General features: G+C 46.3%; 3 protein-coding genes across 3 annotated transcripts; all 3 read left to right on the top strand.

Annotated features, from left to right (window-relative positions):
* The first annotated feature begins 54,245 nt into the window (after positions 1–54,245).
* On the top strand, positions 54,246–55,169 carry LOC109750229 (germin-like protein 8-14). Its single transcript, XM_020309189.4, has one exon. The coding sequence runs from the start codon at positions 54,292–54,294 to the stop codon at positions 54,928–54,930; it is 639 nt and encodes a 212-aa protein (XP_020164778.1). The 5' UTR covers positions 54,246–54,291; the 3' UTR covers positions 54,931–55,169.
* A 5,732-nt stretch (positions 55,170–60,901) lies between these two features.
* On the top strand, positions 60,902–62,238 carry LOC109750235 (protein EXORDIUM-like 2). Its single transcript, XM_020309194.3, has one exon. The coding sequence runs from the start codon at positions 60,980–60,982 to the stop codon at positions 61,934–61,936; it is 957 nt and encodes a 318-aa protein (XP_020164783.1). The 5' UTR covers positions 60,902–60,979; the 3' UTR covers positions 61,937–62,238.
* A 2,921-nt stretch (positions 62,239–65,159) lies between these two features.
* On the top strand, positions 65,160–70,139 carry LOC109750233 (uncharacterized). The gene is made up of 2 exons (XM_020309193.4): positions 65,160–66,488; positions 69,791–70,139. The coding sequence occupies exons 1-2, from the start codon at positions 65,167–65,169 to the stop codon at positions 69,798–69,800; spliced, it is 1,332 nt and encodes a 443-aa protein (XP_020164782.2). The 5' UTR covers positions 65,160–65,166; the 3' UTR covers positions 69,801–70,139.
* Positions 70,140–72,089: the final 1,950 nt, after the last annotated feature.

Here is a 72,089-nt window from a genome sequence, read left to right as displayed (position 1 = left end):
TGCCTGGGAGGGGCAGGTACATTGTTTTGTTCGATATGCATTCAGGCAGGTACATTGTTTTTCCTGCGGACATTCATGCATACTGGGAGGGGACACGATCCCCATCTCCTGAGCCAGAGCCATCACCTGATCCATACCAGGAGTCTATTTATCAGTGGGATCCACAGGAGCTCTCTAACTAGTGGAACCCCCAGGACTTCCTCTATACACCAGAGAGAACTACTTTGATCCATGGGCATAGACCAACTTAGGCCAAAAGCCTAAGCTTGGGGGAGTACGTATTTCTCACCGACATTACATTCATGTTCGCACACTCATTTCAATTGTCGATGCTCATACTTTTTTATTGTATTATCCATGCTAGCTTATTTCTTTTTCCTCTTTCTTCTTGTGTGTTCGAAAAACCTTAAGAAAAACCAAAAAAATTAGTTGTAGTTAATTTACTTTCTATGCATGCTTAGTAGTAATATTAAAAGAAAACACAAAAAGATTTCTCGTGCTTGTTGGGAGCTTTCCCGTGTAAATAGTTTTTTCTCGTTCTTGTTCTTCTTTATTCAGAAAAACAAAAACACCAAAAATATTTCAGTGTGTTTCTTTGAAATTATTTTATTTTCTTCGGGGGTCGAGAGGAGAAGACCATGATGAAAATGTTGAGTGGCTCTCATGCATTATTGTTGATCTAACAAAGAGCCCATATTACCTTGTCTTCTCCTCTGAATAAATGTTTGCAGATTCTAGCTTAGTCCAATGCACGTGCACTATTATTATTATCCACACCGTTCAGTCATGCAAGTGAAAGGCAATTATGACGATATATGATGAAATGATTGAGACGAGGAAAAGCTGGTATGAACTCGACCTATCTTGTTTTTGTAAATATGATTAGTTCATCGTTCCTGATTCAGCCTATTATGAATGAAACATGTTTGCAATGACAATTAGAGATCATAGTTACTCATGCCATGCTTAATCAGCTAGGAGTTTATAATGGTTTACCTTGCGTGCCAACCTGGAAATTAAAATGGTTGTGATGTAGTATGATGGGATGGTATCCTCCTTTGAATGATTCGAGTGGCTTGACTTGGCACATGTTCATGCATGTAGTTGAAACAAAATCAACATAGACTCCACGATATTTATGTTCATGGTGATTTATATCCTACTCATGCTTGCATTCAATGTTGGTTAATCTCAATGCATGTTTATGACTGTTGTCGCTCTCTAGTTGGTCGCTTCCCAATCTCTTTCTAGCCTTCACATGTACTAAGCGGGAATACTGCTTGTGCATCCACTTCCATAAACCCCAAAGTTGTTCCATATGAGTCCACCATACCTTCCTATATGCGGTATTTACCTGCCGTTCCAAGTAAATTTGCAAGTGCCAACCTCTAAACCTTCAAATGATAATCTATTTTGTATGCTCGAATAGCTCATGTACCAACTAGGGCTGTCAATATCTTCCATGCTAGGTGGGTTACTCTCACGATGGGGGGACTCCGCTCATCATTCACGAGAAAATGGCTGGTAACCGGGATGCCCAGTCCCATGCTCAAAGCAAATCAAATCAAAATAATTGCAAACAAAACTCCCCCAGGACTATTGTTAGTTGGACGGTACCCGTTGTTTCGGACCAGCCGTGGAGTGTGCTTGTTGGTGGTGGGGGAGTATAAACTTTACCATTCTGCTTGGGAACCGCCTATAATGTATGTACCATGGAAGATACCGAGATCTGTTAGTTGTTACGTTTACAATGAAAGTATACCGCTCAAAATATTATTCAATCTCTATTTCGAAACTCGAGCTCTGGCACCTCTGCAAATCTCTGCTTCCCTCCGCGAAGGGCCTATCTATTTACTTTTATTGTTGAGTCATCATCCTCTTATAAAAAGCACCAGTTAGAGAGCACCGCTGTCATTTGTATGCATTGTTATTAATTTATATTGAGTATGACTATGACTGGATCTCTTTTACCATGAATTACAATGTCTAGTCAGTCCTTAATCTTCAGAGGTGCTCTGCATTTATGTTTTGCAGTCTCAGAAAGGGCTAACGAGATACCATCTTGTTATATCATATCATGATTGTTTTGAGAAAAGTGTTGTCATCCGAGATTTATTATTATTGCTCGCTAGTTGATTATGCCATCGATATGAGTAAATGTGAGACCTAAATGTTATTGTGAATATGGTTAGTTCATAATCTTTGCTGAAAACCTGAATGCTGGCTTTACATATTTGCAACAACAAGATCAAACAGAGTTTGTAAAAGTTTTTCTTTATCACTTTCGGTTTATCAACTGAATTGCTTGAGGACAAGCAAAGGTTTAAGTTTGGGGGAGTTGATACGTCTCCAACGTATCTACTTTTCCAAACTCTTTGGCCCTTGTTTTGGACTCTAACTTGCATGATTTGAATGGAACTAACCCAGACCGACGTTGTTTTCAGCAGAATTGCCATGGTGTTATTTTTGTGCAGAATAAAAAGTTCTCGGAATGACCTGAAAATCAATGGAGATTATTTTTGGAATTAATAAAAAATATTGGCGAAAGAATTAGCACCAGGGGGCCCACACCCTAGCCACAAGGGTGGGGGCGCGCCCCTGACCTTGTGGGCCCCCTGGACCTCCACCGACCTCAACTCCAACTCCATATATTCACTTTCGGGAGAGAGAAAAATCAGAGAGAAGGATTCATCGCGTTTTACGATACGGAGCCGCCGCCAAGCCCTGTCCTTCCTCAGGAGGGCAGACCTGGAGTCCGTTCGGGGCTTTGGAGAGGGGAATCTGTCGCCATCATCAACCATCCTCCATCACCAATTTCATGATGCTCACCGCCGTGCGTGAGTAATTCAATCGTAGGCTTGCTGGACCGTGATGGGTTGGATGAGACTTACCATGTAATCGAGTTAGTTTTGTTAGGGTTTGATCCCTAGTATCCACTATGTTCTAAGATTGATGTTGCTATGACTTTGCTATGCTTAATGCTTGTCACTAGGGCCCGATCGAGTGCCATGAACTCATATCTGAACCCTTTATGTTTTCATGAATATATTTGTGTTCTTGATCCGATATTGCAAGTTATAGTCACCTACTACGTGTTATGATCCGGCAACCCCCGAGTGACAATAGTCGGGACCTCTCCCAGTGATGACCGTAGTTTGAGGAGTTCATGTATTCACTTAGTGCTAATGCTTTGGTCCGGTACTCTATTAAAAGGAGGCCTTAATATCCCTTAGTTTCCATTAGGACCCCGCCGCCACGGGAGGGTAGGACAAAAGATGTCATGCAAGTTCTTTTCCATAAGCACGTATGACTATATTTGGAATACATGCCTATATTACATTGATGAATTGGAGCTAGTTCTTTGTCACCCTATGTTATAATCGTTGCATGATGAATGCCATCCGACATAATTATCCATTATTGATCCATTGCCTACGAGCTTTTCACATATTGATCTTTGCTAAGTTACTTTTCCGTTGCCACTGTTACAATTGTTACGAAACTACTACTGCTACCATTGCCACTATTACTGTTACTTCCATACTACTTTGCTACTAAATACTTTGCTACAGATATTAAGTCTTTCAGGTGTGGTTGAATTGACAACGCAGCTGCTAATACCCAAGAATATTCTTTGGCTCCCCTTGCGTCGAATCAATAAATTTGGGTTGAATAGTCTACCCTCGAAAACTGTTGTGATCCCCTATATGTGTGGGTTATCACCGGTTGGCGATAACTTTACAAAACATGATCATCTTATACAATAACGTTTATCACATCATGTCTTGACCATATCACATAACAACATACCCTGCAAAAACAAGTTAGACGTCCTCTACTTTGTTGTTGCAAGTTTTATGTGGCTGGTACGGGCTTCTAGCAAGAATCGTTCTTACCTACGGCAAAAACCACAATGCTGATTCGTCAGGTTTGCTATTTTAACCTTCTTCAAGGACCGGCCGCAGTCAAATTCGATTCGACTAAAGTAGGAGAAACAGACACCCGCCAGCCACCTTTATGCAAAACTTGTTGCATGTCTGTCAGTGGAACCGGTCTCATGTACGTGGACATGTAAGGTTGGTCCGGGCCGCTTCATCCCACAATACCGCTGAATCAAAATAAGACGTTGGAGGTAAGTAGTATGACTATCACCGCCCACAACTCTTTGTGTTCTACTCGTGCATATCATCTACGCATAGACTTGGCTCATGGTGCCACTGTTGGGAATCATTGCATGGAAAACAAAAAAAATCTACGCACACACAATGGTCTATCCATGGAGATGCATAGCAACGAGGCGGAGAGTGTGTCTACGTACCCTTGTAGACCGTAAGCGGAAGCGTTTCACAACGCGGTTGATGTAGTTGAACTTCTTCGCGCTTCAACCGATCAAGTACCGAACACATGGCACCTCCGCATTCTGCACATGTTCAGCTCGGTGACGTCCCTCGCCTTCTTGATCCAGCAATACGTCGAGGTAGTAGATGAGTTCCATCAGCACGATGGCGTGGTGACGGTGATGGTGAAGTGATCTCCGCAGGGCTTCGCCTAAGCACTACGAAAATATGACCGGGGGTGTAAACGGTGGAGGGGGGCGCCGCACACGGCTAGGCAATTGTCTGGGATGTGCTAGGGCTGCCAGGAGGCGCCCCAAGTAGGCCGAATCCTACTTGGGGTCCTCCCCAAGTGGCGCCCCTGCCTTATTTAACCGAGGGAGAAGGAAAGAGGGGGGGGAGGGAAGGAAGTGGGAATCCTAATCCACACTTTCCTTTCCCTTCTCCCCTTTCCTTCCCCTCCTTAGGCCAGCCCATATGAGGGGCGCACCAGCCCCTTGTGGCTGGTGCGTTTCCCCTCTTGGCCCATAAGGCCCATATCTTTTGCCGGGGGTGCCCGGAACCCCTTCCGGTGACCCGATATGTACCCGGTACCCTCCGGAACACTTCGGGTGTCGAATACCATCGTCCTATATATCAATCTTTACCTCTCGACCATTTCGAGACTCCTCGTCCTGTCCGTGATCTCATCAGGGACTCCGAACAACATTCGGTCACCAAATCACATAACTCATATAATACTATATCGTCATCGAACGTTAAGCGTGCGGACCCTACGGGTTCGAGAACTATGTAGACATAACCGAGACACCTCTCCGGTCAATAACCAATAGTGGAACTTGGATGCCCATATTGGCTCCAACATATTCTAAGAAGATCTTTATCGGTCGAACCGTGATGACAACATACGTAATTCCCTTTGTCCATCGGTATGTTACTTGCCCAAGATTCAATCGTCCGTATCTTCTTACCTAGTTCAATCTCGTTACTGGCAAGTCTCTTTACTCATTCTGTAATACATCACCTCGTGACTAACTCCTTAGTCGTTTGTTTGCAAGTTTATGATGTGTATTACCGACAGGGCCCAGAGACACCTCTCCGATACTCGGAGTGACAAATCCTAATGTCGATCTATGCCAACTCAACAAACACCTTCGGAGGTACCTGTAGAGCATCTTTATAATCACCTAGTTACGTTGTGACATTTGATAGCACACAAGGCATTCCTCCGGTATCCGGGAGTTGCATAATCTCATAGTCGGAGGAATATGTATTTGACATGAAGAAAGCAATAGCAATAAAACTGAACAATCATTATGCTAAGCTAACGGATGGGTCTTGTCCATCACATCATTCTCCTAATGATGTGATCCTGTTATCAAATGACAACTCATGTCCATGGTTAGGAAACCTTAACCATCTTTGATCAATGAGCTAGTCTAGTAGAGGCTCACTAGGGACACGTTGTTTGTTTGTGTATTCACATATGTATTAAGGTTTCTGATCAATACAATTCTAGCATGAATAATAAACCTTTATCATGAATAAGGAAATATAAAATAACAACTTTATTATTGCCTCTAGGGCATATTTCCTTCAATGAGAAGCAAATCTATGCCTCTCGCAGAAGGAAAACACAAGAAAACATGTTTTTTCGTTTCCGAGGGGCACACCATGCCTCTCGTGGTCAAATCGGTGCCTCTCGTGGGAGGAAAAAAAAGAAGAAACGTGTTTTTTTCCGTCTCTAGGAGATACGCCGTGCCTCTAGCGAAAGGAAAACTGTCGGAGTAAATGACCACGGGTAGCCTAACCGACTCCCTCTGGCTCTTCAAGAAATTATCAGGCCGATCGAGCTTTCAAGCACCCAAAGCACAGGGCCGCCTTCCCCTGGCCGGCTATCTCACGGACCGACTACTCGAAGATGGCCCGACCCTAAAAACCCTCCCGAAGAGAGCCACAAGATGGCCGACTCCAAGAAGCCGGCCACAAGAGGACCGACTCCCAGAAGCCGGCCATAAGAAGACTGGCTCCCGGCAAGCGGCCAAGATTGCACCCTCAAGGGCTGCACCCACATAACGGTGACGAGACGGGGCGTGGCTACAGTATAGCCTGCCACCCCCGAATCCCGGAGCACGCGTGGCCACAGTGGGTCGTACGGGTCGGCCATCCCCCGTCCGGCGCGACACTGTTGCCATGTTGACCATGACACCACCCACGACAGGCAGTCAGTACGGCCCGCGGGCGGCGGGCCCCTTCAGCCAGAGAGAAGCTCGAAGATGGCCAAGCCTCCCCCAGTCGGCCTGGGGCGTAGCCGGCTCCCAATAGCCGGCTACCTCCCTCCCTCGAAGTATGTGCATCATTAAGGAGACAAGACGAGGTAAGGCTACAGTGAGAGCCCGCCAGGCGGCGGGACTGTAGCCATGCTTACCTCGGCAAAGCCCTCGTCATCAGGGGCGAGGCTACAGTAACCAGCCGCCGGCAAAACCCCCAGGCGGTGGGGCCAGCAGCCGGCGGGACCCACCAGTCGGCGGGCCCCAGCGGCCGGCGGAGAAGCCAGCGGATACAGACACTGACGGCTAGGACCCGCGCCCAACCAGATTACCATTATACCCCTGGGGGGTAGGCCTATATAAACCCCCCGGGGCACCCATGCAAAGGGTTGATCTCTTAGAGTTTTAGACACCACATAGAGAGAAGAGGAGAGCTAGCCTTGCCCTTCTTCTTCCTCTAGCCAAACAGCTCAAGGAGCCACTTGTAGCCACTTGTGTTGATCTAGTGATCATGCGGAGACCCCGCAGAGCAGGACTAGGGGTGTTATCTCCATGGAGAGCCCCGAACCTGGGTAAGATTCGCCAGCGTGCATGTCTTCGCCTTATCCTGTTTCCAGGCACCGGCGATGTCTTACTGGCTCCCACAATGATAAGCCACCCGTTGGCATATGTCGCACCTACCACCCGATATTTGGCGCCCACCGTGGGGCCAGGTGCACCGTCGTCCGGAGACCTGTTCTGGACGGGAACCCTTTTCCTTCCCAGCGAGCGTAGCCAGCCCGGCGCGCCCGATGGCGCTTGCCCCGACGCGCTGCAAGGCGTCGATGACGCCTGCGCGGCGAGCTGCCTTGCCGATCTTCTTGGCGAGGCTCGCATCTCCGACGAGTCTGCGTCCGACGCGGGCACAGACTGCCCCGAGAGCCGCCTCGTCAGCCTCCTCGACCAGCTTCATGTCTCAAGCGAGCTTGCTGTGGACTTGGAGTCGGTCGGCTCCACCGACCCGATGCTTGTCGACTCCGACACGACATCGCTTGACGCCTTCCCCACCAACGTGGTAATCATCGACGACCCTCTTCCTCGAGCCGACAGTGGCAGCAGGACTGTCACCGAGGTGCTGGTCATCAGCCATGGCACCGCCTCAGGCGAGAACGCCCACGACGCCCTACAAGCGGCGCTACACGACTTGTCCGCCCCCATCCCGGCCGACGCCGAGACACTGGAGGCACGCCGCCTCGCCCTCATCGCGGAGGGCCAGAAGATAGCATCCATGAGACGCCTCACTGAGGCTCACCAGCGCGAAGTCGACCGCGCCATCTTTGGCACGCCGCCTCCTGGCGGGCCGAGCCGATCCAGCATCGTCAGGAAGCGCGGCGTGGCCATCGCCAGCATGCTGGGAGCAGACCGCCCAGTCTATGCCACGCCACTCGAGAACCTGCGTGCCGCTCAGGCGGCCGTAGACGAGCTGAACGGGCTGGGGGCCGACGAGCTCCCCTACATGACTAGACGCATCCAACAGCTGATCGACGCGGCCGCAGAGCGGCATGAGGCCAGCGCCCACGCTGAAAGTCCTCCCCCGCTCCGAGAGCACGGCGCGACATCCCGGACGCCGACTGCAGACGGCGCCCGCGCGAGAAAAGACAAGGAGCCGGCTGCTAGCCGCAGTCGGACTCGGCTCACCATCGAGCGCGACGCAGAAGGCCGCCCCCGAGCTGTGGAATGACGAGGCGATCCGCCTCCTCCCCCGCCTCATGGGGAGAGATACCCCACCCCGCCGCCTGTTACGCATCCGACTCTCGGTGGCCGACTAGGCCACCGCGAAGGAGTCAGCGAGAATGACGCCCGCCACCGGATCGACCGCCTAGCGCGATCCTTGGCGCTAGAAGAAGATGATGATGTCGGCCCGCCTTGCTTTGGCCCCCGCATCCGCGACGAACCCTTCCCCAAAGGGTTCTCACTCCCAAGAGACACGCCAAAATACAACGGCTCCGTGAAGCCGGAAGACTGGTTGATCGATTACTCCACCGCGGTCCGCATAGCGAACGGCAACAGGCGCATTACTGTGAAGTACGTCCCGCTCATGCTTCAAGGCACGGCACACACTTGGTTGAACAACCTCAAGCCCTACAGCATCAACAGCTGGCTAGACTTCACGGAAGTCTTCATCCGCAATTTCACCAGCACGTACAAGCGGCCTCCCAAGCCCCGCCAGCTCTCCTTGTGTGTCCAAGGGCCCAACGAATCAACTCGCGACTACCTCAGGCGTTGGGCCGAGCTCCGCAACTCCTGCGAAGGGGTGCACGAGGTTCAAGCCATAGAGTACTTCACCGCCGGGTGCCGAGAGGGCACCCTCCTCAAGCACCGGCTCCTCTGCGACGAGCCGACTACCCTCGACGAGCTGCTAATCATAGCAGACAAGTACGCCACGGCCGACTCTTCAATGAAGACCGAGCTTCGAGTGGATGCCTCTGGAAAGGTGCTCGCTCCGGCTCCCAAGACGCCGGCTGGTGACTCCAATCGACGCCCTTACCGGAACGACAACAAGCGCAAGGCCCCTATGCCGCCTTCCACCAGTCGACAAGTAGCCACAGTCAAAGACGAACAACCTGAAGAGCGGCCCATGCCCAAGAAGCAGAAGGGCGGCAGGCCGGCTTGGCAGCCGGCTTTCTCCTACGAGCAAACCCTTGATGCCCCCTGCAAGTTCCACAGCGGCGCGAAGCCGTCTAACCACACGACCCGGAAGTGTCATTGGCTCATGCGGATCTCCAAAGGCGAAGGGCTGGTGCCGCCTCCACCTGCTGGCCAGCCACCTCCAGCCCCTTAGCAGCCGGCTGCCCGACCAGCAGTCGGAGCCATTCAAGACGAGTTCCCAGACGAGCACGCCGCCTACGTCGTCTTTACAAGCCAAACTGAAGACAAGCACAGTCGGCGCCGACAACACCAAGAAGTCAACGCGGTCGCCTCTAACAACCCAGTGTTTATGCATTGGTCTGAAAAGCCTATCAGCTGGAGCCGGGCCGATCACCCAGAGGTGATGCCGTCTCCCGGCTCTTATGCATTGGTATTGGACGCCACCCTCACGACAGAAAGGCGAGCTGCCCGTTTCTCCCGTGTACTGATTGACGGTGGGAGCAGCATCAACATACTGTACCGTGACACCATGGAGAAGCTGAACATCAAGACGAAGCAACTCATGCCAAGCCGTACTGTGTTCCATGGCATTGTACCCGGCCTATCCTGCTCACCAATCGGCAAGATCAAGATGGATGTTCTCTTCGGAGACAAGGATCACTTCCGCCGAGAGGCAGTCTGGTTTAAAGTGGTGGATCTAGAGAGCCCTTACCACGTGTTGCTTGGCCGACCTACCCTGGCCAAGTTCATGGCTGTGCCCCACTACGCCTACCTCAAGATGAAGATGCCAAGTTCAAAGGGGGTCATCACCATAGCCGGAGACTACAAGAAATCCTCTGAGTGTGCTGCAGCCAACAGCCAGCTGGCCGAGTCCCTCATGATTGCCGAAGAAAAAAAGATGCTGGACCGAGTCGTGGCCATGGCCGGCAAGCAGCCGGCCCTATCCCCTGACCCCAAGGAATATGATGCTCAAGGCTCCTTCCAGCCGGTCAAGGAAATAAAGAAGATACCTCTGGACCCAGAGAACCCGGAGAGGTTTGCCGTCATTGGAGCAAACCTGGACAGCAAATAGGAAGGCGAGCTCGTCGATTTCCTCCGTGAGAATCGGGACATCTTTGCATGGTCCCCAAAGGACATGCCGGGTGTTCCGAAGGATTTCGCCGAGCACAAGCTACACGTCCGAGCAGACGCAAAACCAGTCAAACAACCTCTCCGCCGACTGTCGGAGGAAAAGATAAGGATTGTAGGGGAAGAGATAGCCCGGCTTCTGGCACCCAACTTCATCATGGAGGTGTTTTTTCCAGAATGGCTTGCCAACCCGGTCCTGGTGTTGAAGAAAAACAATAAATGGCGCATGTGTATAGATTATACCAGCCTCAACAAAGCCTGCCCCAAAGATCCATTCGCCTTACCTCGAATCGGTCAAGTGATAGACTCCACAGCCTGATGCGAGCTGTTGAGTTTCTTGGATGCTTACTCAGGCTACCATCAGATCAAGTTGGATCCAGCCGACCGCCTGAACACCGCCTTCATCACACCATTCGGAGCTTTCTGCTACCTGACTATGACATTCGGCTTAAGAAATGCCGGTGCCACTTTTCAGCGTTGCATGCAGAAATGCCTCCTCAAGCAACTCGGCAGAAATGCCCACGTCTATGTAGACGATATTGTGGTGAAGACGGAGAAGCGCGGCACCCTGCTGGAAGACCTCAGAGAAACATTTGAGAACTTGCGCCGGTTTCAGATCAAGCTCAACCCTGAGAAATGCGTCTTCGAAGTACCAGCCGGCCAGCTTCTAGGCTTCTTGGTCTCCGAATGCGGCATCGAGTGCAACCCAGTGAAGATCAAGGCCATAGAGAGAATGGAGATTCCTACCAAGCCGCGAGACGTCCAAAAGTTTACCGGGTGCCTGGCCTCCCTGAACCGCTTCATCAGCCGGCTAGGAGAGAAGGCTCTCCCCCTGTACCGACTCATGAAAAAGTCCACCCACTTCGAGTGGAACGACCAAGCAGACCAAGCTTTTCACGAGTTGAAGAAGATGCTGACCACGCCACCTGTCTTGGCGGCGCCGACTGAGAAAGAGCCCATGCTCCTTTACATTGCCGCGACTAGCCGAGTGGTCAGCACAGTTATTGTGGTCCAACGCCCAGAAGAAGGCCGGGCCGGCTCAGTTAGTCCAGAGGCCGGTGTATTATTTGAGCGAAGTACTGTCCACCTCGAAGCAAAACTACCCGCACTACCAGAAGATGTGCTATGGAGTATACTTTGCCGCCAAGAAGCTGAAGCCCTAATTTCAAGAGCATCCCATCACGGTCGTATGTACTGCCCCGCTCGCCGAGATCATAGGCAGCTAGGATGCATCCGGCCGGGTGGCCAAGTGGGCCATTGCGCTGGCTCCTTACACGATCTTCTACCAGCCTCGCACCACCGTCAAGTCCCAAGCATTGGCCGACTTCCTTGTCGACTGGGCCGAGACCCAGTACCTACCGCCGGCTCCCAACTCCACTCATTAGCGGATGCACTTCGATGGATCCAAGATGTGCACCGGCTTGGGAGCCGGCATCGTCCTCACCTCTCCCAAGGGTGACAAACTCAGATACACATTGCAAATTCATTTTGCCGCCTCCAACAATGTGGCCGAGTACGAGGCGCTCATACACGGGCTCCGGCTAGCCAAAGAGCTCGGCATCCACCGGATCCTGTGTTATGGCGACTCGGATTTGGTAGTCCAACAATCATCCGGCGACTGGGACGCCAAGGACGCAAACATGGCGAGCTACCGATTCCTCGTTCAGCAAATCAGCGGATAATTTGAAGGATGCGAGTTCCTCCACGTGCCATGGGCCGACAACGAGCAAGCAGATGCCCTGGCACGAATCGGCTCCACCCGACAAGCTATACCAACCGGCATCTCTCTCCAACGCCTCCTCAAACCGTCTGTCAAGCCGTCTCCAGAAGCAGACTCCATCTTCGTACCGCCTGACCCTGATGCAGTCGGATCCGACTTGGGGAACCCAGCAGGTGGCTTGGGGACTTCAACAGGCGGCCCGGGGACTGCCGTAGTCGCTCCGGCTCGGGGACTTCAGAACCCGGCCCGGGGACTGCAGCAGTCGGCCCGGGGACTGCAACGACACAACAGGCGGTGGCCGACTCCAACTCTTCACCACCTAACCCACCCACCCTGGTCGCAGTAGCCGTATTGGCAATAGAAGAAGTCACAGCTCCATCATGGGCCCAACCCATCCTCAACTTCCTGGTAAACAGAGAGCTGCCGACTGACGAGATCTCAGCAAGACAAGTTCAACGCCGAGCCGGAGCATACACAATAATAAACAGAGAACTCGTTAGGCCCAGCGTCACTGGAGTCTTCCAGCGCTGCGTCGAGCCAGAGAAGGGCATAGAAATCCTCAAGGACATCCACCAAGGCGAATGCGGCCACCACGCGGCCTCAAGATCACTTGTCGCCAAAGCTTTCCGCCATGGGTTCTTCTGGCCGACTGCTTTGGAAGACGCCAAGGAATTAGTCAAATGCTGCAAAGGGTGCCAAGTCTTCAGCTCCAAGCAACACCTGCCAGCTTCTGCAATCAAGACCATCCCCCTCACCTGGCCCTTTGCCATCTGGGGATTGGACATGGTGGGCCCATTCAAGGCGGCGCCAGCGGCATGACACATCTGCTTGTCGCCGTGGACAAATTCACCAAGTGGATTGAAGCGGAGCCAATCAAGAAGCTGAACGGGCCGACTGCCGTGACATTCATCGCACATATCACCACCCGGTATGGCGTACCACACAGCATCATCACCGACAATGGCACGAATTTTGCCAAAGGAGCACTGGCACATTTCTGCGCGACACAGGGCATCCGACTGGACTTAGCGTCCGTTGCCCACCCGCAGTCAAACGGCCAAGTCGAGCGAGCAAACGGCCTCATCCTCTCCGGCATCAAGCCCCGACTGGTCGTACCACTGGAGCGTTCGGCCGGCTGCTGGCTCGACGAGCTGCCGGCCGTCCTCTGGAGTCTGCGTACTACCCCGAACAAGTCAACCGGCTTCACCCATTTCTTCCTTGTATATGGTGCCGAGGCTGTCATCCCAACTGACATTGAGTTCGAATCACCTCGGGTCACCATGTACACGGAGGCGGAGGCCAAGGAAGCGCGCGAAGACGGCGTTGACCTGCTGGAAGAGGGCCGGCTGTTAGCACTCAGCCGGTCCGCCATCTACCAGCAGGGTTTGCGCCGTTACCACAACCGGAAGGTCAAGCCAAGATCCTTCCAAGAAGGCGATCTTGTGCTCCGGCTGATCCAGCGAACAGCCAGCCAGTACAAGCTCTCAGCCCCTTGGGAAGGCCCCTTCGTCATCAGCAAGGCCCTAGGCAACGACTCCTACTACCTGATCGACGCACAGAAGCCGAAGGCACGCAAGAGAGATGATTCCGGCAAGGAGTCGGAACGACCATGGAACGCCAATCTCCTCCGAAGATTTTACAGTTAAAAGCAGTATGTACCATGCTACCTTTTGTATTAAGTACAAGACAACGGGCCCCCCGAGGAGCACTCGGGGACTACCATCTTTTATCTATGTATGACGAGTGTCATACCTATGAATGTATTACTACATTTGTTTTTCTGTCCGGCACCGGGTTCGATCAGTCGGCCCGGGGACTTGCCGCCTTGAGTTATATTAAAGTTCTACCTGCAGTCAGACAAGTAGTGTGACGACACCCAAGCCCTCTCTTGTTGAAAGTCGCAGCTCGAAGAATCGACTGTCCGACTGGCAAGAGTCAAAGGCAGGAAAGGATGCCCACACGAAAAACGGCTAAGGACTAACGAACTTATATAACACAAGACGGCCTCCCACCCCGCCAACCGGCTGTCAGAACAGTCGGCTAGCCGGCTTCCCATTTACCTTGCTGCAATCTAAGAAAGTTAGAGTACTTGCCCTCCCAAATGGCCACGCCCTTCCCCAGCCACAAACTGCAGAGCAGCTGTCCGGCTGGGAAGGCGGCGACCAAGGGAGGGCGGCAAAGGAAACAGCCAAAAGGATGAAAAGCAAATACAATCGGAAGCCAAGCACATGCATGATTATATTTACACAAAAGGCCTTCGAAAGGCCGGCATTCAACATAGTTTGAATACACCCCCAGTGGGTGGAACTGTGCAAACCTAACAAATACTGTTCAAAGAGTAATAAACAGGAAAGCAAAGGTGGCGGATCAGGCTAAGGGTGCAACAGGCGAGCCAGGCAGGTCAGTGGAGACGGCAGTGCTAGCTGGAGGAGTGGCCGGCTGGCGAGTCTCGGCTTGATCATCACCGGCTGCAGGCGGCGCGCTCGCACGCGCCTCATTGCTGGAGGCACGATCAAGCTGAGGCTGGCCGGTTGCTCCACCGTCTGGCACGGCGTCTTCACCATCCTCTCCCTCCTCCTCTTCGCCCTCGTCGCTGGAGTCGATCTCCTCGGCCGAGTCCTCACCATCCGCTGGGTTCAGCCCAAACCACTCCTCCGGCTGAGCAACGCCGTCATCATCCACCTCAGGGGCAAAGGCACTGGTGTCGGTGTAGTCTGCGATCGCCGAGGTGCGCTGGATGATAGCCGGCCGCACCGCCTCCAGCTCCTCGTCGGCCTCCTGCCGCCAGGTGGCTAGCTGGTCCAATTCAGCTCAGCATACCAAGCTTTGACGAACTCCAGCGCCCGTCGGGCGCCTGACCGAGCTGCAGAAGCTTTCCAGGTCTCGAAGCGGCCAACCGCTACCGCCAGCCAGTCGGCAGTCCGACTGGGGGTACGGGGAACCACCTCGCCGGGCCAGAGGGCGGCCAGCACTTGCGCCCCAACGCGCTGAAGACGGCGGAGCATGCGGTGAGCCGGCTGGAGGCGGGCTTAGATTGCCAGAAGCTGCTCCTCAAGCGACCGGCGAGCATCCGGCGCGATCTCAGCTCCAACCTGCCTTTGCGCCTCGCGGTGGGCCTCGATGACTTGGCTGGCGGCAACGGAGTAACCAGGGAAGTACTCTGCACAAGTAAGAAAGGAAGAGAACAAAACACAAAGTCAGAAAATGGACCAAATGGCAGGCGGCAAGCAAAGGAACGAAGAAGAAGGCGGCCTACCGTCAACCAAATCTTTGATCTGGCCGTAGCCGTCGCTCAGCGATTGCCTTGCCTCAGCCCAGCTCGCCGCCTCAGTCTTGTATTCGGCTTGGAGGGCGGCCTCGCTGTCCTGCGCCACCTTCAGGGCCGCCTTATGGCTCTCCTCCTGGTCGGCCAGCTTCTTGACCAAGCGGTCATGCTCCTGAGCCAAGGCGTTGCCTTCCTTGGCGCGAAGGGCGGTCTGGGCCCCATCCAACTGCTCCCTCAGGTCGGCATTGGCCTCTGCAAATATGGCAAAGAAGAAAAAAGCAATAAGAAAGAAGTCTCGAGGAAAGATCTGGCCCGACTGCTCAGCAGTCGGCCCGAATCTCGGGGACTACACCCAGTGGGTGCGCTGACGTGCCCCCACGTGAGATAAAAGATGAAGCACTTACTCCAGCTCTCAGTCAGATCAGTGGTCTTCTGGTTCAGCTCCCGGACCTGGGAGTTGAAGGTAGCCGCGCGGAGGTTGTGATAGTCCTGCAAATAGGACAGAGGAGCGAATAAGAACAAGATAGCAATCGAAGTCTGCTAAGAAGTTCCAAGCCGCCTGCTCAGCAGCCGACTCGGAACTCGGGGACTACACCCAGTGGGTGCGCTGATGCGCCCCCACGGAAGAAATCAAGAACAAGAAACAAAAAAGCGGGAAGACTCACCCGAATGGCCGCCCGTGTCGCGAGGTACTCTTGATTATACTGCTTCAGCACGGTGGCCTGGGATTGAAGCCAGTTTCGGACTTCTTGCGCCGCCACGTTCAGCACGGCCGTCCCACCACCCGGCATCCACCCCGAGCTGGCGCTGGCCGTCTCCAGATCTAGGGCCGACGAGCTAGAGCCCGCGGACCTCTGCGGGTCCGGCGCCGAAGTCGCCTTCCCCGCGCGCTGGCGCGTTGGCGACCGGACCACAAGGTCTGCCCTCGCAGCCGGCTCGCCCCCAGCCGGTTGCACGGGCGGCGCGCTAGGCCGGCTGCCTTGGTCCGCCCTAGTCGGTGATGGCGGTGCCGCCTCCCTCTCCCGGACGACGACTTCGTCCTCCTCCCTCTCCATCCCTAGCTGGTCGCCACCGGCTTCCTCCGGCGAGGGCTCCGGGATCTCGGGCGCCACAGCGTGCAGGGGACGACAAGCAGGGCCTCCGCCGCCCTCTCTGCGGCTGCAGCCTCCGCCTGGGCCTTGGCCGCTGTGCCGGCTTGTGCCTCCGCCGACTCCTCCGCCATCTCCTGCGCCGCCTTGGCAGTGGCCACCCTCAGCTCCTCCGCCTCCCGCTCCTCCCGCGCCTCCCACGCATTCCGCTCCGTCGCCGCTTGAAGCTCGGCACGGGGGTCCACGCGGTGGGCGCTTGCAGATCCTCCCGCCGCTCCAACCACGGAGGCAACAGCGGTCCGCTCAAGAGAAAGCGGAGCCCTGTTTGATAACTCAAGACAAGGACTCAGAAGAATATCAACAAAAAAGAAGAAGGAATACGCGAGAAAATTGACACTTACGCCGAAACCATTTGTGGCTGCTTCACCACCTTGCGGAAGCGGGCAGCCTTCGCGGCTTCCTCGTCCCGCTTGGTCGCCGCCGCCGCGCTCTTGGGCTTCTTCGGCCGACTGCCGAATAGGGCCGGCGCGGCCCGGCGCTTCTGCGCGCCGCCTCGGGCAGCCGGCGCGGCAGATGAACCCGCGCCATGATCGGACGCCGGCTGGCGGCGCGGGACGACTTCCGCCTCGTCCTCATCCGGCCAGTCGTCGAAGCTGGCTCCAAGCCCGGAGCCGCCTGCCTCGCCGCCTCCCCCCATGGTGTTGTCGTCCAGAGCGGCCGCCCCCAAGTCGGGGTCGTCCAAGTCGTGCGTCGCCCGGTCGGGAAGATATTGGCGCTCCACCCCCGCTGCCCCGGCCGCCGATCGAAGGAGGGGGCTCTGTCAAGACAAACCGACTGGCCAGAGTCGGTCAAGAGAAACTTGGTGACAAAAGTAAAGAAGAGAAGAAAAATAAAGCTTACCATAGGCGGGGGATTGGCACGGGAATACGGCTCCTTGCCAAACTGCCACTCGTCGGTGAGCTTGCAGTCCGCGAGGTAGTTCACCATGAGAGCTACCTCGGCATGAGGCATCTCCCTGGTACACAGCCGACTCGGATCGAGTTGGCCGCTCATTTGACAAATCATATGAGGGCGTCCTTGGAGCGGGAGCACCCGGCGTGCCACGAAGGCGGCCAGCAGGTCGGGTCCGGTCAGGCCCTCCGACTGGGCCATTACCCGGAGTTGCGCGACGGCGGCGGCTCCAGCAGGCGACAGCGTTCTGGCCCGATAGGACCACTGGGGCCGCCTCCCAGTAGGCGGGCCGGCTACATAAGCCGGCAAGTTGACGAAGTCGCCTTGCGGGGCGACGTTCTTCACGTAGAAGTAGGATTTCTGCCAGAGCTTCACCGACTGGATCAGCGTGATGGCAGGAAAGGGGTTGTCGGCTACAGGCCTCTGCACTGCGATGAAGGCGCCGCTCTGAGCCGGCACGCCCCTCATGGCGGTAGCGAGCTTGGACTGGAAGAATTCCTCCAGAGCTCGAGGGTGGGAAGGGCGCCGAGGAAGCCCTCGCACAAAGTGACGAAGGCAGACATCAGCACCACCATGTTTGGAGTAAGGTGGTGTGGCTGGAGCTGGAAGAATTCGAGGAAGGAATGGAAGAAGCCGCTCGCAGGCAGGCCAAGGCCGTGCAGGCAGTGCGAGCGGAAGATTACCCGCTCGCCCTCCTCCGGCGCCGGCGAGATCTCCCTCTCCAGTGCAAGACGGACCCGCACATGGTCCCTGCCGGGTAACTGCCGCGTCTTGCGGAGGAAGTCGATGTGGTCCGCGTGGACGTTGGAGCCGTCCCAGTCTCCGCCGTGCAACATGAGGGCAAGAAGCCGATGAGAAGGGCGCGGCGACGGTGAAACCACGGCCCCGCGGCGGCGAAGCTGCGGGGTAGTGCGATGACTAGAGGGACGGCGCGGCGGCGAGGGGCTGCAGCGACGGAGAGGAAGAAGAAGAAGATGGCGGAGCGAGGGTGAGCGTGCGAGCGTCTGCCGCTCCCCCTCCTCCCCCTATTTATAACCTCGTGCGGCGAAGCCGAGGAGGCAAGGCGTGGGGGGACGTGGGATTAACTGCGCCCACTCCCCCACGTCCCGCGATTATTGCGCCCTAACGGCGTGCGGAAACTGCTGTTGGAAGGCGAACGGCCCATTTTGGGCCACAGAAGATCCACACCTAGGCCTAGGCGTGGAAGTGGCGGGCCCGGGCCTGCGGCGGCGTCTAGTCACGCGCGTGGGCTGGCAGGCTTTTCCAGCCGGAGGGTGCCACGTGGCGCGCGGGCGGCAAGCGGCCGGCCCGCAACCCGGCGTGCGCGCCAGCTGGCTCCCACCTTCAGATTTCAAAACCTCACGAAGATGGCGCACTTGATCAAAGCCGGCTCCTAGCTGCTGGCTCTTCAAGATAGGAAGCTGATTGAGCTTCTCGTCTTCCTTTCAGCCTCGAAGCCCAACCAGCTTCGGGGACTACTGTCGGAGTAAATGACCACGGGTAGCCTAACCGACTCCCCCTGGCTCTTCAAGAAATTATCAGGCCGATCGAGCCTTCAAGCACCCAAAGCACAGGGCCGCCTTCCCCTGGCCGGCTATCTCACGGACCGACTACTCGAAGATGGCCCGACCCTAAAAACCCTCCCGAAGAGAGCCACAAGATGGCCGACTCCAAGAAGCCGGCCACAAGAGGACCGACTCCCAGAAGCCGGCCATAAGAAGACTGGCTCCCGGCAAGCGGCCAAGATTGCACCCTCAAGGGCTGCACCCACATAACGGTGACGAGACGGGGCGTGGCTACAGTATAGCCTGCCACCCCCGAATCCCGGAGCACGCGTGGCCACAGTGGGTCGTACGGGTCGGCCATCCCCCGTCCGGCGCGACACTGTTGCCATGTTGACCATGACGCCACCCACGACAGGCAGTCAATACGGCCCGCGGGCGGCGGGCCCCTTCAGCCAGAGAGAAGCTCGAAGATGGCCAAGCCTCCCCCAGTCGGCCTGGGGCGTAGCCGGCTCCCAATAGCCGGCTACCTCCCTCCCTCGAAGTATGTGCATCATTAAGGAGACAAGACGAGGTAAGGCTACAGTGAGAGCCCGCCAGGCGGCGGGACTGTAGCCATGCTTACCTCGGCAAAGCCCTCGTCATCAGGGGCGAGGCTACAGTAACCAGCCGCCGGCAAAACCCCCAGGCGGTGGGGCCAGCAGCCGGCGGGACCCACCAGTCGGCGGGCCCCAGCGGCCGGCGGAGAAGCCAGCGGATACAGACACTGACGGCTAGGACCCGCGCCCAACCAGATTACCATTATACCCCTGGGGGGTAGGCCTATATAAACCCCCCGGGGCACCCATGCAAAGGGTTGATCTCTTAGAGTTTTAGACACCACATAGAGAGAAGAGGAGAGCTAGCCTTGCCCTTCTTCTTCCTCTAGCCAAACAGCTCAAGGAGCCACTTGTAGCCACTTGTGTTGATCTAGTGATCATGCGGAGACCCCGCAGAGCAGGACTAGGGGTGTTATCTCCATGGAGAGCCCCGAACCTGGGTAAGATTCGCCAGCGTGCATGTCTTCGCCTTATCCCGTTTCCAGGCACCGGCGATGTCTTACTGGCTCCCACAATGATAAGCCACCCGTTGGCATATGTCGCACCTACCACCCGACAAAAACCGTGCCTCTCGCAGAAGCAAATCCGTGCTTTTGTCGGGAGAAAGAAAAAAGAAAACACGATTTTTCCGTTTTTTAGAGGCACGGTCGTGTCTCTCACGAAACAAAACCATGTCTCTCGCGAAAGCAAATCCGCGCCTCTCATGGAATAAAAAAACGTGTTTTTCGCGCAATTTTTTTCGAAGTTTTTTGTCCAAAAATTAAGAAAGACCGGTGGAAAATCAAAAAGCCGGAAAAACCCGGACAAAAAACCATTAAAAAGCGAAAAATGCGTCTGAAAAACAAAAAAAATCGAAGGGAACATCTAGAGCACGACACATGGCGGTGGCTAGCCCACCCCACATGACCCTTGCCGGGTTTCGGAACGAGCACTCGTTAGTTAGTAGCTCTATGGGAAATAGGAAATTCCTTTTTGTCACTGCAGTAAATAGGAAATAGCGAGAGGTCCTTGGGACCTTTCTGTCAAGGCTTCGTGCAGAGAGTTGTGTCTTCCCGACTTTCATTGTTATTTTTTGTTCTTTTTTTGGTTTTTTCATGTCTATTTCTTTTCAAAAAATGTTTGCATTTTTCTTAAATTATTCAAAACTTCAAAAAAAATGTACATGGATTTTAATTTTTATTTGCGTTTTCAGAAAATCTTTGTGGAATTTGAAAAATGTTTACACTTTTCAAAAAAAAATCAGATGTTCCGAAAAGTCCATGTTTTAATTTTTGTTCACAAAATCACAAAAAATACCATGTTTTCAAAAGAAATTCACTTTTTACAAAAATATTCACAAATTATTTAAAAAAATTGTGTTTTCAATTTTTTCGGGAAGTTAAAAAACAATTTGCTTTCTTTCAAATTTCTTCAAAAAATCGTTAAATGTATCTGGTTTTTAAAATTTGTTCATATTGTTCAGAAAAAAGTTGTGTTTGTCAGAAAATGTTTGAAATCTGAAAAATATCCTAAATTTCATGAAATATTAGAAAATATATATATAAAAAGGGATCTGATGCTACAGTTAGTTCTTATTAGTGAGAAACACTCACCAACTCCACTGGCTAGCTACGTGTGTCGAGAAGTCGAGGGTTGCGAGTTCGGTTTCTATCTATTTCGCCCTTTTTTGGGATTTTTACACCGCTTGTGTGAGGCTGGTACCGTGTGGGTCGGCCTAGGTGGGGAACTGCCCTATGCGGAAGTCTAATAATTCGCAGCAATAAGCGACACATAGGAGGTCCCATCATCGCATAGTGTGAGGGGAGACTAGTAAACACGAATCCAGCATGCACTTTGAGCCTGCCAAGCTCAGGAGCAGGGTGCCTATTTTTTCATTTTGTTTTAGTTTCTTTTTTGTTTTTAGCTCTTTTTTTCATTTTAGCAAAATTCAAACACCTGTTAGCGAATACAAAAAAGTACAAAATTCCCGGAGTAGAGCACGGGCACCAAAACGGGCTTCTCATATGAAATAAGCATGATAAGCATGGACCATATATTTTTTGCAAATAACAAAGGAAAACTAAATAAACTTATTACTAGTGTATTCAAGCTAAATCATCATAATTTACAGAACACAAATTCAATGTAAAGCATCAATATTTACAGAAAACCAATTCAATGTCATGCTTATTTTCCAAAGGCCGCACTTACGAGTAAAGACTAACTTAAAATAATGATGAAGGACAAAATGTCATCCTCGGCACTCCTATGATTCATGCGTGCAATGCAGGGTAGCGTCCAGGTGTGATGCGGTGATCGAGATGAAAAGGAAAAAATCAGGGGGCAACCATCCCGGGGAAGTCGGGATGAAGGCAAGTAGGAAGTAGTCTTTATTGACCGCGTGTACAATGCTTAAGAGGAAAACATGGAGATTGGTCTCAAAGGTGCGAAACGGACAAAGACGATGGGGAGGTTGATCCAGTGGCCATGGATACTGCGGTGGCACTTGTCCATCACACCTACAATTACCATGGGTGCGGGCTAGGCGGAGCCGTCGTCGCTCATGGCATAATCGCGCAATATGTGTCATTGTCCTTGACGATGGTGTCACGTCTAGGGCTTTGGGAGACGATAGAAACAAAGCCGAGTGGGGAAGGAGAGAGAAAGGTTGTTTGGGAAGGGGGATCAGGAAGGAGCATCAGGTTCATGGCAAGAGAGAGAGAGAGAAACCATGGTGAGACAAATGGAAAACACCATCGTGATGGGAAGAACAAAAAAACCAGTGTAAGATAGGGTCAAACTAAGGCAGACGAAATGGCTGATGGGACATGGATCGCTCCATTCTTCTCAAGTAAGTAGAGAGTCAACCGGCTTTTCCGCAGGAGACAAACTAAGGCAAATCCTACCGCGCATTGCGGTAAACTGACGTCAAAATGCAAGGGGGGAGCGAGCAACTTAAACAGGGCAAGCCCGTTTAGCTTTTCTACTTTTCCTGGGTTTGGGAACCTTTGAGAAGGTTCTAGCCGGTTTCTTGTTTTTCTTATTCCTGTTGTTTCTACTTAATGGGTTTCTTTTCTTATTTGCCCCATAAAATATTCATGTTTTTCAAAAAGTTCCCTTTCAAAAAATGTAAAAATGTAGCAAGAATGTTCGCGATTTCAAAAGTTGTTCGCTTTTTCAAAAAATATTCACGTTCTTCAAAAAATATTCCAAAATTAAAAACACCAAACATGTTTAGGAATAACAAATTTCTAAAGTAGCTCATGTATTCGAGAAAATGTGCTGAAATTTCCAAAATGTTCATAATTTGAAAAAAATGTTCTTACTTTCAAAAATATAAAAAATCTTTCTTCTTTTTTTAAAAATAAAATATTCTGAAATTTCAAAAAACTTTGGAATCTTTAGAAATTCTTAATGTCAGAATATATTCGTCTTTCCTAAAATATTCAGAAATTTCAAACAATCTTCTTGTTTTAAAAAAAAGTTCTAAATTTCAGGAAAGGTGCGGGAATTTAAAAAAATAGTCACCTTTAAAAAATATTTTAAAAAAAATATTTGGGAATTTAAAAGAATGTTCTTGTTTTGAAAACTTATTCACAGTTTCAAGAAATGTTCTCAAATTTGAAAAAATATTCCCTACAGTCCACCAGTTATAGTGTAATCTTCGCTATAGGGTTTTAAATACATATTTTTATGTTTTTTTGAATGCAAACCAAAAGGTAACCGAAAATAAATAACAACATTTGGAAAAAATCCGCTGCAAGTCCCGATATACAGAATTTTTCCACCGCTGTTTCTAGCAAATGGGCTGGCCCAACAGGATGGGCGCTTGTGTGATTCAGCGACAAGCTGACACATGGAGCGTCCTATAGGAGTTCCCGAGAGCAACTAATAGAAGAGTACTCCTTCGGCAGCCCCCGCAAGGGTCACTTGGGGTGGGCTGGGAGCTCGCATTTTGGCGCACTCTGCCGCCACGTGTCGCGCTCTGGGCGCTTCATTTGGATTTAATTTTTTAATTTTTTTGTACACGTTTCCTGCTTTTAGATGTTTTTTTTTTGTTTTTTTCCAGGTATTCTTTCTTTCCGCGAGAGGCACAGTCATGCCTATTGAAAAAGGAAAAAGACACGTTTTTTCTTTCTTTCCGCGATAGGCATGGATTTACTTCTCGTAGAGACAAGGATTTGCTTCCGCGAGAGGCTCTTTCCGCGGGAGGCACGGATTTACTTCTCCTAGAGGCACGGATTTGCTTTCGCAAGAGGCACGGTCGTGCTTCTTGGAAAGGGAAAGAAAACACGTTTTTTTCATTCCACGAGAGGCACGTATTTATTTTGCGTGGAGGCATAGATTTGCTTCTGCATGAGGCACGGTTGTGCCTCCCGAAAAGAAAAAATAAATGTTCTTTCCTTTGCACGAGAGGCACAATCGTGCCTCTCAGAAAGGGAAAAACACATTTTTCTTTTTTCAGTTCCGCGAGAGGCACGGATTTGCTTCCTCGAGAGGCACTGTCATGCCTCTTGGAAAGGAGAAAAGAATGCGTTTTCTTTTTTTTTGTTCCGTGAGAGGTATGGATTTGCTTCTCGTGGAGGCACGGATTTGCTTCCTCGAGCCATCCATCTTAGAATGTGAAAACTATGTGCCTCATGGGAAAGAAAAAACATGCTCCCGGTTCGGGTTTTTTTGTCTGTTTTTTCGTCAAAAAAAAGTTCGGCGAAACCTATCAACATGGGATCTAGTGTTGAACTTCTCGACGTGAGGGATCCAATAGTGAAAACTGTTCGAGATTGGACACACGATTTAAGAGGTGAAATGTTTTGAATAAAGAATCTAGGAAAAAGGAAAAATGTAACGCCCCGGATCCGATGCGCCAGGTGTCTGCCAGTTTTTCACCGTCCTTGCCTTGTCATCTGCTTGCGTGTTGCATTTTTCCATGTCATCATCTGCATTTCATATCATGTCATCATGTGCATCGCATTTGCATACGTGTTCGTCTCATGCATCCGAGCATTTTCCCTGTTGTCCGTTTTGCAATCCGACACTCCCACCTCCTCCGGCGCACCCCTCTTGTTTCTTTCGTGAGCGGGTGTCAAACGTTCTCGGAATGGGCCGAGGCTTCTCAAGTGGCCTTGGTATACCACCGGTAGACCACCGGTCAAGTTTCGTTCCATTTGGAGGTCGTTTGGTACTCCAACGGTTAACCGGGTAACCGCAAAGTCCATTTGTGTGTTGCAGCAAAACCCGCCTTCAAACAGCCCCAAAACCCCTCTAAGTCTCCGCCATGCTCTCGATCATTCGATCACGATCGCGTGGGCGAAAACCGCACCCCGTTTGGACTCTCCTAGCTCCCTCTACCTATTTAAACACCTCCCCCCGTCCAAAAATCGCAGTCCGAACCCTAAATTTCATCCTCCGCCGCCGGACATGTCCGCCGCCGCCGCCCTCCGACCAATCCGCCGCCGCCACGTCACCAGCGCCTCCTCTCTCTCTCCTTCCCGCCGCCGCGGCCCGCGGAGCCCATCCGGGGCCCGCGCGGGCCCGAGTCGCCGCCGCCGCCCGAGGCGCCCGCCTCTGCCCGAGCGCGCCCGAGCGCCCCGCCGCCTTCGCCTCCTCCGCCGCGGCCGCCCGCCGCCCGGCGCGCCTCCCCGCCGGCGTGCACCGCCGCCGCCCCGCCGGTGCGCCTCCCGAGCTCTGCTCCTCCGTCGTTCACGTCGTCCCGGCCATCCCGCTCGCCGGAGCGCCGTCCCTCGCCCCGCTCCGGCCATGCCCCGCCGTGGATCCCGCGCCGCCCCTGCCTTCCCTCGATCCCCTCTGGATCGAGGACGACGACGACGAGCGGCGCCGCCGGCCTCGTGGGCCGACCCGTCTGCCTCGCCCGGCCTGCCTCTCCCCGCCTGGGCCAAGCCCACGATGTGAGAAGCCCACTAAACCCCGCCCAGTGCACGTTATAACTATCCAGCGCTCACATGTTCTTTCAGAAAATTGACCAAGTCCTGGAAATTTTGCATCATATGCCCATGTTCATCGCATCATAACTCCATGCATACTGCTCCGTTTTGTGCGTGTAATATATCGAATGTTCATCTCGTGATGCTCTACATTTTGTTCCATTGCACCATGTTCAGTTGAGTCCATCTTGATACCCAAATCATCGTTGCAAGAGTGCTAGTTGCTGTTATCTGCTGTTACTTATCAGAACTTGGTGATTTGTTATTTTTGTATCATTTAATCTGTGCATCTTATGGGTATGAGCTCTACATGTGTTTTGTTGTATGCCATGCCATCTTTCCAGTGGTGTATGCCATGTATTTTTGTGATCTATGTGGTGACTAGCACCAGCATGCAAACTAGGCTCCGTAATGTTTCTGATTTCAGAGACTTAGTAATTTCTTAAGTCTGAGACTGCTGTTATTTTGTTGCTATGTATCCATGTGGCTACAGTGAGATCCATGCTTATTTTGGAGATGTTCAGTAAGGATGTTTTATAGATATGGTTGTAATTGATCCATCCATGCCCTTGTTTGCAATTATGGAGTGTCATAGCATGACTCAATCTTGCTCTACTTTTGCTATAAAATGTTCCTGGCAGATTGTTTACGTGTTATTCAAATTTGCCAAGCTTGTTGTAGTTCATCCTTTCATGCTATGTATTTGTTCTTGCCATGGATAGCTTCATAAACATGCCTTCTTGCTGTAGGTATGCTTGTTTTGTCATGCATTGCTTTGTGGTGAGTGCATCAAGCTCACAAATATGCCTTCTTATTATTGTTTCTGCCATGCTCTGTTTTTCTGCTAAGTCTGAAACCTGTTAATGAAACTTGCTATGTTTACATGGTTGCCATCATATCTTCTGGTCCTTTTTGGCTTATGGTCAGTAAGGGCTTTTGTCATATGCATTTAGTAGATTCCTGCCATGCCTTGTTTTTCTATGTTAAGTTCCTGTAGCATGTTGATTTCGTGTTCTGAACATTGCTACCTGATGTTATTTCTGTCATGTCCAGTAATTTCTGGTAAGTCTGTGAATCTGTTATTATTTGCAATCTTGCCATGTCCTTTTGAGCATGTTCTAGTGATTTCTGGAGATAGCTCAGTGTTCATGTTTCGTTGTGCTTTACCTGTACATCATGTCCATGCCTTTTATTTTCATGTTGAGTTGCTGTAGCATATTGTTTTGATGCTTGCTAGATGCCTAGTTGCTGTTTTGGACAGATTGTTGCTATATATTGTTTGGAGTGTATGTGTTGCACCGTTGCTCCGTTTTGAGCATGCTCTATATGAAACTTGCTTAGATTTGCATGTAGTTTCATATTATCTTGTTGCATCCTTGTTTTGAGGTGTTTGCTTGATGTTTGTATGCATTTTGCATCAATGCCATGTTTAACTTGCTTTGCTCATATCTTCTAGGCCGTAGCTCCGAATCTAATGAACTTTATATGTAACTTGACTAGAATTTCGTGTAGATCATCATGGTGCTCTTTAAATTGCTGTTTAACAACTTCAACTTAATGCTTATTCAGTTCTGGACCAATTTCGAAATTTGCATATGAGGACTTACCGGAATTGTTATATGTTGTTTCCGGCCTCATTTAAACTTGCCTTGATGTGTTGTTCTTGTATGCATCATCTCTTGTCATGAGTAGTTTCATTTAGCCTTGTCATGCATCATCCTTGGTTGAGCATCATTCCTTGTTCATGTGTGGTGTGTTTACCATGTTGTGTGCTTCTTCTCGATAGTTCCCGTGTCGTTGCGATCGTGAGGATTCGTTCGTCTTCGTGGACTCGTTCTTCTTCCTAGCGGGATTTCAGGCAAGATGACCGTCACCTTGGATCTCATTACTATCATTGCTATGCTAGTTGATTCGTTCTATCGCTATGCTGCGCTACCTATTCACTTGCTATTCAAGCCTCCCAAATTGCCATGAAGCTCTAACCTTTGTCACCCTTCCTAGCAAACCGTTGTTTGGCTATGTTACCGCTTTGCTCAGCCCCTCTTATAGCGCTGCTAGTTGCAGGTGAAGATGAAGATTGCTCCATGTTGGATTATGTTTATGTTGGGATATCACAATATCTCTTATATTATTAATGCATCTATATACTTGGTAAAGGGTGGAAGGCTCGGCCTTATGCCTGGTGTTTTGTTCCACTCTTGCCGCCCTAGTTTCCGTCATACCGGTGTTATGTTCCTTGATTTTGCGTCCCTCACACGGTTGGGTGATTTATGGGACCCCCTTGACAGTTCGCTTTGAATAAAACTCTTCCAGCAAGGCCCAACCTTGGTTTTACCATTTGTCTAGCCTATTTCTTTTCCCTAGGGAGTCGCTCTCTCGAGGGTCATCTTTATTTAACCCCCCCGGGCCAGTGCTTCTCCAAGTGTTGGTCCAAACCGAGCAGCCTGCGGGGCCACCTCGGGGAAACTCGAGGTCTGGTTTTACTCGTAGCTTGACTTATCCGGTGTTGCCCTGAGAACGAGATATGTGCAGCTCCTATCGGGATTGTCGGCACATCGGGCGGCTTTGCTGGTCTTGTTTTACCATTGTCGAAATGTCTTGTAACCGGGATTCCGAGACTGATCGGGTCTTCCCGGGAGAAGGAATATCCTTCGTTGACCGTGAGAGCTTATAATGGGCTAAGTTGGGATACCCCTGCAGGGTATTATCTTTCGAAAGCCGTGCCCGCGGTTATGTGGCAGATGGGAATTTGTTGATATCCGGTCGTAGAGAACTTGACACTTGACCTTAATTAAAACGCATCAACCGCGTGTGTAGCCGTGATGGTCTCTTTTCGGCGGAGTCCGGGAAGTGAACACGGATTCTGGGTTATGTTTGACATAAGTAGGAGTTCAAGATCACTTATTGATCATTGCTAGTTTCACGACCGTTCCATTGCTTCTCTTCTCGCTCTTATTTGCGTAAGTTAGCCACCATACATGCTTAGTCGCTGCTGCAACCTCACCACCTTATCCATTCCTTTCCCTTTAAGCTTTGCTAGTCCTGATACCCATGGTAATGGGATTGCTGAGTCCTCATGGCTCACAGATTACTACACAACAGTTGCAGGTACAAGTTTTACGATGATCATGACGCGAGAGCGATGTGTACTTGTTTGGAGTTCTTCTTCTGCTTCTTCTTCGATCAGGGGATAAGTTCCAGGTCGGCAGCCTGGGCTAGCAGGGTGGATGTCGTTTGAGTTTCTGTTTATGTTTCATCCATAGTCGGATGTTGATCTTATGTATGATGTATTGATGTATTCTTGCGGCATTGGTATGCCTTGTATGTATCCCCAAATATTATGTAATGTTTATGTAATGATATCCACCTTGCAAAAGAGTCTTCAAGATGCGCTTCTATCCTTGGTGGGACCTTCGATTTCCTTTAGGATAGGGTCGCATCTTGGGCGTGACAAAAAACTCCCAGGTTGCGACACATGGCGCACATGTCGCGTGCCACTTGTCATAACCTGGCAAGGTGAGAGTGATCTTGGAAGGGGTACTCATTAATTAGTTATTTGGGAGTTCCCACAAATTAGTACCGCCTAAGAGCAAGTCTAATAAGGTACAGTCAGCAGACTATAAGGATTAAATGAGGGTGTGTCTAGGGCATATCTAGATGTGTCCTCATTAGTGCACATCTAAGTGACCTAATCACACTATAAAGAAAAAGAAAAAAAGACGAATGAAAGTGTTTGCACGAATCTTCACATAAAATCAACTTAGATGTGCAATACTTGGACTACCCATAGTGGGGAGTAACTTAAACTAGTAACATGCATATGTTACCACTCTATGTTACTACCTCTATAGTCGGGAGTAACAGATGTATGGCGTCATGCAACACTTTATTTATTAGTTTGTAGACTCATCTTGTCTTGTATGTGTTATGGTACTCATAGTATGAGTAACTAGCTATGCTACTCAAAGCATCTCTCTCCTTACTAAATCATTGCGACATAAGCAAATTTGCTAAGTTAGACCTTATGTTACTGCTGAAGTTACTCCCACTATGGGAAAAACTAATTAAATAATTATATTTTTGCTGAATTGGATGAGAGAGAAGAGAGAAGAGAGAAGAGAGAAGGGAGCTGTGGACAGAACTATACCTATACGTGTTCTATATTGGCACCTATGAGATGAATACAATTATCTTTCACCAAATATTTCTTCTACAGAGAGGATGGTGATAGGAGTGGGAGAAGAGGAGGGGAAGGAAGCTGTGTGATGCATATCGTATAATCATACCCACGGATACTTGAGGTGACATTTGAGTATCTAGGTGACATTAGGGTTTTGGTTTATTTGTGTCTTAAGGTGTAATTCTAGTACGAACTCTAGGATAGATTGAACGGAAAGAATAGCTTCGTGTCCTTCAAATGCAGACCTAACAGCCCACTCATTAGTGGGTATTCACAAGCAATCAGTGACCCACATATCATTGTGATCGCCGGCCCCACACACGGCCCACTTGTCAGCCTCTCGCGGATTGCCTAGTCATACGCGGCCAATCACGTCGCAGAAACCAGCCTCTCACAGACCGCCTCACCAGTCCTTCTAGAAAACCATATTTGACGGCTATAGTTTGGAGCTAGGGTATGATCGAATGGCTCGGTGCTAGGGTTTGGAGGGGTTTGGAGAGGGTCAACGGGGTTTTGTAGGGATTGACCAATATTCAAGTGAGTGTAACTAATTAAAAAATTGAAAAATACAAAACCGACACACATAGTCATTTTAAGTGACATACTTTTGATAAAAAATATAAACATGGTCTATGGCTAGTTTTTTGAAAAAACCTTCACATAACTAAGCTACCTCGAACGATGTTGCAGAGAGTTCAAGACAAGTGAGAGAGGTTTAGGATTTTGAATTCAAACAAATCAATAAAATCACAACTTCATTTTGAAGGGACTATGAAGGATCTGAACTTACTTTTCATTTACAATTTTTAAACATGTTTTTAATGGTTTTCTATTAAAGCGTAACTATTCAAGAAAATAGAAAAATATGAAGATTAATTCAATAAATAGTGAGACTTCAAATGGACATTATATAGATTGAATAGGTGTTAATAAAAAATATTTGGCTCATTTAGACAAGGTAAAAAAACTTGATTACAAATTGGGTTGTTTACCCTAGCTTCGGAGCTCCTTTGGAGCATTTGGAGCTTCGGAGCTCATTTGGAGCAAATGTATAATAGTTCAGAAAACATTGCCACATCACACCGCAGAGTAATGGACTTCAAATGTTGGTTCAAATTCAAAATTTTCCTTCAATTTAAATTTGCCTCAAATTTGAATTCTACCACAAATTTGACATCAAAGTACAAATAACATTTAGCATTATTGCACCTTACAAGTTTTCACAGTAGTTCAAATTGACAACAGAAACCTTAGTACAAATTCCTTAAAGTTCAAAGTTTACGACTTGCATTCAAAGTTCAAATTCAAATATTTGACTTGCTCCTTGTGTTCATAGATGGCTTAACTGTCTTGCTCCTGGTTTCCCTAACTGGGATATTATGTGGCTTTGTCTTGTTCCTTTTGATCTTCACTTGGGGTTGTGGCGGTGGAGGTGCTGATAGAGTACTTCCACTGACTGAGCACTTGATGACCAGGTGACGTTCATCAGTGGGTTTGATAATCCTTAAAGGGACAACAAGAACCATGTCTTCCTCCTCTCTTATAGCTTCAAAACCATCATAAGCCACGGCTTCAAATTCTGCATCACATGATGGTTCAACCGAAGTTTCTTCCTCTCTAGGCCTTTTCTTTCCTTTGTCTCTACTTATCCTAGAGCTGGACTGAACAGAAATAAGATTAGGGACAAGCCATCGATAAAAGAGAACAAATGCATACAAAAAGGGAAGGTTGCACACATACCAAGATGTCGGCACCGCTACTGCATTTGCTGCATTCTCCTCTGCATTTGCTGTTGCCTATTGTTCCTCTTCTCCAAATGAAGCATCCACTGGATTGGTACAAAGCCTAGCAATGTGCCCTAGGGTTCCACATTTTTTGCACTTACGCTGTATTTTTACACGACCCTCTTCACCTGCTCTAATCCTGTTCTTCCTTGGTCTATCTGATGGTCTAGTAAGTACAGGAGAACTGAGTTTGAACTCTGGATCTACTCTGTTCCATTGGTCTTTCCCCAAGAGTGTAGGTACATTGTCAGCATAAACAACCCTAAATTTGGCAACAGAGAAATATTCAGAGCAATACTGATCAACTTCACCATCTGCACCCCCCGATAACAGTCATGAGATGTAGGGCATGTACGCATGGCTTCCCACAGATCTGCCATTGCCTACAACTACATTCCCTAGTTGCTAGGTTCACTGGATACCTCCATTCCATATTTTTACTATCAGTATATGTTACCTTAGCCTCGTATGTCGATGGTCGAATGCATTTCATCTTCAGTCCTCTTGCCTTGGCATGCAATGCCTTAATCAGAGATGGGGGCATAACATGGCCGACATATTGTGTTTCTGCAGTTCTTTTACGAAGATCCATCTTTATCATGATCATCTGCCTTATCTTATCAAATGCTTGCCACAACAAAAGCCCTTTCACTGACTTGACCTTTGCATTGAAGCACTCTGCGAGGTTAATGGTCACATAGTCTACTTTGCAGATTTCATTGGATTTGCTTCTTGAACACACCATTCCATGATGTGCATCCAAGTACTCCTTCACCTCAGGATTGTGAGCATACAAAACACTCAAATGGTGCTCGGGCTTCTTCAAGCTGCATGTGTATGATGCTGGCCATAGGTTCTCATCATAAACTTTACCTCTGAATTTCTTTTTAAAATTCTGCGCTAGGTGTGATAACCCACAAATATAGGGGATCGCAACAGTTTTCGAGGGTAGAGTATTCAACCCAAATTTATTGATTCGACACAAGGGGAGCCAAAGAATATTCTCAAGTATTAGCAGCTGAGTTGTCAATTCAACCAATCCTAAAAGACTTAATATCTGCAGCAAAGTATTTAGTAGCAAAGTAGTATGGAAGTAACGGTAATAGTGGAAAAAGTAATAGTAGCAGTAATGAAAGAAACGAAGCAAGGATCAATATGAAACGAACTCGTAGGCAATGGATCAGTGATGATATGCGTCTGATGATATTCATCATGCAATATTATAACCTAGGGTGACACAGAACTAGCTCCAATTCATCAGTATAATGTAGGCATGTATTCCGAATATAGTCATACGTACTTATGGAAAAGAACTTGCATGACATCTTTTGTCCTACCCTCCCGTGGCAGCGGGGTCCTAATAGAAACTAAGAGATATTAAGGCCTCCTTTCAATAGAGAACCGGACCAAAGCATTAGCACTTAGTGAATACATGAACTCCTCAAACTACGGTAATCATGGGAAAGAATCCCAATTATTGTCACCTTGGGGTATGCGGATCATAACTCGTAATAGGCGTCTACAACTTGCAAGATAGGATCAAGAACACAAATATATTCATGGAAACAAAAAGGGTTCAGATCTGAATTCATGGCACTCAGGCCCTAGTGGCAAGCATTAAGCATGGCAAAGTCATAGCAACATCAATCTCGGAACATAGTGGTTACTAGGGATCGAACCCTAACAAACTAACTCGATTACATGATAAATCTCATCCAAATCATCACTGTCCAGCAAGCTTACGATGGAATTACTCACGCACAACAGTGAGCATCATGAAATTGGTGATGGAGGATGGTTGATGATGACGATGACGTCGATTTCCCCAACAGACTCCAGATCTGCACTCCCGATGAAGAATAGGAGGCGGCGGCGGCTCTGTATTGTAAAACGCGATGAATCCTTCTCTCTGATTTTTTTCTCCCAAAAAATGAATATATGGAGTTGGAGTTAAGGTCGGTGAAGGTCCAGGGGACCCACAAGGCAGGGGGCGCGCCCTAGGGGGGTGGGCGCACCCTCCACCCTTGTGGACAGTAGGTGGGTCCCTGTCGGTTGATTCTTTCGCCAATATTTTTTATTGATTCCAAAAATATTCTCTGTGGATTTTCAGGTCATTCCTAGAACTTTTATTTCTGCACAAAAATAACACCAAGGCAATTCTGCTGAAAACAGCGTCAGTCCGGGTTAGTTCCATTCAAATCATGCAAATTAGAGTCCAAAACAAGGGCAAAAGAGTTTGGAAAAGTAGAGATGATGGAGACGTATCAACTCCCCCAAGCTTAACCCATTGCTCGTTCTCAAGCAATTCAGTTGATAAACTGAAGGTGATAAAGAAAAACTTTTACAAACTCTGTTTGACATTGTTGTTCCAAATATGTATAGCCAGCATTCAGGTTTTCAGCAAAGATCATGAACTAACTATATTCACAATAACATTTATGTCTCACATTTACTCATATCAATGGCACAATAAACTAGCGAGCAATAATAATAAATCTCGGATGACAACACTTCTTCAAAACAATCATGATATGATGTAACAAGATGGTATCTTGCTAGCCCTTTCTGAGAACGCAAAACATAAATGCATAGCACCCCTAAAGATCAAGGACTCACTAGACATTGTAATTCATGGTAAAAGAGATCCAGTCACAGTCATACTCAATATCAATTAAGAACAATGCATACAAATGACAGTGGTGCTCTCTAACTGGTGCTTTTTATAAGAGGATGATGACTCAGCAATAAAAGTAAATAGATAGGCCCTTCGCAGAGGGAAGCAGAGATTTGCAGAGGTGCCAGAGCTCGAGTTTTTAAAACAGAGATGAATAATATTTTGAGCGGTATGCTTTCATTGTCAACATAACAACCAAGAGATCTCGGTATCTTCCATACTAGATACATTATAGGAGGTTCCCAAACAGAATGGTAAAGTCTTTACTCCCCCACCACCAACAAGCACACTCCACGGCTGGTCTGAAACAACGGGTACTATCCAACTAACAACAATCCTGGGGGAGTTTTGTTTGAAGTTATATTTTGATTTGATTTGAGCATGGATCTGGACATCCCAATTACTAGCCATTTTCTCGTGAATGATGAGCGGATTCCACTCATCGTGAGAATAACCCACCTAGCATGGAAGATACTGACAGCCCCCAGTCGCTACATGAGCGATTCGGGCATACAAAACAGATTATAATTTGAAGGTTTAGAGTTTGCAAATGCAAATTTACTTGGAACGGCACGTAAATACCGCATATAGGTAGGTATGGTGGACTCATATGGAACAACTTTGGGTTTATGGAAGTGGATGCACAAGCAGTATTCCCGCTTAGTACAAGTGAAGGCTAGCAAGAGACTGGGAAGCGACCAACTAGAGAGCGACAACAGTCATAAACATGCATTGAGATTAACCAACATTGAGTGCAAGCATGAGTAGGATATAAATCACCATGAACATAAATATCATGGAGGATATGTTGATTTTGTTTCAACTACATGCGTGAACATGTGCCAAGTCAAGCCACTCGAATCATTCAAAGGAGGGTACCATCCTATCATACTACATCACAACCATTTTAAAAGCATGTTGGCACGCAAGGTAAACCATTATAAACTCCTAGATAATTAAGCATGGCATGAGTAACTATAATCTCCAATTGTCATTGCAAACATGTTTCATTCATAATGGGCTGAATCAGGAACGATGAACTAATCATATTTACAAAAACAAGATAGGTCGAGTTCATACCAGCTTTTCCTCATCTCAATCATTTCATCATATATCGTCATTATTGCCTTTCACTTGCACGACTGAACGGTGTGAATAATAATAAGCGTGCACGTGCATTGGACTAAGCTGGAATCTGCAAACATTAGTTCAAAGGAGAAGACAAGGTAATATGGGCTCTTTGTTAGATCAACAATAATGCATATGAGAGCCACTCATCATTTTCATCGTGGTCTTCTCCTCTCGATCCCCAAAGAAAAGAAAAAGAATTTCAAAGAAACACACTGAAATGTTTTTGGAGTTTTTGTTTTTCTGAATAAAGTAAAACAAGAACAAGAAAAACTATTTACACGGGAAAGCTCCCAACAAGCAAAAGAAGAATGAGAAATCTTTTTGGGTTTTCTTTTAATAGTACTACTAAATAAACATGGAAAGGAAACTAAACAGAAGCTACAACTATTTTTTTTTCAAAGTTCTTCAAACTCACAAGAAGAAAGCAAGAAAAAGAAAATAAACTAACATGGACAATACAATGAAAATTATGAACACCGACAACTGGAATGAGTGTGTGAACATGAATGTAATGTCGGTGAGAAATACGTACTCCCCCAAGCTTAGGCTTTTGTCCTAAGTTGGTCTAGGCCCATGGATCAAAGTAGCCCTCTCAGGTGTACTGAGGAGGATCCTGGGGGTTCCACTGGTTAGCGAGCTCCTGTGGCTCCCATTGATAAATAGACTCCTGATATGGATCAGGTGATGGCTCTGGCTCAGGAACTGGGGATCGCGTCCGCTCCTAGTATCCATAAATGTCCGTGAGCATGATGATGTACCTGCCTGAATGAATATCGAACAAAGAAGGTGCAAGCAAGGTAATAATCTGACAAGTCTTCTCGCTAAATACCAGGTTATAGATGAGTCTCTTGTCCTTATCATCACTAATAAAATCATGTGCTACCATACTGTTATAATCTAAGTATATAGTGGGTAGCAGCTTCTCGTCTCTCTCGTCGTGCCTAATGGGTATCTCGAAGCGTCTAGCAAGACGGGAAGCATAGATACCTCCAAAGATAGTACCCTTCACACGGTTTAAACTCAACCGTCGAGCAACCATAGCGCCCAAACTAAAAGTTATATCACGAAGTAAAGCATGTCGAAAATAGCGAGGTCAGGGGCACTAAGGCCTCCACTCGCTCCACGACCAATTAAACATTTCCCAGCAAATAATGAGTAATAGCATAAAACAGGAAAATGTAAACTAACCACTCTCGCTTTCGACACCTTTCTCCCTTCCCCTACGGTAACTTCATCAATAAAATCTTCCACATCTCTAGGACGTGGTTCATTGACGCTGCCCTCATAAGGTAATTTGCAAACCTCACAAAAGTCATAAAGCGTCATCTCCTTATGCGCATCATATAAATAAAACTCTACAGTGGGTGGTGATTTCCTAGCATGAAAGTGAAAATTCTGCATGAAGGTATTAGTGAGTAGGAGGTATTGTTCACACTTATCGTGGAGGAAGTCGGTGGTGCCTGCATTCCCAGCCAAATAATAGAAATCCTCATAAATTTCGACCTCCTCCAAGAATGCATCACTTGGCCATTCACACGGCTGAACATCCGTGGTGCGAGGAAGGTTGTACTTGGGCTCCCTCTTCTCCTCATTTTCATTTTCCTTCGAACCCTGGCTCGAAGAGCCTCTCAACAATCTCCTCATCATTTTCTCCCTATGAAAAATTCTGAAATTTTTAGTGACTCAAAATAAAAGTGAACCAAACTCAACAAGATTGATAACAACTACTCCCACAAGTGCCTAGAAGCTATACCATGCATCAGAACTACTTCGGACCATATAAATTTGACATGCAAGCTCAAGAACAAGGTCACCATGGCAGCAAAAATTTGCAATATATAAAGCACTAGAACAAAAACTAATTGGACCATTGGAGGAGTCACATACCGAAGAATAATCCCCCAAAACAGTTTTGCAAATGGAGCTTTGCACAAGGAGATCGAAAATGGCAGCAAGATGAGCTAGAACACGGGTTTGAGCAATGGGATGATTTTTTCTGGAGGAAGACGAAGTGGATGGGCGCTGGAATAAGTGAGGGGGGCCCACGTGGGAACCACAAGGCAGGGGGCGCGCCCTCCACCCTTGTGGTCCACTAGTGCATTCTCAGTGCCATAAATTCTAAAATATTCTATAAAAAATCATACTAAATTTTCAGGGCATTTGGAGAACTTTTATTTTCAGGACATTTTTTATTGCACAGATAATTCAGAAAATAGACAGATAATACTATTTTTGCTTTATTTATTCTATATAACATAAAGTAAGAGGTGGGTACAGAAAGTTGTGCTTTCTAAATTCATCCATCTCATGCTCATCAAAATGGATCCATTAACAAGGTTGATCAAGTCTTATTAATAAACTTCTTTCGAATAACATGAAACCGGAGAATTTTCGAATTACACTAGGTTACCTCAACGGGGATATGCATGTCCCCAACAATAAGAATATCATATTTCTTTTTGACGGTAGGGAGAGGGAATTCAAAACCTCCAATAGTAGTAGTTGCAATTTTTCCAATATAATTGATACTACGAACTTGAGGTTGTTTCTTCGGAAAGTGTATCGTATGCTCACTCCCATTAACATGAAAAGTGACATTGCCTTTGTTGCAATCAATAAAAACCTCTGTTGTATTCAAAAAGGGTCTACCAAGGATGATCGACATACTGTCGTCCTCAGGAATATCAAGAATAACAAAGTCCGTTAAGATAGTAACTTTTGCAACCACAACAGGCACACCCTCACAAATACCGATGGGTATAGCAGTTGATTTATCAGCCATTTGCAAAGAGATTTCAATAGGTGTCAACTTATTCAATTCAAGTCTACGATATAAAGAGAAAGGCATAACACTAATACCGGCTCCAAGATCACATAAAGCAGTTTTAACATAGTTTCTTTTAATGGAGCATGGTATAGTTGGTATTCCTGGACCTCCAAGTTTCTTAGGTATTCTACCCTTAAAAGTGTAATTAGCAAGCATGGTGGAAATTTCAGCTTCTGGTATCTTTCTTTTATTTGTAACAATATCCTTCATATACTTAGCATAAGGAGACATTTTCAGAATATCAGTCAAACGCATATGCAAAAAGACAGGTCTAAGCATTTCACAAAAGCACTCAAAATCCTCATCATCCTTTTTCTTGGATGGCTTAGGAGGAAAGGGCATGGGTTTCTGAACCCAAGGTTCTCTTTCTTTACCTTCCTAGCAACGAAGTCTCTCTTATCATAACATTGATTCTTTGATTGTGGGTTATCAAGATCAACAGCAGGTTCTACCTCAACATCATTATCATTACTAGGTTGAGCATCAACCTGAACATCATCATTAACATTAGCAATAGGTTCATGTTCATCACCAGATTGTGTCTCAGCAGCAGAAATAGAAACATCATTTGGATTCTCATGAGTGTCTATGACAGGTTTACTAGAAGTATGCAAAGCCCTATAGGTTTCCTTTTTCTTTTTATTACTAGTACTAGGTGCATCAGTATTAATTCCCTGAGAATCTTGCTCAACTCTCTTAGGATGGCCCTTAGGATACAAAGGCTCCTGGGTCATTTTACCACCTCTAGTCATAACTCTAACAACATTATCATTGTTCTTACTATTCAACTCATTGAGCAAATCATCCTGTCCTTAAGCACTTTTTCTACTTGAGTTTTAACCATGGAAGCGTGCTTACTGATAATCTTAAGATCACTAACAGTTCTACTCATATAGTCACCCAAGCAGTCAAGCATATAAGCATTACGTTTCAATTGTCTACTAACATAAGCATTGAAATTTTCTTGTTTAACAATAAAATTGTCAAACTCATCCAAGCATTGACTAGCAGACTTATTATGAGGAATATCACCTTCATCAAATCTATAGAGAGAGTTTACCTCTACTACCTGTGTCGGGTTATCAAGACCATGTATTTCTTCAATAGGTGGTAGATTTTTAACATCTTCAGCTTTAATACCTTTTTCTTCCATAGATTTCTTTGCCTCTTGCATATCTTCAGGACTGAGAAATAGAATACCTCTTTTCTTCAGAGTTGGCTTAGGTGTTGGTTCAGGAAGTGTCCAATCATTACCATTACTTAATATATTATTCAATAGCAATTCAGCTTGTTCAACAATTCATCCCTGAAAACACAACCAACACAACTATCTAGGTTGTCCCTAGAAGCTTCGGTTAGTCCATTATAAAAGATATCAAGTATTTCATTTTTCTTGAGAGGATGATCAGGCAAAGCATTAAGTAATTGGAGAAGCCTCCCCCAAGCTTGTGGGAGACTCTCTTCTTCAAATTGCACAAAGTTAAATATTTCCTTTAAAGCAGCTTGTTTCTTATGAACAGGGAAATATTTTTCAGAGAAGTAATAAATCATATCCTGGGGACCACGCACACAACCAGGAGCAAGAGAATTAAACCATAACTTAGCATCACCCTTTAACGAGAAAGGAAACAATTTAAGAATATAGTAATAGCGATTTTTTCCTCATGAGCAAATAGGGTGGCTATCATTCAATTTAGTAAGGTGTGCCACAACAGTTTCAGATTCATAACCATAGAAAGGATCAGATTCAACCAAAGTAATTAACTCAGGATTGACAGAGAATTCATAATCCTTATCAGTAACAAAGATAGATGAAGTAGCAAGCTTAGGATCATATTGCATTCTAGCATTCAAAGATTTTTCTTTCCACTTGCATAATAATTTCTTAAGATCATCTCTATCCTTACAAGCAAGAAAGTCCCTAGCTACCTCTCCATCCATAACATAACCCTCAGGCATAACAGGAAGTTCATATCTAGGAGAGCTAGGTCTAACAGGTGTTTCAAAGTTTTCAGTTTAAATAATTTCATCAGTTTCAGAAATATCATCATCTTTAGCATAATCAATAGTTCTAACTCTAGCAAGATGTTCATAAAGTAATTCAGGCACAGTTTTATCAAGCAAAGTAGTGGCATCATAAGCATCATTCATAGCATAAGTAGCATCATCAGTAACATGCGACATATCAGAATTAATAGCAGGTGTAGGTGTCGCAAGCTTACTCAAAACAGAAGGTGAATCAAGTGCAGACCTAGATGGCAGTTCCTTACCTTCCCTCGTAGTAGAGGGATAGATCTTGGTTCCAGTATCTTTCAAATTCCTCATAGTGATCAAGAGATATAAATTCCAAGTGACTCAGAAAATAGAGCTATGCTCCCTGCAACGGCGCAGAAAAAGGTCTTGATAACCCACAAGTATAGGGGATCGCAACAGTTTTCGAGGGTAGAGTATTCAACCCAAATTTATTGATTCGACACAAGGGGTGCCAAAGAATATTCTCAAGTATTAGCAGCTGAGTTGTCAATTCAACCACACCTGAAAGACTTAATATCTGCAGCAAAGTATTTAGTAGCAAAGTAGTATGGAAGTAACGGTAACGGTGGCAAAAGTAACAGTAGCAGTAACGAAAGTAACAAAGCAAGGATCAATATGAAACGAACTCATAGGCAATGGATCAGTGATGATATGCGTCAAATGATATTCATCATGCAACAGTTATAACCTAGGGTGACACAAAACTAGCTCCAATTCATCAATATAATGTAGGCATGTATTCCGAATATAGTCATACGTGCTTATGGAAAAAACTTGCATGACATCTTTTGTCCTACCCTCCCATGGCAGCGGGGTCCTAATGGAAACTAAGGGATATTAAGGCCTCCTTTTAATAGAGAACCAGACCAAAGCATTAGCACTTAGTAAATACATGAACTCCTCAAACTACGGTAATCACCGGAAAGAATTGCCAATTATTGTCACCTTGGGGTATGCGGATCATAACTCGTAATAGGTGTCTACAACTTGCTAGATCGGATCAAGAACACAAATATATTCATGGAAACATAAAGGGTTCAGATCTGAATTCACGGCACTAGGGCCCTAGTGGTAAGCATTAAGCATGGCAAAGTCATAGCAACATCAATCTCGGAACATAGTGGATACTAGGGATCAAACCCTAACAAAACGAACTCGATTACATGATAAATCTCATCCAACCCATCACCGTCCAGCAAGCCTACGATGGAATTACTCACGCACGGTGGTGAGCTTCATGAAATTGGTGATGGAGGATGGTTCATGATGACGACGGTGTCGATTTCTCCTCTCCAGAGCCCGAACGGACTCTAGATCTGCCCTCCCGATGAAGAACAGGAGGCGGCCGCGGCTCCGTATCGTAAAACATGATGAATCCTTCTCTATGATTTTCTCCCCGAACGTGAATATATGGAGTTGGAGTTGAGGTCCGTGGAGGTCCAGGGGAACCACAAGGCAGTGGGCGCGCCCTCCACCCTTGTGGACAGCAGATGGGTCCCCATCGGTTAATTCTTTCGCCAATATCTTTTATTTATTCTAAAAATATTCTCCGTGGATTTTCATGTCATTCCGAGAACTTTTATTTCTGCACAAAAATAACACCAAGGCAATTCTGCTGAAAACAACGTCAGTCCGGGTTAGTTCCATTCAAATCATGCAAATTAGAGTCCAAAACAAGGGCAAAAGAGTTTGGAAAAGTAGATACGATGGAGACGTATCAAGGTGTCGCATACATTCCCTATGCTCCACTCCAGGGAATACAATTCCTACCGCAGTCTATAAACCCTTGCAAGCATCTGTGTGTATAACTAAACCTGGGGGTGTACTTATAATGTTGCGCAACAACTGCAGAAATCAGCCCCAACTTTCCTTGGACTCTGCCTCCAACACATCAAATGCAACTAGGAACAGCCCTTTTTGTCCATCAACCGTAGAAGCTGCTACTAGCCGTCCTGTCCATCTTCCATTCAAAGCAGTTACATCGACAACCAAATAGGGCCCACAACCATCCAGAAACCCCTGCGAGCAAGCCTTGAAACCCAAAAAAGCCCTCCCGAAGCACCCCTTCTCAAATGACTTCCCTCTTATTTTGTATGAAACTGTATGCTTGTTAATCTCTACAAAACTCCCTGGACTAGCCACCTCCACTTCATCTTTGTAAGTGTAAAGCAACTGAAAACTCTCATTCCATGGACCATTTATCCTGTCAAGAGCCATTTCCCTACTGATAACCCACAAGTATAGGGTATCAATTATAGCCTCTCTCGATAAGTAAGAGTGTCGAACCCAATGAGGAGCTAATGGTAGAACAAATATTCCCTCAAGTTCTATCGACCACCGATACAACTCTACGCACGCTTAACATTTGCTTTACCTAGAACAAGTATGAAACTAGATGTACTTTGTAGGTGTTGTGAGATAGGTTTGCAAGATAATAAAGAGCACGTAAATAAAATCTAGGGGCTGTTTAGATAAAGACACAACTAAGTTAGTTTTAGTAGAGAGTTTTTTTGTCACAAGAAAGTTATTTGTCCTAGGCATTCGATAACTAGACCGGTAATCATTATTGCAATTTATATGAGGGAGAGGCATAAGCTAACATACTTTCTCTTCTTGGATCATATGCACTTATGATTGGAACTCTAGCAAGCATCCGCAAGATCATTAAGGTAAAACCCAACCATAGCATTGAAGTATCAAGTCCTCTTTATTCCCATACGGAAACAATCTACTTACTCGGGTCCGTGCTTCTATCACTCACGCCATCCACCATAAGAAAATCATGAACATATTGCAAACCCTATAGCGGGGATCCCTCACACTTGCGCGACACGAAGAGCACCATAGGACATCACCAATAATAAAACATGCAACTCAAACCAACCACGATCATCAATCAAACCATAGGACAAAACGGATCTACTCAAACATCATAGGATAGCCATACATCATCGGGAAATAATATATAGCGTTGAACACATGTTTAAGTAGAGATTACAGCGGGGAGAAGGTGTGTTACACCACTGCACAGAGAGGGAGAGAGTTGGTGATGACGGCGGCGAAGTTGTTGGTGTAGATTGTTGTTGCGATGATGGCCCCAGCGGCGTTCCGGCGCCATCGGGAGAGAGGGGAGAGAGCCCCCCTTCTTCTTCTTCTTCCTTGACCTCCCCCTTAGATGGGAGAAGGGTTTCCCCTATGGTCCTTGGCTTCCATGGCGGCGGAGAGGCGGGAGCCCCTCCGAGATTGGATCTCTCTCTGTTTCCTTCTATTTCTGTGCTCCCAGATTCTGGCCTTTCACCGTTTCTTAAATTCTCGGAGATCCGTAACTCCGACTGAAATTTTAACACAATTTTTCTCTGGATATTAGCTTTCTTGCGCCACAAGAAGGGCACCAACCACCTTACGGAGTGGCCACAAGGATCAGGGGCGCGCCCTCCGTCCTTGTGGGGCCCTCGGGCATCGTCTCGCGTTGATTCTTTTTCGCAAAAATCACATATATTCCAAAAAAATCTCCGTAAGTTTTATCCCGTTTGGACTCCATTTGATATGGATTTTCTGCGAAACAAAAAACATGCAACAAACAGGAACTGGCACTGGGCACTGGATCAATATGTTAGTCCCAAAAAATAGTATAAAAAGTTGCCAAAAGTATGTAAAAGTTGTACAATATTGGCATGGAACAATCAAAAATTATAGATACGACGGAGACGTATCAGCATCCCCAAGCTTAATTCCTGCTTGTCCTCGAGTAGGTAAATGATAAAAAAGATAAATTTTTATGTGGAATGCTACCTAGCATAATCTTGATCATATAATCTAATCATGGCGTGAATATTAAGACACGACTGCTTCAAAGCAATAGTCTATCATTTGACATTAAGACAATAATACTTCAAGCATACTAATAAAGCAATCATGTCTTTTCAAAATAACATGGCCAATGAAAGTTATCCCTACAAAATCACATGGTCTGGCTATGCTCCATCTTCACCACACAAAGTATTTAAATCATGCACAACCCCGGTTTTAGCCAAGCAATTGTTTCATACTTTTAGTATTCTCAAACTTTTTCAACTTTCACGCAATACATGAGCGTGAGCCATGGACATAGCCCTATAGGTGGAGAATATGGTGGTTGTGGAGAAGAAAAAAAGAAGGAGATAGTCTCACATCAACTAGGCGTATCAACGGGCTATGGAGATGCCCATCAATAGATATCAATGTGAGTGAGTAGGGATTGCCATGCAACAGATGCACTAGAGCTATAAGTGTATGAAAGCGCAAACTGAAAACTAAGTGGGTGTGCATCCAACTTGCTTGCTCATAAAGACCTCGGGCATTTGAGGAAGCCCATCATCGGAATATACAAGCCAAGTTCTATAATGAAAATTCCCACTAGTATATGAAAGTGATAGCTCAAGAGACTCTCTATATGAAGAACATGGTGCTACTTCGAAGCACAAGTGTGGTAAAAGGATAGTAGCATTGCCCCTTCTCTCTTTTTCTCTCAGTTTTTTGTTTTTTTGGTGGGCTTCTTTGGCCTCTTTTTTTATTTGGGCTTCTTTGGCCTCTTTTATTATTATTTTAGTCCGGAGACTCATCCCAACTTATGAGGGAATCATAGCTTCCATCATCCTTTCCTCACATGGGACAATGCTCTAATAATGATGATCATCACACTTTTATTTACTTACAACTCAATATTACAACTCGATATCTAGAACAATATGACTCTATATGAATGCCTCTGGCAGTGTACCAGGATGTGCAATGATCTAGCATGGCAATGACATCAAAAAAGGGACAAGCCATGAAAACATCATGCTAGCTATCTTACGATCATGCAAAGCAATATGACAATGATGGTGCGTGTCATAAAAACGGAACGGTGGAAGTTGCATGGCAATATATCTCGGGATGGCTATGGAAATGCCATAATAGATAGGTATGGTGGTTGTTTTGAGGAAGGGTATATGGTGGGTTTAATGCACCGGCGAAAGTTGCGCGGTACTAGAGAGGCTAGCAATGGTGGAAGGGTGAGGGTGCGTATAATCCATGGACTCGACATTAGTCATAAAGAACTCACATACTTATTGCAAAAAATTATTAGCCATCGAAACAAAGTACTACACGCATGCTCCTAGGGGAAGGGTTGGTAGGAGTTAACCATCGCGTGATCCCGACCTCCACACATAAGGAAGACAATCAAAAAATAAATCATGCTCCGACTTCATCACATAACGGTTCACCATACGTGCATGCTTCGGGAATCACAAACTTTAAGGCAAGTATTTCTACTAATCCACAATTACTCACTAGCATGACTCTAATATCACCATAGTTATATCGCAAAACTATTTCAAGGAATCAAACATATCATATTCAGTGATATACAAGTTTTATGTAGGATTTTATGACTAACCATGTGAATGACCAATTCCTGTCAACTCTCTAAATAGATATAAGTGAAGCATGAGAGTTTAATTCTTTCTACAAAAGATATGCCCACGCTCTAACAAATATAAGTGAAGCAAAAGAGCATTCTACAAATGGCGGTTTTCTATGTGTAGAGAAACAGGCAATCCAAACTTCAAAAGACATAAGTGAAGCACATGAAGCATTCTATAAAGCCATACTCAAAAGATATAAGTGAAGTGCATGAAGCATTCTATAAATTAACCAAGGACTATCTCATACCAGCATGGTGCATTACTAAAAGAAAAAGAAAAAGCACACGACGCTCCAAGATTTACGCATATCATGCGACGAATAAAAATATAGCTCCAAGTAAAATTACCGATGATCGTTAGAAGAAAGAGGGGATGCCTTCCGGGGCATCCCCAAGCTTAGTTGCTTGGGAGTCCTTGAATATTACCTTGGGGTGCCTCGGGCATCCCCAAGCTTGGTCTGTTGCCACTCCTTATTCCTTCATCCATCATGATCTTACCCAAAACTTGAAAACTTCAATCACACAAAACTTAACAAAACCCTCGTGAGATCCGTTAGTATAATAAAACAAATCACCACCTCAAGTAGTGTTGCAAACTCAATCATATTTTATTTTTGCATTATAGCTACTGTATTATAACTTCTCTATGGCTTATACCACCGATAAAATCGATAGTTTCATCAAAACTAGCAAAACAATGCATCAAAAACAGAATTTGTCTTTAACAGGACAGTCTGTAGTAATCTGAACATCAACCATAATTCTGTAACTCCAAAAATTCTGAAAAATTAAGAAAAAATAAAGAATTTGTATAGAAGTACTGTGCAAAAAGTTTCGGAAGCGTTTGACTTTCCAGTAAAAAAATGTAAAATCACGCACTACAGCCAAAGTTTCTGTTTTTGCACCACACAAACCAAACAAGCAATCTAATCATCCTAAAGGAAAATCTTGGCACATTATTTTTATAATATAATGGAATTGTATAAGGGGATAATTATTTTTGTGAGAACCTTCATGAAATTTTTTACATTGTTTCCATGAGCATGAACACAAGTGTTCAAGGTCGACCCTCATTTCTCCAATTCATAACTTCCAATCGCTTCTCTTTTGTGAAAAAGTTTTTAAGTTACCCTCTATATTCTTTTGTTTTTAAACTTTGTAAAAGCACTCAACAGAAAGAAATGAATCTTTAAAACTTCTGGGTTGTCTCCCTAGCAGCGCTTTGTTTAAAGCCATTAAGCTAGGCATAAAGTGCTCAAGTAATGAATCCACCCGAATCCCAAGGTATATCAAAGCCAATTTTAATTAACAATGATTTGGCATTTAGCAATGAGCACAAAGCAACATATATCATGCAATGATGAATTCTAACTCTCTTCCTATGCATCGGCATGTCATAGAAGAACAATTCATGCACATCAAGTAAAGGCCAATACATAGCATAAGTAGTTTCTTGCAATTTTATCGTGTTGGAAACATAGAGAGGTGGAGATGTAGTTCCTCTCTCATAATAATTGCAAGTAGGAGCAGCAAGCACATGCATATTACATTCATCAAAATTATCATGTGCAACGGTAAAAGGCAACCCATCAATATAATCCTTAATAAGAACAAACTTCTCCGATATAGTGTAGTTTGGAGAATTCAAAAAGATAATAGGACTATCATGTGTGGGTGCAATGGCAACAATTTCATTCTTAACATATGGAACTATAGCAAGTTCATCTCCATAAGCATAATTCATATTGGCATCTTGGCCACAAGCATAGCAATTATCAAGTTCATCAAAAAGGGATATTTCAAATGAATGAACGGGATCATAGCAATTATCATAGCATTCATCCTTCGGTAAGAACGAAGGGACATTAAACAATGTATGAGTTGAAGGGTTACTCTCATTAGAAGGTGGGCACGAGTAGATAATCCGCTCTTCCTCCTTTTGTTCTTCGCTCTCCTCATCATCTCTTTCATCCAATGAGCTCACGGTTTCATCATTTTCTTCTTCCGTAGACTCCTGCAAAATGTTAGTCTCTTCTTGGACAATGGAGGAGTCCTCAATATATGGTTTAACATAGGCATTAGAAGCATAATTATCATAACAATATTTAAGTATGGCAAAATTTCCAGATTTGTTAAGTATGGCAAAATTTTCAGATTTGTAAAGAGTAGCATCATAATTTTCAATCAAAGATGCAATTTCATAAGCACCCTTAAAAGCAACAAATTCTTCGTTTTGTTGAACATCATAGTAATTATAACACCCTTAGCATACGAAGATACAATTCCATTATCACTAAACTCACATTGGTAGGGAAGGTGTTTCTTAGGGTCTTCAGAACAACAAGAAAAATCTTATATTTCACATAAATTCCAAGCATAGCATTGCAAACGATGAATTTGATCCAGTAAAATTTCCCCTTTTTGAGATAAGCAGTGTCGCACATAACAAGCATGCTCATCTAAAGATTTTCCCTCAACTAAGCTAGTTGGCGTTTCAGCACGAGCACATAGGGATCGAAGATGATCCAAGTAGAAAGCTTCAGTAGTATGATAGATTTTGGGTGGTTCTTCAACCATTGGTTTAGCAAGTACAACTAATTTTTTGGTATTTTGCGTTTCCTACCCATTACTAAAGATAGAAAACAACTTAGAACAGAAAATAAAAACTACTTAGTGATAAAGCAAACAAGCACACACGAGAATATTCACCCCACGCTATTGCTCCCCGGCAACGGCACCAGAAAAAGGTCTTGATAACCCACAAGTATAGGGGACCAATTGTAGCCTTTCTCGATAAGTAAGAGTGTCGAACCCAATGAGGAGCTAAAGGTAGAACAAATATTCCCTCAAGTTCTATCGACCACCGATACAACTCTACGCACGCTTAATGTTCGCTTTACCTAGAACAAGTCTGAAACTAGAAGTACTTTGTAGGTGTTGTGGGATAGGTTTGCAAGATAATAAAGAGCACGTAAATAAAATCTAGGGGCTGTTTAGATAAGACACAACTAAGTTAGTTTTAGTAGAGAGTTTTGTTGTCACAAGAAAGTTATTTGTCCCTAGGCAATCGATAACTAGACCGGTAATCATTATTGCAATTTTATATGAGGGAGAGTCATAAGCTAACATACTTTCTCTTCTTGGATCATATGCACTTATGATTGGAACTCTAGCAAGCATCCGCAACTACTAAAGATCATTAAGGTAAAACCCAACCATAGCATTAAAGTATCAAGTCCTCTTTAGGCTGGTCATAGTGGGGAGTAACTTATACTAGTGTCATGCATATGACACTAGTCTAAGTTACTACCTTCATAGTGCAAAGTAACATAGTAGTAGTGTCATAGTGGACTTCATTAATTAGCTTGTAGACTCATCTTGTCTTGGAAAGCGCTATGTTACAGTAACATATTATGTTACCACTTCTCATTAACTACATGCCACATAAGCAAAAATTTCTCAGAGTGCGCTATGTTACTTGCTAAGTTACTCCCACTATGACTAACCTTATTCCCATACGCAAACAGCCTACTTACTCGGGTCTGTGCTTCTGTCACTCACGCCACCCACCATAAGCAAATCATGAACATATTGCAAACCCTACAGCGGGGATCCCTCATGCTTGCACGACACGGAGAGCACCATAGGAAAGCACCAATAATAAAACATGCAACTCAAACCAATCACGATCATCAATCAACCCATAGGACAAAATGGATCTACTCAAACATCATAGGATAGCCATACATCATCGGGAAACAATATATAGCGTTGAGAACCATGTTTAAGTAGAGATTACAGTGGGGATAAGGGGTGTTACACTGCTGCATAGAGGGGGAGAGAGTTGGTGATGACGGCGGCGAAGTTGTTGGTGTAGATTGTCGTTGCGATGATGGCCCCGGTGGCGTTCTGGCGCCACAGGGAGAGAGGAGGAGAGAGCCCCCCTTCTTATTCTTCTTCCTTGACCTTCCCCCTAGATGGGAGTAGGGTTTCCCCTCTGGTCCTTGGCTTCCATGGCGGCGGAGGGGCGGGAGCCCCTCTGAGATTGGATCTCTCTCTCTGTTTCCTTCTGTTTCTATGCTCCCAGATTCTGGCCTTTCACCGTTTCTTAAATTCCCGGAGATCCGTAACTCCGATTGGGCTGAAATTTTAACACGATTTTTATCCGGATATTAGCTTTCTTGCGCCGGAAGAAGGGCACCAACCACCATACGGAGTGGCCACAAGGACCAGGGGCGCGCCCTCCGTCCTTGGGGCCCCTCGGGCATCGTCTCGCGTTGATTCTTTTTACCAAAAATCACATATATTCCAAAAAAATCTCCGTAAGTTTTTATCCTTTTTGGACTCCGTTTGATATGGATTTTCTGTGAAACAAAAAACATGCAACAAACAGGAACTGGCACTGGGCACTGGATCAATATGTTAGTCCCAAAAAATAGTATAAAAAGTTGCCAAAAGTATGTAAAAGTTGTAGAATATTGGCATGGAACAATCAAAAATTATAGATACGGCGGAGATGTATCACCTACCATAAAAATCCTCATGTAAGGTATATCAATTTTGTACTTCTCAAAAAGCTTCCCGTGGAGTGTTGTTGGACCAAGTGTTGGTGTTTCTCTCAGCCAATCCAAGATTGCATCTGCCACCCACCTAGTCTTTTTTAGCTTTGTTTTGGTCTTTCCCCCTCCCCCTCCAAGTGGACAAGTGTGTTGGTGTGGTTTTATTTTATACGAAACAAAATAAAAAAATGATGTCAGGTACAATTAAGAAACATTACACAATGATCTGAAAATAGAATGAATCAATAAACTTAAATCCACAATGAGGTGTAATACCTAAATGAATTTGCACTTTAGCATACGAGATGCATGCAGCCTCCACCGACACCTATCATATGGGCAATGAATAGTGAACCTTGTTGGCTCACTCCGAATGCAATATGTAGTCACTGCATTTTGACAGTCCACCATCGATTTGAATATGGTGCCTGGAGTAAGCAAAGGATCTTCCCTGTTCCACTTATTTGTTGGCATGTCGTCACCATCGTATTCATCTAAAACTAAGCTGTCAATGTTCTCATCCCTCTCTTCATCGTCAGTGTCATCAAATCTAGCACGACTGCTGGGCTCCTCCGGACATCCGTCTTCCATTTCCTGTTGAATGATTGTATCTACTAGTCCAGGGTACATCATCTCATCCTCATCATCAAGTCGAGGCACTTCCACGTCAGGCTTTGCATCTACTTGTACAATGGCTGCAGAAGGGACAAGAGAAGCGGCACCACTAGCAGCAGCAGAAGCGGCAACAGACATGTTGTGGCTTTCAAAACCACTAGGTTTACTTGGTATCGACCTACAAGGAGTGCCAGGGCACTCGCTATTATCATGTATGAACACTCTTCCCCTTGTCACGTTCTTTGTGTGGCTGGAGCACATCGATACGGATTTACGAAACGTCTATCAGCATTCAAACAAATAGCAATTCCAGATGCTCATCGCAAGTTAGTGGGAGAAATCTTTGCTCACTACTGTTGAAATATTTTAATTCAACAACATCGGAAGAGCTCCAGTCATACACGGAACAAAGTGCATCGCAAAAATCATTATACTGGTTTCTATCACCTTTGGGTAGAAAAATCCAGAGATCATATGCGGTTTAGTACCATGCAGTATGCTAGTTTCCATTCTAACCGCCAGCCGAAAAGCAGGCGCATGATCAATCCTATTCGATTGAAATAAAAGGGTGCAATTAGGCCAGAAAAATTCAGCAACCCAAATTGGTACAATTCAAGCGATTAGTGGTCAAATTTGCCTAATTTACGAGTTTGCTCATCAATTCGAGGGGAAATGGAGCTTACCCAGATGGAATCCATGAATTATCCTCCTCTGATTCGACCCAATCATCTCCACGGTCGATGGGCCGGAGGGTGTCCTCCCCCAACATCGCTTCTTAATCCCAGATTGGGGGGTGGGGAGTTGATATGTCGGAGGCGCGGCGTCGCCAACGAACGAAATAGGGTTAGAGAGTGGAGGGCACGACGACAGCGGTGGCGGAAGAGGCGGTGCGGGAGTGGCTCGATTTGTTTCAGACAAGCTGCTTTGACGTGTCTTCTTGCGGCCCCACTCGTCAGCACATAGCGGTCAAAGGAGGATCGGGCCCTAAGCGGCCCCACTCGTCAGTAGTTAATGATCAAGCCATTGAACCGATGGCAAACATCCAGTTTGACCATTTGTGAGAGTTTCAGACAAGATGGTGGGGAAAAGTGACCAAAAGTTTAGAGCGTGGGGACAACTAAGCATAACTAAGGAACCAGAGGCACTATCATAAAAAACCACAATTTTATGTGTATAATTAGCTCCATTTTCGATCAAGTTTCTATAAAAAGATTATGTAGAATAAACATCATTTTTTGTTAAGGGGCCATCTGATGGTATCCTCTTATTAATGAAGCATACACCCATCACATGCATCTTTGATGTGATTCCATAGTTCCAAAGGAGAACCCCATAAAGTTCTTCTAAAGAGAATATTATCAATCCCTTTAACAAACACATCAACAACTGAAATGTTTTATCAAAACACACATTATAGACTCTAGGATAGTTATGCTTAAGAAGTTTATCTCCCATCCACCAATCTTCTCAAAACCTCACATTTTATCCATTACCAAACTTACACAAAGAGAAAAAATATTCTTTGAATCTAAGCAACCCACTCTAGAACTATGAGTCTCCTTGCTTATTTTTTACCCCAGACACACATTGGTTTTTGATATATTTATTTCTCAAAATCTTTGCCTGGGCACCATCATAAATATATAGTTTCCACTGCCATTTACAGATTAGAGCTTGATCCATTGACTCAGTATTTTGAATACCCAGACCACCAAGGTCTTTAGATCTCCAAACTTCTACCATTTAACTAGATGGTATTTTATTTTACCAACTTCTTGCCACAAAGTATGGCTCTCAAGAAGTCCATCTTTTTTACACCAATTGGCAGCCCATAAAAGCACATAATGAATGTGGGGTATGCATGATAATGAGGACTGAATTAAAGTAATTTGAGTGACACTATCAAGCAATCTGCCTTGGTAGGTGTTGCATCTTTTCTCAATCACATCCTCAGTATTTTTCTAGTGTTTATTTCTAATCCTTGTTTCATCAACATGAAGTCCCAGGCATCTCATAGGTAGAGATCATGTAGAACAAGTAAATATAGTAGCAAAATCACTTGCTCTTTTATGGTTTCACCGAAGAGAGAAAAAACTCACTTTTATGGAAATTGGTTTTTAGGCTAGACATCTGCTCTAACAGGTAGAGAATGAATTTTAAATTGTGTGCATTAACATAACTTTATCCTCAACCCACCAGGATTCAAGTCCTAGACTTGACACTGGTGTTCGTATTTTCCTGGATTTATTTCAGGCCTTTCAGAGATGTGCATTTAGTGGGAGGAGACGTTCCCGTCGACTACGAATGCGTTTGCGGCGACTTCGTCAATCTCAAGATGATGTGTCGGCTCAGTCTCGCGGAGGTGCTCATAGGGATAGGGTGTGCGTGCATGCGTTAATAGGGATGAGTGTATGTGCATATGTATAAGCGTTTGCGTTTGTATTGTGTTGAAAGAGAAAAGCTAAGTAAGGGCCTAGAAATGCCAAACATATTATAAGGGCCCACTCTATTTTACATATAGACACCTTTTTGGTAGTCTTTAGAGACGCTTTTGTTTTACGCAGGATCTAGAGACGCTTGGGCATGTACAATGGTGCTATCTTAGAAGTGCCATGTAGGATAAATGATGAGATGGAGGAGAGAGAACTCATAAGAAAAGGCTTGTCTTCTCTTATTTAAGAGAAGACAAGAGATGATCTCTTAGCACAATATGTTTCACCATGTTTTTAGGAATAGCTAGTTATTGAAGATAAGGCTAAGAGATGGCTCATTGTAGACATTTTTTTTTGTCATCTCTAAATTACATGCAAGACTTAAGATAAAACTATTTATAAACCATTGTACATATACGTGCAAGATATTTTCATACAACCAAAGAGTGGACGGGTGGCATTACCTCCCGATAACGGCATTATACATATATACCCGTTGCATCCAGACAGGTTCCATCCAAGCAAGAAACAAAAATAAGCTCACGAGTTGCACTTGCCCGTTGGTCCAGGCATCGCACATATCACTCTCGGAATATGCTGTGCATGAACCACAAAATCTCCAAGATCTTGGACCAGCAGTTAAATTTTCACATGCACACCCGATATCTCGTTTTGCAAGGCAACGAGGACCGGTGCAGTTTTTGTCTCCATAAACTTCCCGAGGACATGTCGGTCACAGCAAAATACCAAGTGTTGCTTCACGGATGCATGCAACAAGCCTTGCCTGCATTCGACCGGCTCGCACTAGCTACCATAACATGCTACCGTTGTAAAGATCTAGCGCCTGCATGAGACAATGGGTAGTTCACATATCCGTCTCATGGTAAAAACAGCTCATCATGTCCTATATTGTCCTGTGCTTCCATAATAATGCAGCATTTCCAGAGCTTTCCCTATTTCATGGACCACGCACAGCTAATGAGCTAAAGGCTTGTCCACTGGCTCCGCTACGTACTTATCCCAAAAGATCCGGACAGTGCCACGCACGTGAACCCTAGCTCGTCAAAGAATATCACTCACGTTACATTGCTCTGCTCGTACGTACCAGCTGCACGGCTAGCTGCACCGCCTCCTCTCCTATATAAACACCACAAGGGCACGCACAGTAGCATACTCGAAGCACCAGCGCAGTAGCAAGCCATGGCCAACGCAATGTTGCTCCCCGTGCTCATCTCCTTCCTCGTCTTGCCCTTCTCCGCCCTGGCCCTGACCCAGGACTTCTGCGTCGCCGACCTGTCCTGCAGCGACACGCCGGCGGGGTACCCGTGCAAGGCCGGCGTCGGCGCGGGGGACTTCTACTACCACGGCCTCGCCGCCGCGGGCAACACCAGCAACCTCATCAAGGCGGCCGTGACCCCGGCCTTCGTCGGCCAGTTCCCCGGCGTCAACGGGCTCGGCATCTCCGCGGCGAGGCTCGACATCGCCATGGGCGGCGTCGTGCCGCTGCACACCCACCCGGCCGCCTCTGAGCTCCTCTTCGTCACCGAGGGCACCATCCTGGCGGGCTTCATCAGCTCCTCCTCCAACACCGTGTACACCAAGACGCTCTACAAGGGCGACATCATGGTGTTCCCCCAGGGCCTGCTCCACTACCAGTACAACGGCGGCAGCTCGCCGGCGGTGGCGCTCGTTGCGTTCAGCGGCCCCAACCCCGGCCTGCAGATCACCGACTACGCGCTCTTCGCCAACAACCTGCCGTCCGCCGTCGTTGAGAAGGTCACCTTCTTGGACGACGCGCAGGTGAAGAAGCTCAAGTCCGTGCTCGGCGGCAGCGGCTAATTGTGCAGTTCTCAGGTCTCAACAAAGGTCGTCGTGGTGTCAGCGTGTCGGTTTAATTTGATGCATGTGTGCGTGCGCTTGTGAGGTCAACTCCGAGTCTGTTCCAAGTTGTGTTTAATTTTTCATGTCAATTTCATTTGATAATTGTCAATGCACATTTTTTTCAGAAAGAAGGTTGTACCCTCGGACTCTATCTCGATTGATGTACACAACCCTTTTATTGCAAAGTTTTTCCGAAACGATGAGTGTCACATGTGTGCCACAAACCACTCTGGCCTTGACTTTTTTTTTAACTAAAGTTACCATCCGAAAATAAAAAACAAACCCAACAAAAAACTAAAACTAGTCATTCGTAAAAAGTTGTTATGCTTGATAACCAAAGTTGTCATCCTCGCATCATTAAACTTGTCATAAAAAATATTCGGAAATATCATATGTTCGTGTCACATATATGGCACTTATCAGGATCTAATTTTTTATGTGAACTAAAAAGGAAACGCGACCACATGAACAAGCTATAGAGATTTATGTAAATCTCTAGTGCATTACTAATCCTATTGCTATGCTATCATGCAAATCAGTTGAATAAAACCCGTGTGACCATCTCCAAATGGAGTCCAGAAGAAAAGAACTCTTGAGCATCCACACGCTAAAGTAAAGACTGCGCACCTGTCTAGTAGGGAACCATGTGGATAAAAAATAATAGTCTCTTCGATCCATATTAATTGCCGCTGCTTTAGTATATTTGTACTAAAACAACGCCAATTAATATGGATCTGATGGAGTAATTGAAGTTCTAATCCTATATTTGTACTAAAACAACGCCAATTAACATTAATGTAAGACCTTTTTAACACTAGTGTAGTGTTAAAAAACGTCTTACATTATGGGACAGAGGAGTACTACCAAGAAGTTCATCCTCATTATCATTTTTATCTCAACATGCAAGCTGTCCACGTCAGCAACCATGCCATCTAAGCAAAAACTGATTCCATTTGCAGCCACATCATCACTGCCCCTACAGCTGCCACCGATACAACTCCGTCAACAAATCATGCGACTTGGTTTTTCTTTAGTACTTAATGACCCTGGTCACCGAAGCGACCCGTACGTTTGCATATGATTCAATTTTTCTTAGTGCGCAGCCATCCTGTTCACTGAACCGATCCGTCGTTTCCTTCGGATTCAATTTTTAATTGATGCGCGTCAGCCCTGGTCACCGAGGCAATCCATCGTTTACAATTCATAACGGACGACACATCCTTCTATAACTGGAACGGAAGAAGAGCCCAGATGCATCGTCTCTCACTTCTCGACGCATTTCATCTTCCCTCCTACAGTATTTCGTATTGAGTTGCGGTTGTCGGAACCGAGCTCCGGCGCACCAAGCTCCGGCGCGAGCGACCTCGATGCCAAGATGGGGCTGGATGTTGCGCTACTGCACCGTCCGTGGACTGAACCGTTGCATGCCCATAGTGCGTCGCTTGCTCCCGCATGGGCGCACTCCTCGGCGATGCGCCGTGCCTCCGTCGTCAGCTCCATCCGAGCGGTTGTACGTATGGCTCGCCGGCATGGCTCCAAACAAGCACAGTGCTTCTCTGCTCCTAGCGTTTTGCACTCTTACTCCATGAATCAGTGGTCAGACCATGGAGAAGAAAGCGAAACCAATCAATTGAGTGATGCGAAGCAAATCAATTGAGCAAGGGATCGATTGCATTAGTACACATGTACTCCCTCCGTCCGAAAAAGCTATCCCTTACAAGCTTTTTTGGACGAAGGGAGTACATCCGTTGCATCTACAGTCCAACTGAACCGGCGCAAGAGGACTGCTGGCCGGGGCGGTCGGAGGCTCGGACCTACACGCGAGGGTGGGCAGAGCAGGATGAAGGGCTTGACGCTCGATTCCTCACACCCCGAGCTCCCTCTCCCTCCTTCTCAACTGCTCCCCTCCCCAATCTTAGGAGAAGCCGTCGCCAGCTAACTCAATTTCAGGCCTCGAGGGGGTGGGCGACCGGAGCAGGGAGGTTGCTCGAGGTGCGGCGGGATGGGAAGGGCTCGAGGCTCGAGTCCTGGAGGGGTAGCGGGGCGGCGGTTGCGCTTGTGCCATTGCACACCGTGCCTGGACGAACCGTCGCTAGCTCCCATATAGGCTTCGCGCAGTCGACCACCACCAACTGTCTGCATGGGCTTCACCCGCCCCCGGCTGCCTGCCTGCCACCCCACACCGTCGTGGCGCCACCAAGAATCTTAGCCACTGCCTGCCGCCCTGCCGTACAACCCTCGATACCTCCTCCTTTTCCTTCAGCCTGGAGCACGGCAAGCCGGTCGGCATGGTGTGCGGTGCGGCGGTGGGAGAGGAAAAAGAGGGCCTATATTTTTCGTCGGGGCCTGCTCGCATGTACCAATCTACTTTCCTTACTCATGTGTCATGTCTCTTCTATTTTTCTCAGCATCAATTGTGTCACCTTAAGCACGTACTTAGCATTTTATTTTGAGTGTGCAAACTGAACTTCTCCCTATCATTGGGGCATTGTTCCTTTGAATAAGGTAAATGGAAATGCATGACTCTTTACCTAATTTATTTTTCATTATCGAATCTAAAGGTCAATAATGTTATTATGGATATATATTGCACTTGATATTGAATTGGTAACCAATTAACCATCACATATAAGGATTGAAGGTTGATAGTTGACAACTCTATTTTTGTGCAGTGCGTTGTTTCATAGTTGACAACTCTTCCCTTAAAAAAATAGTGGACAACTCTTCCATAACCAAGATAATCTCTTGGCAATCAAGCATTGATAATCCAACAAGATGAAAGGTTGTATATACTCTGTCCATGTCACATTGTTCTTGGAATTGTCAATGTCAATTTAGTGTTATATTCCTTTTTTACAACAAGACCCTTAATGTCAGCTATGAATACCATGACAATGCATGATGTACCATCATATCCTATATAACCAAATAGATTATTCCACTAACATAACCTTAATAAACAAATACAAAATCATATTTAATTTTTAGTTTTACTTCTCATATTACAAATAAAATATTTATCTTCTAAAAAAATCTCATCAAATGTATTGTAACCAATTCCCGCAGCGACGCGCGGGGTATTATCTAGTTCTCTTAAAACACAACATCATTATGACAATTTCAAGTTATCCAACATAAAGCTGATACTCCCACCCGTGTTTTATCTGCCCCATGCAACCAATTTCCAAACATACTAGAGATACAGGTATGTGGTGGAACATTAAAAGCAACATGGACCGCCTTCCATAGCAAGCACGAAAACGGGCAAAGAGAAATATGTGATTTATTGTTTCATCATCTTAACAACATCACATTTTGCTACCATCTCAGTTACGATTTGTTATGTTATCCTTGGTCAACATGACCCCTTGTAAAGATACCAATAAAAATCTTGGTTTTTAGGTGAACTTTCAGGTTGCACATGTATTTCTTTTTAAGGCGAATAGTGGAAGGAAATCCCACTGTAATTTTTTATTTTTATTAATAAGAGCAAAAAATGTATATGTACACAGGCTTGAGTAAGCCAAAGACAGAAGAGAAACAAAAAATAAAGAAAGAACAAAGCAAGAAAGAAAATGAATCGGACAACCTACTCTAGTAAGCCAAGAATTGAAGGCTAGACCATATCTCTTCTTAATTCTTAACCTCGACAAGGAAAGCTCTAAAGATTTTATTGTTCCTGCCCATTAGGTAACCCATAATGCAATGGTGATAATCTTCATCGAAAAAGGTACATTGAGCTTGCTTCTAAGATAAACAGAAGTCTCAAAGGCCAAGAGGTTTTCTCTTGTGCTAGGACTGACAAAATTCCAACACATTTGAGCAAACGTACAATCCCAAAACAGATGAGGAGAGATTCCTCTTGAGGTCATTGTAGAGTGGCACAATTGTAACTCTGAAGCACAAACCGGTTCCTCCTCAACAAACTTATGTTGAGCCTGTCATGTAGAATCAACCAAAAGAACAACTCATGTTTAGATTGACAAGAGCTCTTCCAAATTCAGTTCAAATGAGGGGGCGGGGTTGAGAACCAATCAACGATTTGTAGGCCTTATGGAAAGAAAAATTATCAATAACCCAAATGTAACTCCAGGTATCAGTCAAGTGCATGTGTTCTTCTGTTAAAACCTTTGCACAAAGGCGCTCCATTTGAATAAATTCCTGATGAGCCCATGTAGATGGAGGCAAATGGAAAAGGTCCTTGGGAAATTCATGTTGAACAATAAAATCTACACTTAGGTTAAAATCCTTAGCAAATGTGATAAGAAGTGGAAATTTGTTGGTGCAATAAAATCTACACTCAGGTTAAAAATCCTTAGCAAATGTGATAAGAAGAGGGGGAAGAGGAGGAGGAGGCTGGTGACAGATCGGACACTTCCGGCAATGAAGAGATTTGGATCGATCCATATTACGTCTTCGACCGTTATTTCCATGACGAAGACGGCAAGGGCAAGGGGGTCGTCGGGAACTTTCTCCATAGCCATATAATACGTAGCTAGTAGAACATGCCGATATTTTATAGTGGGCATATATGAACTCCCCTATGCTATGTGTGTGTTGATCTAGCTAGATGAACTACGTGTGTTATTTTAACATTGCATAACATTGTATGGGTTTGAGGATTTGCTAAGTGAGGGAGACAATTGTGCATGCAGACATTTGAAAGATGTTTAGGAGCTTACTTTTGCCTGGTCTGGTTGCAGATGCCCTAATTCCTTACATAACTTATGTTGGGCCGATTCATATCTGGGGGATTGGATAATTTGCCCCACTTTATAGGGGCTTGGATGATTTGCCTCAGGATTGTTTTAATGACCAGTGGCCCCGGCCCCACCTGCCAATCTCGGGGGTGGGGGCAAATAATCGAATGGAGAAGTAAAGTCTGGCTTATGATCCAATTTCTCATTCATATCTTTTGTATAAAGATATTTCCTTTTGTGCATTTTCCTTCTTCAAGCTAGCTTTGACTGAATCTATATCTATATCTATATATCTATACCTAACATCAACATAAAAGGACTCAAAGAGGTAGACCATTAATCTCGGCCGTCGAATCATGTCAATCCAACGACCTAGATTGCTCCAATGATGAGCATTCAACATGTTTAGCGTGCAATTAATATATCTTGCCAAATATCAACGTCTATGCTAATCAGGTAATTATTGATATCCTATCTAATATCAACGTGCAATTAATTTCCTCTTTAATATTAAGGTGGATTGGGCGTACGCATCTACTGGTCAATATAAAAAGACCCAAAAGGTGGATCCAACTAATCTAGGCAAAAAAATCCAACGATCTAGATTGCTCCAACGATGAGTGTTCAACATATTTAGCATGCAACTAATATCATGCTAAATATCAACCTCTATACTAATCACAAAATTAACGTATAACTTTTTTTCTAGTAAATTAACGCATAATAGATATCCTACCTAATAGCAACATGCAATTAACTTTCTTTCAAATATTAACGTGCAATACACGTAGTGTTGAAGAAAACGTGCATTGCATGTACCAGTAACAACAAAACCACTTGTGCACCAGCCACCAATGGTATATCTCAATCCACCTTCGAAAGCTGGTAAATCAACTAAGAAATCCAGTCGGCCGGACTTGCATCCCGGTCACAACACAAGAAAAATCTCAGAGCATTCCACAGCCAGCCATGAAAATTGTTGCGGTCACGTTGGCACCCAAGTGGCACTGACATTCTCCTCGTCCATGTCCCCGAACAACGAACTCAAACCCAGAACCGCGGAACCGGACGAGTGCACGCGCCTGCCATGGGTTCCTTCAACTCCTTTGACGCGCCAAAGCCCCACACACACCCCATCACGTATTCACGTCGTCGTCTTTACGCCCCATACGCTCCGGGCTGCTATTTAAGCCCCCCGCAGACCGTGGTCGATCGACAAACTCATCAAGCACACACAAGTCAGCAAGCACATCACTAGTCAGTACTCACAGCCAGAATCAGCTCGATCGTTGATCCTCCTGCATGCCATGGGCGACCGCAAGATGGCGTCGTTGCTGCTACTGCTCTGCCTCTTCTCCCTCCTCTTCGCCGCGGCGCCCCGGTGCGCGGCGTACAGCCCGCGGACGCTGTTCCTGGTGAAGCCCGACCCGATCGTGCTCCGGGACCACGGCGGCGCGCTGCTCACGGGGAACCTCACGGTCAAGGTCAACGTCCTCTACTACGGCCGCTTCGCCCCCGCGCAGCGCGCCGTCGTCGCCGACTTCGTGCGGTCGGTCTCGGCGCCGGCCCCGGGCGGCGGCGCCGAGCCGTCCGTGGCGTCCTGGTGGCGCACCGTCTCGCTGTACCGCGGCGGGGGCGCGCGGCTGAGGCTCGGCCGGGAGCTCCTCGACGAGCGCATGTCGCTGGGCCGGTCCCTCTCGCTGGAGAACGTCACGGCGCTGGCGAGGGGCGCGGGGCACCACCGCGGCGCCATCACCGCCGTGCTCACGGCGCCCGACGTCCTGGTGGCGCCCTTCTGCATGTCCCGGTGCGGCGTCCACGACCACGCCACCGCCGGCGCGCACGGCAGGGCGAGGTACGCCTACCTGTGGGTGGGCAACCCGGCCCAGCAGTGCCCCGGCCAGTGCGCGTGGCCGTTCCACCGGCCGTCGTACGGGCCCCAGGCCCCGCCGCTCGTGCCGCCCAGCGGCGACGTGGGAACGGACGGCATGGTGATCAGCCTCGCCGCGCTCCTCGCCGGCACGGTGACCAACCCCTACGGTGACGGGTACTACCAGGGCAATGATGCCGACGGCGCCGGGCCGGAGGCCGCCACGGCGTGCGCCGGCATCTTCGGCAGCGGCGCCTACCCCGGCTACCCGGGGAGGCTGCTCGTGGACCGGGCCACCGGCGCGGGCTACAACGCCGTCGGGCTGAGCGGGAGGAAGTACCTGCTCCCGGCGCTGTGGGACCCGACAACGTCGCAGTGCAGGACGCTTGTGTAGACGCCGTGGGAGCAGGCAAAATGGATGGTCTCGCACTCTAGCTGCATGAGATCCGGAGGAGAAATAAATGCCCTCCTCCATTTATTTTTCAGTCCATTGTAGTGTAGTTCACTTTGTTGCATTTACTTGTTTGATCCGTACCCGTTGCAATGTGTTTTCTGAAGCAGCAGAGGTTGTATTGTACTCCGTGTGAGTTGTCATGCATCGCAGTATGCGAGTATGAATGACTTTCCATGCATGTTTATTTTCAGAGGTGCTTCTCGACACACTGGATGTTGTTGCTGGTGCTATTGTCTTTGATAGAGAGGCGATTAAAAATCCAAACTTCACAAGTTCATGCTCGAGTGGACGGCGAACTATCGAAGGAAGAAGACGATCGATATGATTTTCAATGTAACTTTTTACATATTGTTTTGTACTCCCTTCGTCTGGAATTACTTGTCCAAAAAATAGATACAAATGGATGTATCTAGAACAAAAATACGTCTAGATATATTCATTTCTACGACAAGTAATTTGGGACAGAGGGAGTATCAAAGTCCTCCTTCTTCTGTGTTGTCTATGATTTTCCTTGGTAATATCAGATATAAGATAGAAACGCATTGGATTCAGCTGACTGATCCTTAGTTAATCACATGATTGTTCGTCATGCAATTATAAACATTTTTCAAACAAGGATAACTTTTGAAAATTATGAATATTTTCTGAAAATGCAAACATTTTTTGAATTTTTCAACATAATTTTGAACACGGGATCTTTTTTAAATTCAGAACAATGTTTAAAATTCCCAAATATTTTTTAAAACAAGTATATTTATTGAATTTGTGAGAAAAAATTTAAAACAAAAATATTTCTTAAGTCCTTTTTTCAAATGTGAACATTTTATAAACATCTTTTGAATTTTTTTAGTTTTTTAAAAGAAAAAAAGTAAAGAAAATAACATAAAGAGAAAAACCGGGTTAGGAAACTTCTAGAGGGTTCCCAAATTTGGCCAGGAACCCTCTAGTTACTCTATATTTTATGTAACCCCGGTTGTATCCGTGAGGAGTCTCTTGTAATTATCCTTGATGAATAAAGTGTGATATTCTCTCTAAAAAAATAGGTATTGTAGTCACCTGTCCTAACTACAAAAGGACCGGCTCATTTACTGCGTTTCGGGGACCTCCTATACGGTGCCTTCGCCCACAATTTGCCTTATGACCTACAAGACGCTCCCGACTAGAAGGTGAGAGCACCCGTGAGCCCCCCTATTATCCACGGCTGCAAGATTCGCGAGCTGTGCACTGGATACTCAGCAAAGGCCTCCTCCGCGCATGATTTGGGCCAGCCCATGTGCGGGCGCATGGCCCAACTAATTTTTTCTATTTTCCTCTTCCATTCATTTATTTATTTATTCTTACTTTAAGAACTAGTCACGAATCTACAATTAAGAAAAAAAATGATTGGGCTTTCCAAAAAGTTCTTTATTTCGAAAATTGTAGATGAATTTGAAAAATGTTCATGAGTTAAAAAAATGTTCATGATTTTAAAAAATATTCAGCCATAATCTTCACAATATTCAGAATGTTCGGACATTTCAGAAGTTGTTCCAAAATTTCTAAAACTAAATTATTGATACAAAAAATGTTCATACATTTCAAAAAAAGTTCATCAAAAGTAAAAAAATGTCCGAGAATTTCAAATTTTGTTCCCAAAATACTCGTCGATTCAAAAGATGATCAGCCGTTTTAGTAAATGTTTGCGAATTTGAAAGATGCTCGCGAATTTGAAAAAAATTTAGGAATAAGAAAAATGTTCACACATGTCAAGATGTTCATGATTTCAAAAAATGGTCCCATATTCGAAAAATGTTCATGATTTTAAAAAGTGGTCAAGAATTTGAAAGATGTATGAAAAATGGAAAAAGGAAATTTTTCATTATTTCTAAAAAACCATGATTTTTAAAATTATTTATGAATTTAAAAGATGTTCATAAAATAAAAAAGGGAAAAAAGAAAGAAAAATGATATAAAAAAGAACATAAAAATGAAAAGAATAGGCCAAAATATAAAAGAAAGAAAAACCTAGAAGGAAAAATAAAGAAATAGAAAAATTCTAGGCAAGTTAAGATTCTAGAACTTTCTAAAAACCCGTGGAAAAAAACCCAGGAAGGGTCGACCCATACCAAGGACATGTGCACGAGAGGGGTACACGCCAGGTCGCTATTTGGCCTACGCGCCAAATAGTACTGGCCGGAGCACGTATCCAAGGGTTACCCGCAAGGGTCACTTCTTCGAATGCGAGTGCGCCCAGCCGCCGGCAGGTGTTGCGTGTAGGGCCGCCCCTTTGGATTTTGTTCTTTTATTTCTCTGTATGCGTTTTTCGAGTTTAGATGAGTATTTTTTATTCTTTTTTGGCTTTTTCTGTTTTTCCCATTTTTTTAGTAAATATTCCTTTATGAAAAGAAATAAAACTTGTGCTTCCACGAGAAGCACATATTTGTTTCTCGATGGAAGCACTCGTGGAAGCACAAATTTACTTCCTTGAGAAGCGTAGTTGTTCTTCTCGAAAGGGAAAAATAATGTTTCCATGAGAAGTATAGATTTACTTCCGCGCATGCTTGTCAAAAAAAGGTTGTGCTTGCTTCTCGTGAAAGCACAGATTTTCTTCTATGAATTGTGCTTCTCGGAAAGCGAAAAAATATGTGCTTCCACGAAAAGCGCATTTTTGTTACTCACAAATGTATTTCTTCGGAAACCAATTGTGCTTCTAAAACGGAAAAGGGTGAAAAACCCGCAATCGTGCTTCGGGCTCCAATTTTTTCTTTGTTTTTCTTTTTTTTCTTTGGTTAAGTTTTTTTTCGTTTTTTACCGGACTTTTTTTATTCTGGGTTTTTTGGTTTTTGTTTTTCATGTTTTTTACTAAAAGAAATTTTGTGGAAGTTATTACCATTTGATATAGTTTCGAAGATCTCAACGCAAGAAATCCAACGGTTAAAATGATTCAGCATTTATGCATGGTTGAAGAAATATAATGTTTTGAATAAATGAAGCTAGAAAAAAAAACCCAGGTTGCGACAAGTGACGCACAGTGTACCACTTGTTAGCACATGAGCTACCTCTTAATAGTGATTTCGCCAGAGCAATCTATCTTTTTTTAGCATTTTTTTAGGCAATCTTTTTTTTTAGCAGTGGGAGCACTCTATCAAAGAGCCGAAAGGAGGACATCCCATCCTTCCAGTCTGGCCCAAATGCTCTTACACGGCCCAACGGAAGCAACCATTCCCTTTCCGCGTGTCGCGACTCTTCTCCCCCGGCGTCAGTGCCTCCCCAAAGTATCCCCTCCTCACCGACCCAAACGAGCAGAGCTCCCCGTGCGCGATCCCCCGCCGCCGGCAGCCATGTCCAACCCCGAATCGAGCCCCCAAGCCGCCGCGTCGTCCACCTCGCCTCCCTCCCACGCCGGCCACATCCACACCCCGCTCTGCCGCTCCTGCGGCGCGCCCGCCGCGGCGCCCGCCCCCGCCCCCTGGACCGGGGATTCCCCGCCGCCCGCCTACCGCCCCATCCGCATGCCGGCCATCAACGCGCCCACCAACACCGCCGCCATCGTCCTCTCCCCGGTCCCGCAGCCCCTGCCGGTGCCGCCCGCCTCGCCGCCCTTCGCCTTCCAGGCCCCCGCCAAGCGCATCGCGTCCCCCGACGACATCGCCCGCTTCAAGGACTCCACCCACGGCCGCCACTTCCTCGGCTTCGTCGCCTCGCTCTCCGCCTCCGTGCACGGCCGCAAGCTCTCCGACCCGCTCCCCTCCCCTCCCTCCCCCGCCGTCTCCGCCCTCCTCGACCTCATCTCCGCGCTGTCCGCCTTCGTCGCCTCCACCCCGCCGTTCCCGCACAGCTCCCGCTACGGCAACCCCGCCTTCCGCCTCTGGCACGAGAAGCTCGGCGACTCCGTCAACGAGCTGATCGCTCCGATCACAGCCACCGCCGCGTCCCCCTCGGACCTCGCCGGCGCCGAGGTCGAGCTCGCGCCGTACCTCCTCGACTCCTTCGGCAACGGCACCCGCATCGACTACGGCACGGGGCACGAGACCAACTTCGCCGCCTTCCTCTACTGCCTGGCCCGACTCGGGCTCATCACCGAGCCCGATTACCCGGCCGTCGTGCTACGCGTGTTTGCTTCCTACCTCGACCTCATGCGCACGCTGCAGGACACGTACCTGCTGGAGCCTGCGGGCTCGCACGGCGTCTGGGGACTAGATGATTACCATTTCCTGCCCTTTGTGTTTGGGGCTGCACAACTGATTGATCACAAGTACATGAAACCCAAGTCGATCCACAACCCGGATATCTTGGAGAACTTCTCAAAGGAGTATATGTACCTGGCGTGCGTCATGTATGTGAAAAAGGTGAAGAAGGGGCCCTTTGCGGAGCATTCGCCGATGTTGGATGATATCAGCGCGGTGCCGAACTGGAAGAAGGTGAACAGTGGGCTGCTCAAGATGTACAAGGCTGAAGTGCTTGAGAAGGTGCCCATCATGCAGCATTTCCTCTTTGGCTCACTTATCAAATGGTATGGATCCTGAACACTCTTTAATCATGGTGTAATTTTATCTGATGCCAACTATTCGATCCTGTTAGTTCATATGTGAATCACCTATCTAGGAAATAGATGAGAGAATAGTTAGTGCTTCAGTTTCTCTCCCAAGTAAGCTTCAAAATAGCACAATGATTTTCAGAGCCAAGCTAATTCTAGTAAGGGACTCCATTGAGTCCATTCCATAGCCGTAGAACGTAAAACGGTAGAAGGAAGACATTTAGGGGTTGTTTGGTTTGTGACTAACTTTGTCAAAGATTGCCACACCTAAGGTTAGGCATGTTTGACCAACTTAGGTGAGTGTTTGGTTCAAGCCACACCTTAGGCAAGCCACACTTGGGCCCCACATGGCATACACACAAAAAGTGTGGCAAGATTCCCTTAGGCTTGCCAACTTGTGGCTCTCATTTTGAAGAACTAACCTTAGGCAACCTTGGCAAGAATGTCTGGCAAAGTGTGGCAATGCTAGGCCTAGAACCAAACAGCCCCTTACAGGCTGATGTACAACATGGGATTACGTGACAACTATTTGCACCCCACCTCCCTGGATCCTTATGCAGTTTTGAGTGCTATAATATTAATAAGAGCAAAGTGCTACAGAAAGTTTTAAGACCTGCAAGAACAACTTGCATGAAATTGTTTCTGTACATTTTAGATTGGAATACAAATCGTTGTACGAACGTTCTGTAATATTACGCAATTTCCACATTGAAACCATCTTATTAAAGTGGATAAACCTCAGTTGATCCAATGCTGATTTAACTTCTAATCTATGTTAGGGCGTATTTGACAAATTAGTGCTAAGTCATTGGTCATGCAAACCTATGGATATGATTGTCAGACTACAGCAAGAATGAAAATGTGTCAACATGTTTTTATTGGTTAAAACCTAAATCATGTCTGGAAAAGTGATTTTGTTAGTCCAGCAGACTTCTTGATTCTTTGGATGGATTGCACTCTTGGCAGTAGAGAAAATTCCCTTGGAGCCCTGTAAGTAGGGATGAAAAGTTGAAATCGGAGCAGAAACTTTCTGGATTTTTGACGGAAAAATGGAAATGGAGAGGAAATATGGAAGCGGGAACAGAAATGGAAACGGAATGGCGTTTTCCGGCTGAACAGCCATGGAAACGGAAATTCTGTTTCCGTAAATACAGAACTTCCCCTTTTTCCATGGCTACGTTACTCAGTCCAGCACTCAATAAAACCCATATCAGTACCTAACTTAATCCCCTTCTACATTTCACTAAACCAGCAAGCCAGCCCACACGCCTCCCACCCATCTTCGCGGAAGTGTATAGGTGCTTCCATGGTTTTTTTAGACAAACAGGGCGGCCCAAGAGCCCCCCTGGTTCCATTGATAGCAACGAAACCAGAAAGTAACAGGTTCAAGGCCAGACCTTATTAGATTGAAGGTTCCAGCAAAAAAGAAGAAAACAATACAGAACAGCCTCTACATTGAGCATAACAGACTCGATGGGTGTGGCTGGTTTAGGAGATCTTTGCTTGTAGTCATATAAATTGAAATAGTTCGCCAGTTTGCTTGTGTTTTTTCTCAATTGTTCAAGGGTCTTTTAGTTCCGGCGAACATCTGGTTTTGTATCTGCGTCCGCACCGTGTTTGCTTTGTATTCATTTTTGGTGGTATCTGTTTCCGTATTCATTCCTGGGATTTTTGTATACGTTTCCGCTTCTAGAAAAAATACAAAAACAAATGCGGCAGCACTCGGTTCCTTCCGTTTTCTTCCCTACCTGTAAGCTGATGTAACCTTTGTTTCAGTAGCTAACTCTGTCACCATGCTAAAATTTATGCTCTTTTTCAGGCTACATTTATTACTTTTATGATACAAAAACTTGACCGGAAAAGTTCCGTTCTCCCTCAGTCTTTTGAAAACTCTTATCTGGCATTTTAATGGAACTTTGGATACATTGATGTAGACTATTTCTGTTGAGAGACCAGTATAATTTCGCTGTTGTGGTTATAAAGAAAATGCTATGACCGTGGATTATAAGCCACGGCAAATACCAAACTAAGCCTTAATGTAAGTATCTCTCCTAGCATGAAAGAAAGAAGATATCAGCTAGCTATCAATGTCCAGATGCTTTTTTAGCACGTGCTGAACTGAAGTTGATGATATGAGTCAGTGCAACAAACATAGAAAATAATTGAATAATCTTAGCATTGCCCTCCGTCTTGGACCTCCACGCTGATATCCTGGATTGCATTCACATTCTTCTCATGACTTCACATCAATCATTTCATGGTCTGATTTTGCATTTTGTATATTCTCAACACCAATTTCCTGTACGGGATGGTTTTTGTTTTAATTTGTTTGCTCAAAAGGGCTATTTCTGAGTTCTGACAATCAGTATATCAGTTGATGCTAGAGTTGATCTTTGTCAGTGAATTTGTCTATATGCATCCATTTTGAGGCCTGTAGGTGAATGTGATACATTGTTCTCTGATTGTGTTGTTGAATTACCACACACACATATGCACACACACGCCCTGGTTTTCTGCAGATTTTGCATTCTTCACTACTGGTATGCATATATTGCACATTGGTAGCGCTTAGGGACTGCTTCAGTAGACAGATGACGAAAGCACACCACTAAGATTGTGTATCACATTCTGTGATGTGGTCAATGACTCGATGTAACATAGGTTGTGTGAAAATATTAAAACGCAACACTGGTGAAAATTACTTAGCTTCACAATCACAACAAGTTCACAAAATGACACTCTCAATCCTCACGACTCACAGTACCCTTTATTATACTGGAGCAACGGAAGGTAGACTTTTCGTGATATGTAATAGAGAGGAACATTCAGTATAATGTGGGAACCTTTTTTTGTGCCAATTAACTGACGTTAAAAATAATAATCAACAGACCAGTAATTGCAGCTCCACTTGAGATGGATTTCCGTTGCTTGGGTTTATGAGAGAGCACATTAGCTCTTTTCGTAATCATAGAAATCTTTCAGATGTCGATCGAAAGTACAAAAATACTGTTGGTACGTCTTGGTAGTTGGTAAGGACCACCCGTGTACCTTTACAAAACTACTGTTGGTACATCTTGGTAAGGACCACCCGTATGCGTTTACAACACTACTGTTGGGGCTACTCTTGTACGTTTACAGTATGTCTCTACTTGATCACCGCAGTTGTACATGTACGGCTGTACTGTTGTCACTGCATCATAAATGAATGCTGCCGTCAACATTTTGGCCCATGTGATGTGATGTAACAATAGGTGTTTTGTGTTTTCCATTTTCTTCAGGGAGGATTGAGCTTGATGATCTCTCGGCGGTGGAGGCCAGTCTCCAGGACAGACACCACACCATGCTCTGCGATGCAACAAAGACTGATGCACAGCGATGCTGCTTGCTCCATGTCAGTACCTACGGATGTTCACTTTCCATCTAGGGCAATGGGCTTGTGGCTAGGAGATGTATGCTTTCTGCATGCTAGTGCAGTGTAATGTAGAGTAGTGTAGTGCGTTGCTTCATCACACCGCTGCTGTGTTGCTCGAATTCTGGGACCTATCCCTATTCACCTTGCGTTTCACGAGGACAAGCTAGTTGTACCACCTTTGATGAATAATGCCCTGTGGCGAGGCTTTTGATGTAGATTACTGGAGGGGAACGGTTTGTTGTTGTCGCTGCTGTTGTGTTTCCCCGTGACTGAGTATGATTATGCCGAATGTGACCAAGCTGCCTGCCTGTAAAGCTATGCTCACCTAATACGTGTGGCCGATGTGAATTAGCAGCAAGCGCACCGGTAAAATCTGAATGCCTAACCACCACCAGCTCGCGCCTGTTTGTCTCGTCTGGAGAATGGAGGTATGGTGGCTGCTGCGGCCTGATTGGGTTGATTCCTTTTGCATGTGATCCTCCTGCAAGCGACATCGAGTGGCTTGCTCGAGTAGGTAATTGCATGCGTGTGGCCTACAATCCAACCGCTAACTTGATGGTTATATTACTGCCTGTGAGATGCCACACTTTTTCTTGTGCTCTGTGTTTCTTCACCGATCCTGCAATGCAGCCAGGTCATGGCTTTGTTTGGTGGAGATTTAGGAGGTGTTTGGTTTCAGGGACTTTTTTATGCTGGGACTAGAAAAAGTTCCTAGCAAACCAAACAGGGTGAGACTTTTTGCTAAAAGTCCTTAGAAGCATCTCCTTAAAAGTCTTTTTTAAAAAGTCCTAGGCACTAAAAAAAAGTCCTAGGACTGGAGGACCAAACACCACCTTATCCTCTGCAGAAGCTGTGGAGTGCGAAGGGACGAGATTTTTGCATGGTTACGATATACTGCTGCTTGGTTGGCTGGTGATTAAATGCACATTGATGCTCTTTACCCTCGCAGCGTCTTTCTTTTATGGTCTCGCAGAGCATTCAGCGCTGTGTTGCTCGTCCTGGTTTTTAGAGCTGGAGTGAGGCCAAGGGGGACCCTGCACTGCACAGAGCACTGATTGGAGAAGCAAACACATAAATGAGAAACAGAGATATGTACGCAGTACAAAGACATACTCCTATTTCTCTTCTCTCTTTGCTCGTGTTTCACGTACCCATCAGCAGTGCAGTGCAGTATTGCCCTCAACTGCTGTTGCCTGGAAGAGTTTTCGTTGTCGCGTGGAAGAGTTGGCGAGAGCATTTACTACGAAACGCAGATGGACGCAGCAATTCGGTTCCGAGCGTGAACAGAAAAATCAAAAGAAATAGCAAAAAAATCTAAATAATTCTAATTTTTTGGCATGCAAGATGCTCGAGTGTGTGATGTCCGTGCTAAATTTGGTGATGTTTGGACATCTTAGTGGCTCAAAAAAAGAGCCAGTGAGAAAATTTAAAAAATTTGCTGTTCAGACCCAGTTTTGTCTTTTTTTGCCACGAGCTCTTCAGATGTTCGAACACCACAAAATTTGGAACGAACATCACACATTTGAGTATCTTGGTTGCTAAAAAGAAAACGGGAACTTCCTCCCCCCCACGGGCTCTCGCGACCGCGTCGCCCCCGCGGGTGACCGGCCGCGCCGTGACCCTCTTCTCTAGCCCCCTTCCCCCTCCTTCCCTCCCTGCCGCCGTCGCCGGCGCTCGCCGCCGGGCCTGGCCCGGGCGACGCTAACGGCGGCGGCCCCCTCGCAATTCCCCTCTCGGCTCTCCTTTGGCACGGGACGGAGCGGGCTGGGGGTGTCCCTAGGCGGCGGCGGTCCGGCGTGGCGGCGGGGTCCTGGCGCTGCGCGGGCGGATGGCTGGGCGGTGGCGTCGCCGTTGGCGGCGGGGTAGCGCAGCGGCGCGATCTGGCGGCGCCCGCTCGGCCCAGATCTGGGCCCTTCGGGCCCCATCTGGGCCCGGGCGGCCTGGCGGTGGGGTGCGGCTGCGGCGCGTCCTCCAGGAGGCGGGGGAGAGGCGAAGAACGGCAGGGTGCTGGCGGCGCCATCGCCGGCTTGCTGCAGCGTGGCGGCGGGGCTTAGCGGGCCCGTTTCGGGCCTGGCCGGGCCAGGGGTGGCCTGGCATGCCCTGCTGCCGTGTTCGGACGGCTACCGCGACGGTGCCGGAGGTTCTGGCCTCCCGCACGACGGCGG

This window comes from Aegilops tauschii, chromosome 7, assembly GCF_002575655.3.
Source record: "Aegilops tauschii subsp. strangulata cultivar AL8/78 chromosome 7, Aet v6.0, whole genome shotgun sequence".
Lineage (NCBI taxonomy): Eukaryota > Viridiplantae > Streptophyta > Magnoliopsida > Poales > Poaceae > Aegilops > Aegilops tauschii.
The sequence above is the reverse complement of the archived record's forward strand: the minus strand, read 5'-3'. Positions and strand labels throughout refer to the sequence as shown.

Excerpts from the sequence above, each read along its gene's own strand:
- LOC109750233 (XM_020309193.4), top strand. The coding sequence starts at position 65,167 with ATGCTCTTACACGGCCCAACGGAAGCAACCATTCCCTTTCCGCGTGTC.
- LOC109750229 (XM_020309189.4), top strand. The coding sequence starts at position 54,292 with ATGGCCAACGCAATGTTGCTCCCCGTGCTCATCTCCTTCCTCGTCTTG.
- LOC109750235 (XM_020309194.3), top strand. The coding sequence starts at position 60,980 with ATGGGCGACCGCAAGATGGCGTCGTTGCTGCTACTGCTCTGCCTCTTC.